General features: G+C 37.9%; 4 protein-coding genes across 11 annotated transcripts in view; 2 read left to right on the top strand and 2 right to left on the bottom strand.

Moving 5' to 3' along the window:
* The window catches only part of rap1gapa (RAP1 GTPase activating protein a), a 123,311-nt gene extending 114,808 nt beyond the window's left edge, over positions 1-8,503 (bottom strand). Inside the window, exon 1 of the mRNA XM_067371999.1 lies at positions 8,389-8,503. The gene's annotated coding sequence lies outside the window, so the exon portion shown is untranslated. The remainder of the gene's footprint in view (positions 1-8,388) is intronic.
* Positions 8,504-20,888: 12,385 nt separating this feature from the next.
* On the bottom strand, positions 20,889-51,600 carry slc2a1a (solute carrier family 2 member 1a). 2 transcript variants are annotated; one of them, XM_067371069.1, is made up of 11 exons: positions 51,518-51,600; positions 50,348-50,420; positions 30,075-30,170; positions 26,878-27,038; positions 26,544-26,784; positions 26,281-26,443; positions 25,024-25,211; positions 23,584-23,688; positions 23,391-23,492; positions 23,089-23,292; positions 20,889-23,002 (listed from the first exon to the last, which is right to left on the bottom strand). In XM_067371069.1, the coding sequence occupies exons 2-11, from the start codon at positions 50,417-50,419 to the stop codon at positions 22,814-22,816; spliced, it is 1,521 nt and encodes a 506-aa protein (XP_067227170.1). In that variant the 5' UTR covers position 50,420; positions 51,518-51,600; the 3' UTR covers positions 20,889-22,813. The 2 variants fall into 2 exon arrangements, with proteins under 2 accessions (XP_067227170.1, XP_067227171.1); XM_067371070.1 differs by lacking the exons at positions 50,348-50,420; positions 51,518-51,600 and adding an exon at positions 32,580-32,802.
* LOC137009491 (hereditary hemochromatosis protein homolog) lies at positions 36,674-47,227 on the top strand. Of its 5 annotated transcripts, none has more exons than XM_067371757.1 (8): positions 36,674-36,883; positions 37,532-38,645; positions 39,739-41,156; positions 41,264-41,309; positions 43,794-44,045; positions 45,693-45,965; positions 46,132-46,389; positions 46,702-47,227. In XM_067371757.1, exons 4-8 carry the CDS (start codon positions 41,285-41,287, stop codon positions 46,839-46,841), a joined length of 948 nt encoding a protein of 315 aa, XP_067227858.1. In that variant the 5' UTR covers positions 36,674-36,883; positions 37,532-38,645; positions 39,739-41,156; positions 41,264-41,284; the 3' UTR covers positions 46,842-47,227. The 5 variants fall into 5 exon arrangements, with proteins under 5 accessions (XP_067227858.1, XP_067227857.1, XP_067227860.1 ...); XM_067371756.1 differs by having other exon boundaries at positions 37,532-37,633; positions 38,411-41,156; XM_067371759.1 differs by lacking the exon at positions 37,532-38,645 and having other exon boundaries at positions 40,998-41,156.
* Positions 51,601-56,538: 4,938 nt separating the features above from the next.
* The window catches only part of phc2a (polyhomeotic homolog 2a (Drosophila)), a 53,026-nt gene continuing 37,475 nt past the window's right edge, over positions 56,539-72,089 (top strand). For all 3 annotated transcript variants that reach the window (XM_067371469.1, XM_067371470.1, XM_067371471.1), the window contains exon 1: positions 56,539-56,676. The gene's annotated coding sequence lies outside the window, so the exon portion shown is untranslated. The remainder of the gene's footprint in view (positions 56,677-72,089) is intronic.

Consider the following 72,089-nt stretch of genomic DNA (forward strand, 5'->3'; position numbering starts at 1 on the left):
ATTTCTCGTCTGGGATTGTGTAGAACATTATGAAGCTCCAGTGAAACTAATTTTGACCTTCAACTGTTTGGTGCCCATTGAAGTCCACTATATGGAAAAAAATCCTGGAATGTTTTCATCAAAAACTTTAATTTCTTTTCGACTGAAAAAAGAAAGACATGGACATCTTGGATGACATGGGGGAGAGTAAAAGTTTATTTAAGAATTCAGGAAAAGTTTATTTAAAAGTGGACTAATCCTTTAAGAAGTATCTGTGGTGGTGTTTAAATCACATTTTATAACATAAACAGCTAAAATATTTCAACTAACAACAACTTTAGCAGGTTTCTTATCAGAAACGGATTTACGGGCCTTATTCCAGATGTTAAGCATCTAGCAGAAACTGGCAAGGTGCCATGAACACAAATACAACATTTATCAAAGGGGCAAGCAAGTGTTCTCAGAAAGCATTATAAATCATTGTGATACAGAGAAACAGATGTACTGTAAGGCCTGAAAATAACGATAACCACATTAACCATCAGTCTACCGGACACTTACACAACAAACAGCACGTCCATTTTTCAAAGTTAATGTGTTCACGGCTTTGATTTATTCACTACATAATTGCAAGAGACATAATTTTGAATTAACCTTAGGACACCTTGAATAATAAATAAGAGTCAGTTAAGGCTACATATGTGTGCACTGTTCTCACACTCAAAAGCGCTCCTTCCAAGTTCCAGCCTACCACTTCAGGTCCCTCTAGAGAGATCCAGCAGCCAATTAGCTGAAGCCCTGAGGCAGCTTGACGCATCTCAGGCAGTATCCAGTGTGACAGATCTGTTCCTGCTTAAAGCTCAACTCTGAAGAAGAGCAAGCTACTGCAAACTCATACCTCACCTAAAGCAGCAGCATTCATCCAGCTGTCCCAACAGAGCCTGCAAATCTAAGGAATGAGGTCTTGTCTCTTAGATGAGCATGCAAAACATGGCAGAGTGCTGAGTGCACTGGTTGGCAGACAGGCCCTTTATCTGATGACATGCTGAGTGGTCAAAAGGGACACGGGCAAGGTCTCTTCTCATGGAAATATGCCAGCTTCTCATGCACAGAATGGACTCAATACAATTACAAATACAATTGAAAATGTATACATATACTGTATATATACACACACACACACACACATATATATATATATATATATATATATACATACATATATTATATATATAGATATAAGATCAACAAAGAAATTAGAAAGAAAAGTATTTAAAAGGTCCTACAGCATTCGTTTAGAATGTATATGGGCTTCTGTATCTCTACAATGTAAAAAATTATTCTGTAAAATAACAGAAAATGTATTGGTAGCTTATTATTTTAGTAATTTTACAGACTTTTCCATCAATGCTAAAACACAGCGTAATGGAGTTCAATAGGGATGCACCAATATGTAAATTTTGGCCAATATGATAACCGATAATTCTTAATATTTGAAAGCCAATAACCGATATATTGGCTGATAAATCTAAATCCAAATTTTTTAATAATTTTTGAGAGACTGATTACAAAGCCAAAAGTTTTCACCATTAAAAGCTATGTCCTAAGCACACAATTATAATGTTCTCATTATAATTTAATGTAGTCTATATGACGGACTTGCGCTGCACATGTTGCACTTAACTGTATTTTTCTTTTTGAAGTGACTCCAATCATATTTCAAGCAATTCAAAACCATTAAAGGTGCTAAAGAGGATGTTTTGTTTTATACATTTTTGCAATATTACTTGAAACTGTCTTTACTAACTGATAAAAGACTTTTTATTAGGGGCACTGAAAGGAATAATATTAATATACATCATCTGTGCACGAGGTAGGGCCTTAAAAACATCAGCCAATCGTTTACGCGATCATCGCATAAAAGATTGGCCCTCTGGCTTGTCAATCACTGCCGTGACGTTCCTTGTGAGAGACGAGCGCAACTGGAGACAGGAATAACAACTGCAGATTATGAGTTACCTGCGGTGAGTCCGATATAATGAATCCACTAATACGATACAGCGAATGCTGGTGGTAAACACTCGTGTTCCAATACGAGTGTTTACGAGTTTTGGGAGGCGTTCCTTTGAAGGAAGGGGGTTGTTCTTAAGCATTTGCTCATTTCAAAAACTCAGTAACAGTCTTTGGTTTCTCAGTCGACGAAAAAATCCTTTCTATCACCTTTAAGGTGAACAGTGTGCATCTAAAGTGTTTCAGCTGGAGGAAATAATCCATTATATATCAGCTTTAATATACTGGCCAAATTTTCTTATTGGGCGGATAATGATAACATTAAAAATGAATATATATCGGCCGATATATCGTGCATCCCTAGAGTTCAAAATTCAAAATACAGGTAAAACATGCATATACTGCATCTCTAAAATGCTCTACTTAGATTTTACAATGAACCTTAAAATGGGACATGCAGGTAAATATTTTATAGCCAGGGTCTTAGTACTGTAGCAGTAAAGTGCTGACTTGGTAATGGTTACAACTGGAGACCAGCTATTGATTTAGGTGATGGCAAAAAATGACTTTCTGTTGACCAGGTTTCACATTATGAACAGATACAAGGACACCTTAAGCCTATTCTACATGCATATTTCATGAACACAACTGAGAATATAAGGACCCCTTCTGTGGAGGTTGATCTCAGTCCCTCAAAGGCAAACACAGCTGTTCACCTCAGAGTTCATGTTTTAACCTTGAAAGGTGATTTTTAAATTAGGCTTTCTGGGATCATCACAGCTCTCTCAAAAAGGCCCAACAGAGACTTGTGTGCCAACAAGTTTTGGCCTTCCACTAAAAGGTGTCTGATAACTTTGTCATTTATAATATAATTTTTAGCAACAAACCCTCCATCAAGAGGAAAGGGCAAAAGGTACTCCCTGTTCCCTGCTCGGGATGAAAATTAAGTTTTCACATATCAGAGACAAAAGGACACTGTCTTGATCCATAGTACATATTGCATTAACCCCACCATGAATACAGCACAGTGTGAGGATGAAGGAAGAAAAGACTACATAAAATTGTTTTCCAACATTCAATTAAATCCACAGCCAGCGTGTCTTTTTAAGTGCGTAATCCATATCAGAAACCCCACTGCTGGTGAAAAACACAGCACGGACACAATGATCCTTTACTTTGAGGTTCACCAGGCTGCAAACCAGCGGATACAACACAACCAGATGGCCAGTGTTATATTTTCCCTCTGGGACCATAAAAAATAGATATAAAAATGCCATAAAACACATTCAGAACACAACAGATTACACTCCTTATCATACAGGTATGCCCACCTCTATTGTTTCAGACAGCACACAAACTGCAATTTGGACCTTCAACCCTTTGTACTCAGGTGAAGTCCACTGTATGGAGGAAAATCCTGGAATGTTTTCCAATTTATTTTTGACTGAAGAAAGAAAGACATAAACATCTTGGATGACATGAGAGTAAATTATCCATAATTTTTAATTCTGAAGTGAACTAATCCTTTAATAAATAAAAAAAAAAATTATTAGATTTGGAGCAAAAAACAACAAAAACAAAACAACAATAAAAAGTGGCCATTCTTAGCCAACTGAAATAGACTTATGCTGCTACTCTGGATGTTCTGTAAGACTAAACCTTGAATGCTCTTCTTTATGGTTGAAGCAACCACTGTTTCATAACCAAAGAGATAAAAGAGGCAGCAAACAGATCAAGAAATCATGTTTAAAATATTCCTCTTGTCTGAGTCACTGGAGAACACAAGTTCACATGAGGTAGAACATCAGACAATCTGCTGATGAGCCACACTGTTTAAGATGCTGTGCTGCTGTTGGGGCCGGATCAGAATCACAGTTGAGCTTGCAACAGGCGGAGAAGCAGATGTGCTACACCATGTGATATCCACTTTCACAGAAATAGATGCAGCCTCCATTTTTCATCTCATGTTCAAATAGTCTGGACATCTCAGATATGTGCCTGACAGTCTATTGTGTTGAATCACAATATCACATCAAATTACAGCTTATCCAGATTCAGTCATCTTTACAACACAGGGTCTACAGAAAATATGAGGGGTGCTGAATATGCCAGAGATGAATTAGTAAATGTTAAGCAAACATTTCTGTGCCATGAGGGAGCAGAGGGATCTAATCTACACTGACCCTGAGTGAAATTGAATTCTGTCACTGTGGAATTCATGAATGCTTGGAATAAAAAGAGCTACTTAAGGAGCCCCCAAAAGTTCTCTAATTAAATACATGATTATTTCTGAACCATGAGACATACTAGAGGGAGAAAGGAGAAGAGTGTAGTGAAATCATGCTTAGTAGATAATGCTTCAGATGACTGCAACATGGGCAATTTCTTGGCAGTCTTTTTCCTTCAAATGTCTCAAGTCATTTATATTTAAATTGCTTGGCAGACATATTCCAACCAACCACACATGCCAAGTAGATTTTCAATGCAATCCTCCTCCTCCTATAAATAATTATAATAATTTAACTGAAATATAATAAGTATTACATATGTTATACAAATATATAATATATTCTATATGTATAATTTTAGATTTTATAAATAAAATTCCATCTTTTAAGTTTTTTTTTTTTTTTTAGGGTCTCAAATTATGTGCCAAAATCGGTCTAAATCCGCCAGGATGCACCTTCTGCAGATCATTTCCATCATCTTTTTCATGTGACTTTTGAAAAACCAGCAAACCTCACGGCTAAAGCTAGAGCATTAGAGCAAGAGAGCAGGACATTGTCCTCAATTCACAGCCTCCAATAAAATATCCTCTGCTCAACACAACAGCTTGGTGTGTGTATTTTTGTCTTAAGACTATTTGCATATTAGATTCCTAACGTACTGTAGATCCAAATCAACATCTGTCAAGGGTGTTTATTTGCCAATATTCCACATCTTGCAAATATTAATTCTTGCAAGCTTTATTTTATTTAAAGAGAAATTGTCTGTCCTTGCTACTGCTGCTTTATTTATTCGATTGAATTAAATCCATACTTAAATAGATTTTAGAACATCTAACCACTAATTAGAAAAGGAACACTGTGCAACAACAACAAACTCAGAACTACTGACATTCTGCACCATGTAGGCTACATTCTGTTATTCAGGCAAATGGAAAGCAACCCACAGACCCTCTAATTTTCCTTCATTCTTTCAGCTAAGATGGTTTTGGGAACGGAAAAAGACACATATAAGAGCATGCAAGCCTTTTTCCCTATGAAATACTGCTGACGGTGCAAGCAAAAGGCAGCTCTGCTCTTTGTGTAGCAGCTGAGATGAGAGGAATATTACAGCATCAAACAGAATGGCTCGAAAAGGACCAAACTTTCACCAGGAACTCAATCTCTCCATGAAAGCCCATAGATTTAGAAATCTTTAAAAAGGAGCAAACTTTAGTTCAACAGAATGAGTGTGTTTGTGACTAACGGTTAAGGCTACAATAATCTCCATAGCACTTACACTGTAAAAATTGTAAAAAGCTATTGTGCTGCTAACTGATCTGAGCTTAAATAAATCTTTTACTCAGAAATTAAAAAAGTCTATCACTATTTACTTACCTTCATGTCATATTTGCGAACCCTGGAGCTTTCATGCTTAAAAAAACCTTCTTCTGAAGTCATATAATATAGCATACAGACCAAGTTTTTGTTGTTATTAACTGAAAATATGGACATAGTCTGCTCTCAGTCAGGGTTAGAGCTCTTTTCAATGTTGATCCGGTTCACAAAAACATCCTGAAACATTCATTTCCCAATCTGACTGGTCAGGTTCTCAAGATCATCCAGCCACAGCAGTTCTAAATCTCACTGGAGATTATCAGTAAATGACTTATATTTCAGTCTGTTCCTCACACCAAGTCATCTGATAGTCTAGGAGAATAGTCTTATAATATATTGTGCTCATGGTGGTCATTTTAGAGCATGACAGTCACAGACAAGCCCCATTCAGTTTCATTATACTGAAAATAGCGACCAGGATATTTTTCAGAAAAAATAACCTTTTGTATTCCACATAAAAACGTCAAACGTGTTACGAAGGATGTGTCAGTAAATAATGGCAAACTATTTCTTAAAGTTGGCATGAAGCGGAAGTTGCAATAGTTCATTCTTCTCTTTTGTGATGTATATCTATTGTGATGTATATAAGTATGAAACTGCTTCTCCAACAAGAAAAAATGTAGGGCAGGACTTTTTGTCCACTGGGAATTGATTGGGTCGTTGGATGGTTGTGGTATGCTGATGTGATCACAGGTATCTTTAATTATGCACTTAAATGTAATGTGTGCAAATTGTTAGGTAGAATAGTCATATTGTTCATATTTTATTGCAAAACACTTGCTGCTATTGAGGTGGATTATGGTTAAAGGAATAGTTCACCCAAAAATGAAAATTATCCCATGTTTTATTCACCTTCAAGCCACCTTAGGTGTATATCTTCTTTCAAACTAACACAATCAGAGTTATATTAAAAAAGATTATCCTGGCTCTTCCAAACTTTTTAATGGTAGTGATGGGGCTTGAGATTTTGAAGCCTAAAAAAGTGCATCCATCCATCATAAATGTAACCCATTTGGCATTGAAGCAATGTCTAGTCTAGCAGTCTAGTTCTGGCGGAAGAGTGACCTCTGACCCGACACTCTGATATACTGACGGAAACACGGAAGCACAGAGGATAGAGCAAAACAAAACACTGATCATGAATTTTAAGTCTAAAATTAGAATTTTTAAAGAGAAGAGGAGCTTGAGTTTGTTGCCCAGCCCTATTTGTTTGAACCGCGAGAGGCGTCTACTCTCACCTAATCTTAAGGCAGGAACACACCAAGCCGACGGTTTTCTCAGTTTTCTCAGTGTGTTCTGCACCGTCGGCTGAAGTTGGTCCTCGTCTGCTGTTTTTCGGCCGATTCCACATGTTGAATCGGCATTGGAGCTCGTCGGTCGGTCAGGCCATCTGATCATTCTGATTGGCTGTTCAGCTATTGCCGCCTGCTGGTTCGGAAAGGCATTTCATCTCATGCAGGCGCAGAACAGACATGCTACTTGGCCGTTGGCTGTTTAGCGTCGGTTTGGTGTGTCAGGACAACTTTGGACCCGGACGCTGCCGACGTGAGCCAACCCCGCAGTCTGCTTTCGTCGCCACTAGTTCGTCGGCTTCGGCTTGGTGTGTTCTGGCCTTTACGCTACTCCTACGTCGGGTCAGAGGTCACTCTTCTGCCGGAACTTGAGTACGACCATTGCCGGAAGCCAGTTATCATAGTATATAAAGTTTTAAATATGGATATTTTTCTCACAAAAACCCATCGCTTTGCTTCAAAAAGCCTTTATTAACCCCCCTTTTTTTAATATAACTCCGATTATGTTCATCTGAAAGAAGAGATGGCCTAAGAAGACCTAAGATGGCTTGAAGGTGAGTAAATCGTGGGAAATTTTCATTTTTTGGTGAACTATCCCTTTAAGGATGAGTTAAGGGTATGGATAGGGTCAACAGCATAATTATATGATGTAACTACACAAATTAATATATTTTAAAAAATATATGTATATATATATATATATATATATATATATATATATATATATATATATATATATATATATATATATAGGTACAACGTAACGGTGTATGTGTAATGCGATGTAACTTTTTTTTTTTAAATATTAGAAGCCTACATAGCCTAAAGACAGTTGATGTAAAGTGAGTCCTTTTGAATAAAGAGTACATTCAGTCAAAATTAAAGTGGCAGTTGACTTTATACCACACAAAACATTTTGTTGGTTGTCAGAGAAATGCTAGTAGCCTGCATGAATCAACAAACGGCAAAAGCATCTGAAACTCAGCGTTTGTGTCATGCGTTCAACCTTGTAAGTCAAAATAAGACAATAATCACATTAAACCCTCTACTGTGTAGCCTTAGGTATACCCCTCATCACCCAAATTCATCTACCATAGTCACGCTTTCATCAGCAATAATCCAGTAACATTCTACGCAGTCGAATTTAGACTGTCTCTCAAAATCAAGCGAGTTTATACAGCATGTGAGTGCAGAATTCGCGGGCATCTTATGGGCGTACAGCATGTTTGCTTTCGAAATCAGTTAAAGCTCCAATATTAAAAACATTAAAAGAAATTACTGTCAAGCTAAGCAGCTTATTATATTTTAAACACAACCATACGAACAAAATTATGTGGAGTAGATACCAAACGGAAAAATTATGTTTCCCCATGTAACGTTACAGTTTTTCACATGTATCTTATTACAGATGAAGCGTAAAACGAAGCATCGTCTTGCATAAGCTGTATTTCTCTGCCTTATTTTTCCATATCTCACAGTAAAGCATAAAAAGTATGTCGGCTTACCTTCTTCAGTCTTCTTTGGTTTACTTCTCTTTTCACTAATGTGAAGTCCAGTGATGCGAGCGCACTCGTTACAGTAAACTACACTGTGCACTTAAACTAGACCATCTGTAGGCACACAAGCAACGAGCAAAGGTCCATTTATGCTCTGCCACAGTATAAGAGTGTAGCAAGAAGGTTCAGTGTACTGAATAATACAGCTTTCCTTTTTCTCTCACACAACTCTACTCCTCAGATCGACGCAGGGGAGTCTCATCTACACATGTGACAGCACTGATCCGACCCACTGAGATTATGCTGCTGTCAAAATAATATCCTTAAGCAGAGAGCAACACTAGAAAATTAAAATATGCATAAAAAGTGGGTCTTTGAGGTTAAAGATACAAAGTGAAATAACATCACAAAAAATAAAATGATTCCATATAAAAATGGGACATACAGCCTATTTACACTACAAAGTGCTTTTGGCTCTGAATTTCATATTTCTGACTCTTGATTCTTTTTCTAGCCTGTCAAATGTAATCCATTTTTATCCATGAGTGTAAAACTGCATCCTTGATTGCTCTTTTCATTTTAAAATCCTCAGGTATGCTCCAACCACATGACATTACCATTCCTGCTGACATTTCAAATGTCAAGAGGTTGCATTTTTTGCAGTTTTGAGTTGAGGGCTGAGTTGGAGAAATGACCCATAAACCATTAAGTAAGCCTGACATTTTGTTGAAAGAACAAGAGTACCAACAAAAACAAGGTAAAAAGTAATCCCTTATTATTAAGGGTTGGTTGAGTAATTAAACATTACGCTTTACCTTTCCAAGAAAATGGCATCATTCTTTAAGATGGCAGTAACTGTCTATAATTCCTGTGTAAAAAGAAGAGCTGAATCTTTATTTCATTTATAAGTTTCACGATTTTCAAGTTTCATTTTTTCATAAATGTAAAATTCTATGCTGTTGACTAGGGATTAAGAAAAAGATGTTAAGTATTTATTTACAAAAGTAATGTAACAAGTTTAATAGATACATCAACTTCACCAGAGAAACATCAATTTTGTGTGGTCAAAAGTGCAAACAGAACAAGTCATTGGCTAATGCAGTCACATCATATTTTTGCATGAGGTTTTGTTTTCCTTTTGCGGCCTTGTAATTTTGTCTTGACATAGACAAAAACATGTCTTCATTCTTCCATTCAGCCATTCCCACATATTTGGCCATCAAAGTTGTGCATGGTTCAGTTTATTACAGATAATCTTCTCCTGCCACATCAGAGATGAATCAGTAGCGACTGAATGATCACTGTTGATTTAAGCCTGCAAGTTATTGTAAACATGTCTTTAACTAATTTGCTTAGCAAGATTCTCTTCAAATTGTTGGTCCACCATGGCAGTAGTTGACCTGAAAAAGAAAGCTTTTAATGCTGGGTCCAAAATTGTGTAATGTTTAGTACAGCTTTACTGTATTTAGTTCAAAAGTTACTTCACGACCATTAAAAAAGTTAATTTTTTTCACATACTATGATGAATAAAAGGTAAAAAAAACAAAACAGAATAAATAGAAAATAGAAATATAAATCTTTTCTAACAATATAAGCCTTTACTATCATTTGTTATCAGTTTAACACATACTGAATAAAATGATTAATTTTGCTTTTAAAAAGAAAGAAAGAAAAAAGACTGATTCCAAACGTTTGAACAGTAGCGTATATTGTTACAAAATGTTTCTATTTTGGAAAGATTATATATTGTTTCTAACAGCAGAAAGATTTCAATGCATACCACGTTCATTACACTCACCCCCTTAAACCTCACTCCCATCTGGGTCATGGCACTAACCCCACCCGGTGTTCTGACAATTTGTGCTACCCTGTCAGATTTTGCTACCTCCCTGTAATGAATCCGGCCTCTGTGGTTCCCCCAATCGTCACCAGAGGTCGCAATCACTGGAATACTGACTTTCACTCACACACTCCATTTCCCAGAAGCCCTGTACCTGGCTCTGATCACGAGAACCATTTAAAAGGCCATTCACACACACTTTGCAAAGTCTTGTTTTTGCCCTGGCTGACATTTCTGAGCGTTCTCACAAAATCGCCTGACAATGAAACTCGACTGTCACTGAGAATGTGACAAAAATGGCCGTTATGGAAATCTCGTAAAAGGAATATAATCAACTGCCGTTGAGATCTTGCAAATGAACAAAACCGACTGACACTGAAAACCAACCATCACTGAAATCTCGTAATTGAACAAAACTGACCATTAATGAAATCTCATGAAGGAACAAAACAAACATCAATGAAATCTTGTAACCAAACAAAACCGACCATCACGGAAATCTCATAACCGAATAAGACCGACCGTCACTGAAATCTGGTAACCAAACTAGACCATCACTGAAATCACATGAAGGAACAAAACCAAACAAAACCGACCATCACTGAAATCTCATAACCGAATAAGACCGACTGTCATTGAGATCTCGTAACGAAAAAAAAAAAAAAAACTGACTGCCTTTCAAATCTCGTAACAGAAGAAAACCGACCGTCATTGAAATCTCGTAACCAAACAAAACTGACCATCACTGAAATCTTGTAACCGAATAATACAGGCGTCTTTGAAATCTCATAACAGAACAAAACTGACTGACACTGAAAACCAACCATCACTGTGAAACACAAAACAAAGTGGTATTGAAATCTCATAATGGACAAAATGGCTGTTATTGAAATCTTTTAAAAAGAAAAATCAACTGTCGTTGAGATCTTGCAAAGGAACAAAACCAACTGTCTCTGAGATCTTGTAACGAAACAAAACTGACTACCCTTCAAATCTTGTAACAGAAGAAAACTGACCGTCATTGAAATCTCGTAACCGAACAAAACCGACCATCACTAAAATCTCAGGAAAGAACAAAATAAACATCATTGAAATCTCATAACCAAATAAAACCGACTGACATTGAAAACCAACCATCATTGAAATCTTGTAACCGAACAAGCAGACCATCATTGAATTCTCGTAACAAAACAAAACCAACTGACACTGAATACCGACTATCACTGAAATCTCTTAACCTAATAAGACAGACCATTATTGAAATCTTGTAACCGAACAAAACTGACTGCCTTTCAAATCTCGTAACAGAAGAAAACGAACCGTCATTGAAATCTCGTAACAGAAGGAAGCCGACCATCAATGAAATTTCGAGAAGGAACAAAACAAACATCACTGAAATCTCGTAACTGAACAAAACTGACCATAACTGAAATCTCATAACCGAATAATACAGACATCATTGAAATCTCATAACCGAATAATACAGGTGTCTTTAAAATCTCATAACAGAATAAAACCGACACTGAAAACCAACCATCACTGAGAAACACAAAACAAAGTGGTATTGAAATCTCATAATGGAAAAAATGTCCGTTATTGAAATCTTGTAAAAGGAACATAGTCAACTGTTGTTGAGATCTTGCAAAAGAACAAAACCAACTATCATTGAGATTTCATAAAGAAACAAAACTGACTGCCTTTCAAATCTCATAACAGAAGAAAACTGACTGTCATTAAAATCTCATAACTGAACAAAACCGACCATCACTGAGAAACACAAAACAAAGTGGTATTGAAATCTCATAATGGAAAAAATGGCCGTTATTGAAATCTTGTAAAAGGAACTTAATCAACTGTCATTGAGATCTTGTAACTAAAAAATGGACTGCCTTTCAAAACTCGTAACAGAAGAAAACTGACCGTCATTAAAATCTCATAACAGAACAAAACCAATTGACACTGACAACAACCATCATTAAGATCTCATAACTGAATAAGCAGACCATCATTGAAAACAAAACTGACAATGAAAATCGACTGTCATTGAGATCTCGTAACGAAACAAATCTGACTGCCTTTCAAATCTCATAACAGAAGACAACCGACCATCATTGAAATCTCGTAACCGAACAAAACCAATCAATACTGAAATCTCGTAACCGAATAATAGAACAAAACCGACTGACACTGAAAACCAACCATCACTGAGAAACACTAAACAAAGAGGTATTGATGAAAAAATGTCCATTATTGAAATCGTGAAAAAGGAACAATCAACTGTCATTGAGATCTTGCAAAAGAAAAAAAATTGACTGCTGTTCAAATCTCGTAACAGAAGAAAACGGACCGTCATTGAAATCTCGTGACTGAACAAAACTGTCCATCACTGAAATCTTGTAACCATATAATACAGGCGTTTTTGAAATCTCATAACAGAACAAAACCGACTGACACTGAAAACAAACCATCACTGAGAAACACAAAACAAAGTGGTATTGAAATCGTACAATGGAAAAAATGTCTGTTATTGAAATCTCATAAAAGGAGCATAATCAACTGTCGTTGAGATCCTGCAAAAGAACAAAACCGTTTGTCATTGAGATTTCGTAATGAAACAAAACTGACTGCGTTTCTATTATCGTAACAGAAGAGCACCGACCGTCACAGAAATCTCGTAACCGAATAATACAGACATCATTGAAATCTCGTAAAAGAATAAAACTGACCATCATTGAAATCTCTTAACAGAACAAGACCAACTGACAATGAAAATCGACTGTCATTGAGATCTTGTAAAGAAACAAAACTGACTGCATTTCAATTCTCGTAACAGAAGAAAACCAACCGTCATTGCAATCTCGTAACCGAAAAATACAGCCGTCTTTGAAATCTTGTAACAGCACAAAATCGATTAACACTGAAAACCGACTATCACTGAAATCTCTTAATCGAATAAGACCAACTGTCATTGAAATCTCGTAACTGAACAAAACAGACCGTCACTGAAATCTCATGATGGAACAAAACAGACGTCATTCAAATCTCGTAATCGAATAAAACTGACCATCATTGAAATCTTGTAACCGAATAATACAGGCGTCTTTGAAATCTCGTAAGAGAGTAAAACCCAACTGACACTGAAAACCAACCATCACTGAGAAACACAAAACAAAGTGTTATTAAAATCTCATAATGGAAAAAATGGCCATGATTGAAATCTTGTAAAAGGAACATAATCAACTGTCATTGAGATCTTGAAAAGGAACAAAACTGACTGCCTTTCAAATCTCGTAACTGACCAAAACCGACCGTCTCTGATATCTCATAACAGAACAAAACAAAACTGACCATCTCGTCTTAAAAATCTCAGAAATCAGAAAAATAAACGTACCATTGTCGAGATCTCATAATAAAACAAAACCGACCGTCACTGAAATCTCATAAAGAAACAAAACCGACTGTGACGAGCAGGGCGGGCGAGAGCCGTGAGGGAACGGCGCGAGGCTGGTGACGCGAGTGATAATGAGCGTCACCTGCCAGGCGTGCCGGCCTCGAGTCTCTCACGGAGGAGCTCCGGAGGCAAAAAAGGAGGAGCGACTACAGTGAAGGACGAGAGAGGACAAGGCCTGGACTTTATGTTCTGTTTTATTATGTTTGTGTGGCCGGCAGACGTCCGCGAGGGTCTGCCGGCATTACTTTCGTTTTGTTCTTTGTTTATTTTATATTAAAGTTTGGTTCAACGTTCGCCGGTTCCCGCCTCCTTCTTCCCACATCTACTGACCTTGTTACACCGACCTTCATTTAAATCTCTTAATAGAACAAAATCGACCATCACTCAAATATCATAATGGAACAAAGATGATAGTCATTGAAATCTCGTATCGGGGAAAAAAAAAACTGTCATTGAAATCTTCCAACCAAACTAAACCGACTGACACTGAAAATCGACTACATTTAAAATCTTGTAACGAAACAAAATCAACTATTATTGAAATCTCATAAAGGTTTGGATGTGATTGGTTATTATTGGATGATTGGTTCATGCGATAAATCCTGCCTCCTGTTTATGTGTGTGTTCTGTGTTCACAAATCAGTCTGAATGAACAAAATGGTGGCGTTAGTGGGAAGACTAAAAAAAAGTAAGGAGGCCTAAATAGCTCAGCCACTTAGATATCTCAAATTCAAACATGAAATGGCCTGAACAGTTTTTTTTAACAAGAAGTCAGCGTGGTGAAATTAAAGGTACATCTTTATACCTTGTACCTTGTACATCTTTCTGTCTGTGACCAGTGTTTAGTGAAATTGATGAAAATAAGCTGACTATTAAAAATAACAGCTGAACATCAGTTCACAAAAAAATTGTTTATATGAAATAACTATAAAAAAAATGCTTAAAACACTAACTTGATGAGATTTATATTTTAATAAATAGAACATTAATTACACTGTAAATGTGAAAATACAAAATAGAATTGTATTTGTTTTCTTTTTTTCCTTTTTGATGTTAAGTAATGTTTATTTAACCAGGAAAAATGTGTAACAGGGACATGAATTTACATTTGATTTATTTAAAAAAAAAAAAAACTGTGAGGACTTTGCCTCCTCATTTCAGAACACCACTGCACGCCAATATGAGTGTAAATAAATTATTTTTTAGTAATTATACTATTTTTAATCTTCGGATGTATTACTGAACTAAAATTCACTTGGCTCTGAAATAGAACCAATATAACAATTGCACTCCACCCACAGCAGTAGCTGGGCTTTTGCAGTGAAAGCCATTGATTCTTTCATGTGTTTATCTCAGTGCGAATCCCTTCACATCAGCTCTGGCTGGCTCTCTGATGTCCACGCCTCACATCAAAGACGGCCCCTCAGGAGCACTTTTCAGCCCACAACAGAGAACAACCCACCCTTCTAACACACTGGCCCTCCCCCAGTTTCTTCAGCATGGTCCTACAGCTTGGTATTCAGAAAGAGAAAGTTAATCACACTTCTCATGCCCTGAACCGGTCTTATACATAGTCATTATCTTTGCCTTAATGAAATTCAGAGCTCCCTTCCTCGATGGAGCGGCAAAGAAGCGGAGGAGTACCAGACAATAATGTCAAAGCTCTTTGTTGCATGGCAGGGACTGGAGGATGTGATACAAATTGCTCTCATAATTGTTGCCATCCAGAGAGTTAGAAAGTCACCTTGTTTTTCTTTTTTTAACAGTACCCGGTAATTATCAGGAAATAATAATAGGGCCGTCAGTGTCAAGACTTTTTTCCTGAACAAGTGCAATTGTGCGAGGACAACAAATTTGACTTTATTTGGCTCCTGATGCATGAATAAAGAACTGAGGGTTTTTTGTATTTATTGCAATCTGTTCTGAGCATTCCTACTCTCTAAACTTTAGACATCATTAAATCTGAACCCAGATCTCCCTGGGAGAAAGCAATCCAAAACAGGCTGACCTATTTTAATGTATTTGATGGAAAAGGCACTTGAACTATGAATTGTTGATGCTAGAAAAGAGAGGAGCGATTTCATTTGCACCACAACTGTCACTATTAGCATCCACATTAGTCACTAAATACCTTATGGCAATGATCTATCAAGTATTTGTGATTAGTTATATTTTACTGTTTTGTGTCTTGTTGACTCCATTTGTCCTTTTATGTAATTTTTAAAAAAGTACCTAGCTATATATAGCTGAAAGTATATATAAAACAATCATAAAAATAATCCAAATTAAGTCAAGTGAAAATGTATTCAGTGTTTCTCCACTATATCTTTGTGTCATTTCAGTTATTTAAGTACAGTGCTTCACTTAATTTTCCCCACTGCAATTTTTAGGATTCTCGCGATATTAAATATGCTGTTCTGCAGAGATTTTGTTATGGGGTGAAATCATAGAGAATAAATTCACAGTGAATGACGTGAACAGCTGGAGAGACAATAATTACATAAACAAAAGCAAATTAGCATGAATTCCTTTAGCTGGAATTCAGAGCGGGAAGCACACACTGTTCTTCCTCTATTTCATAAATATTGAAAACACCCTGAAATATTTAAACACACACGCATACAAGCACACAAATATATCTCTGGAATCTGACATTGGTTTCCATATAAAGAACAACTGAAAAGTCATCAGATCAAGAGAAATTGCATCACCCACTCTCTGAAGATTCCAAAATCTTCTCTTCATATGCAAATAAGCTCTCAGAATAAAATGAGCAAAGACATTTCAAGCAAAGATGGCTGATTATCTAAAAGTCATGGCTGCGGTTGTATTTTCACATCTATCAGGCATCCTTTGTGCTCTATCAGAATAAATTACATTCTTTCTAAGAGATTGAATGTTGATCTGTTTCAAGTGAGTCATTGTGCCTATAACAAAGCAATTGTAATCTTGTTTGAATCACTGAGCAATTTTGTATTTGTATTTCAGATTTGTATTCAAATTCTATTGGTACGGTAGCACCGATATATCGAAACACTCCAATCTTCAGTCTAAAAATGTTCAATATCCCTATTAAGTTATTTTTCATAATTAAATCATTTGAATGATTCCACCCTTGATGCAAATGAGTCACATGAACATTAGTAGATGGCACAGATATATTATTTGGTTCTGGGAATTTCACATAGCTAAAGGATATTTGTAGAAAATCACAGTGAAAGCCCTTTAATGTTCAGACATTTCTAGTCAGCAGCCAAACATTTAAACCTTGCATTAAATCTCCTCATAATGCTAATCATTAACATAATGTTAAATTGTAGCAAACCAATTAATATTTAATTGCTTATTAATTTGTCAGACATTGTTTTTCCACATTCTGACATGAATCTATTTAAAAGCATGACAGAGGACTGCCAATCTCCATCAAGAAACTGGTAAACAAGAATACAAATAAACAAAATTTACTCTTCTCTAAATAATTTCAGCTGTAAATATGTGAATATTAAACTATAATATTAAAATGTATGCCATTTTAAACTAAATAAACATTTTAATATGTGTACTGGATGTTTATGTAAATGTTTAGACATAATGCATAGAGTATGAATAACTATAAATAATTCATAAAATAAATTGAATGAATAAATAATACACTATATGCATTAAACTAAGAAAATCTGAGAAAATGTCATAGTACAAAGCACAATGCTAATAATGTGTGCAATTCAGGCTCCATGTTGTCTCTCGGGTTCTATGCTCTGTGAGTCATAGGATAGATCCAGAGCGAGGAGCATAGATCAGGCTCCCATTAAAACTAGGACGGTGTCTCTGTACATCCAACTAAGGAACAAATTTAATTAGCGGACTGTGAAGAGAAATCAACTCTCTCACTAGATTCATTATATACAACGCCATGCGTTCTGTGGCCTAGTTCTGCCTCGAGGCATAGGCTTTACTTAAGGTAAATTAGAGGAATTTGTTTGTTTGTTCCTCTTTTAATCTTAAAAAGGGTTAAGAAAATATTTTCCTGTGCTATGAAATTGTAATATTGTGGGGCTATGACTGAGCAGAGCTGAAGATGAGAACATGAGCTGCAGAGAGAAAGCAATTAATAATCTCTTCAGGAGACTGTGTCTGCATGACTGCACATACAAACTAATGGATTTCTTCTTCCTCTTTTTTTAATTTTGAAAAATCAATTCAGGTTATGCCCACGCGGTCAGCATTCCAGCTGCAGTGTCTGCATTTTTATGCTTTGTTTAGTCTTTAATATGACATGGACAAGTTTTTCTGTCTCTCATTGATTTTTTATCCCAAAGGAAATTCACAGTGCTGAGCGCTACAGTATTTTTGTTTCAATTGAAATTGTTGATATGAAAACCATTTATATAAATCTTCTTTTTTTTTTTCCTGGCAGGATGCTGCAATCTGTTGCTTTGTGACAAAATCACACCCAGTGGTGCTGTCATAATGATAGTCATCATGGCCTTGGCTCCGTCCATTACATTAAGAGGATTTTGCTGGCAATCGACAGACTGGTCACTAAAATGTCACTAGAACCAAAAAAATGCACATTTTCTGGTTCACAGTGAACCAGTGAAGATGAATGACCTCTATTGAAATGCTTTCCTGTATTATGGGTTATACATTAACACTAATAAAAGCTGTACAAAATGAATCATGTTATCACTGCGAAATACTGCTCACATTAGTGCCATATATTACTCTCATTTTATCCTATATTCTTTAAAGATATCACAATTCGATTTTGGTGATATAGGATGGATTCAGGTTAATTAGGACACTTTTTGCCATTGAGAAGACTTGAAAAAATGTGTCCCAATCTAGCTGAATTCACCCTATGTGTGATCAATAAATCTGCAAAATCATTAAAAACAACAATACCTATATTTTTGTCGATGTAGTATCTCATACAGACTGCGACAGAGCGATTTCTGTTCACACATTTAGTTAACTTTGAATAATAACGTGTAAATGTTTGTGATTACTAAAACGTGTTAGAGATAACATTGTTGTAAGGACAAAGCTAATCTTAAACTTTTCTTTAAAGGGATTTCACCACATTAAAAAAATCTGTCATCATTTACTCACCCTCATGACGTTCATTTCTATTGACAAATGTCTGTTTTTTTCCCCCTCACAACTGTTTACTCGTATACTGCCAATCACAGAGAGAAATGCTGCCCTCTTTTGGTGATGGGAATAATAGTGGCTTTATTTATGAATTTTAATATTTACCTTAAACACCTTTATGTAAACATTTATACTAAGCAATGTTCTAAACAGACACTAAGCAAAAAATACACATTTTCCTCTGTTGCAGTTTTGTTTATTTGATTTATTTCCAACTAAAAATTGATCATTTAGAAAACATAGGATACCCAGCAAGGACATGTCTTGGCACTTGTGTTGAATTTCTAATGCAATTTATGTGACATACTGAACAAAACCATATCTCATCTTTTAAGAAGTTAAAAAAAATTCAAAGTACTAAGCATATCTAAAAAAAAAAATGCTTTAGTAAACCTGAACTTATTTACATCCTCTGGATGAATGGTTCTATAATGTCAGTATATGCTATTTTAAGTGAAAATAGCATAGCACATATACCTTTACACATAAAAATACATATATATTTTTTATATAAGAAATATTAGAAGCCTGTTTCATTCATAATGCCTAGCATGAGTGGAATAAATAAACAGGATGTGAACAATTATTGCACTTTTGCAAAATAAACAATATGAATATGCTAAATTCTTCTAATCATCACACAAGCATCATAAACATTATACACAAATCTAAAAATATAATAATTTTACATATATATATATATATTAGTTGAGTTAATTTATTGGGGGTCAAAATGAGATGGTCTGATTTGGAAAGATGTTAAGCAGGACGGCAATATAAAATTAAATAATTGTTTTGTGTTTGTATTCACTGTGCTAGTATCCTGACACTCCTTGGTACAGCTACTGTTCAAGTATTGATAATCGGACACCATAATGTTGCAATATGCAGTTCTAATATAATTATGCTTGATTATGAGCAGACATATCAGAACTCATCATGTGTTGACTGGACAAGAGCAAAGAAATGTTAAAATGCTTAAATGTGCAAGTCTAAGAAAACAATTGTGCTAACCGAATCATTCAAACGATCTAGTAGTACACAAATAAACAATAACCTTATTCATATGCATTTGAACATGCAGACATTGTGATTATTATTTAGATATAGATACTATTCACCATTTCAGAGTGAGAAAACAAACAATAAAGTAAAACAATCAGTGAAGGTTTAGGACTTTCTGTGCTGCTGTTTTAGCTACTGAATATGAAGTGGGAACATTCAGACTGGTATATTACAGTTTTTCTCCATTGGTTTGGCTCATTTCTTGAAACAGAAATTACATTCTCAAAACAACATGGACAAACCACTTGGCAATTGTTCACAACAGAATTGAATTTCTCATCATTTCATCAAATTGCAAATGTCTAAGTACATGTCTCAATGTCTCAGTACATCTTTGCAAATGATTAAGTACAGGTAGCCCACATTTAGCACAATTTCCAAGTGAATAGATCTTGTTGATCTAAACTGATTGTTGATTCTCAGTCTAATGGTCGTTCGCTCCAAAACGTGTCAGCGTCATTTTGTTGTATAAGTCATCACATGCACAATAGTCTGTTCAATTGTCAAAATTAGTCAAGAACATAATACCATGAATAACATATATGAATCCTTGGAACATTTGATACATTTATTACAGCAATTGACAGTCAGGTGAAACTAGAACTTGACTAACGAAGGAAGCGAGGGGGCAATATAACTATGTGTGCTGCCATATCTGAGAATGGCATGGTCACTCACATCCCCAGACTTGGCCCATACAATACACAGAAGCTTCTCATCTTCTTGGACCGCCTTCATTTTGATTTGAACCGTGAAAATGAGAGAGGTCTCGTAGGGCCTCACCTAACACAATATGCCATTGTATGGTACAATGTGAATTTCCACCGTGGCCCGCTCACCTGGTATACTGCTCATCCAAGGATGGTTATGGTGTTCCTACCACCTTACTCTCAATCCTATTGAGGAGTTTTTCTCTGCTTGGATGTGGAGAGTGTAAAAGGATCGGGCTTAAGATCAGAGGTCCCTGCTCCAAGCAATGGACACTGCGTGTGAGGATATTACAGGAGATCATTGTAGGGGATGGTTGCGACATGCACACCGTTTCTTCCCTCGTTGCATTACATAGGAGAATATACGCTGTGATGTGGACGAGAATCTGTGGCCAGACAGACAGCAGCGTGTGGATGGCCAGGAGGGTGAGGACGATGTCCAGGAAAGGGAGGGTGAGGACAGCGACCAGTGAAGAACTGTTAGTTGTGAAACTCCAGCTTTATTTACAGCACTGTAGGCTGCATATCATTTTCATTGTTTTTTGTTTGTGTGTTTATATTACAGTATATTATGCTGTATACATTTTCTTTTTACTCTGATGTATGGAAGTTATTTTATGTGTGTGAATGATAACGGTTACAATTTCCTTGGCAGTATGCTTGCAATGTGTGATGTCAAACCTTGGAGGCTACTCTGACCCTAAAATCCTATTTCGTTTTTTCAGTTTTATACACAGTGCATGTCGCACCCATCCCCTACAATGATCTCCTGTAATATCCTCACACACAGCGTCCATTGCATGGAGCAGGGACCTCTGATCTTGAGCCCGATGCTCATACACTCTCCACCTGCAAGCAGAGAAAAAACTCCTCAATAGGATTGAGGAAAGGAGAGTAAGGTGGTAGGAACACCATGACCATCCTTGTATGAGTAGTGAACCAGGCCCTGATGAGCAGGCCACAGTGGAAATTCACATTGTCCCATACAATGACCCATTACAGTTTTAATGTATTATGCTGGCTAGACAAAAACAGTACAGTAACCATTGTCAATGAAGGACTGGGCTAAGACTGAAAGGTGGGCATGAGGGATATTTCAATGGTCCTCTGCCATAGTGACAAAACATCTAAACATTTTGACTTGCAGTGCTTACACAATGCCAAAGGGACGAAGCATTTTGGGGGCACTGACTGTTTCAATGAGAAGGAAATTTAGTTTTGACACATGAGTGAACTGTTTTGGGAGAGGTATGAGCTTTTGCAGGTGAACCATGGTGTTGTGCCGAACCATCCACATTATTTTGACAAAAGCACCAAGTGTGTTGAGAATGTCCGGTCTGTTTCAAGAAATGAGCCAAAGCAATTGAGAGGGATCTTTGCCATTTCTGTGGCACTGACTATTTATTTGGTAAAGGAATTTAGTTTTTAAACATGAGTTAACAGTTTTGGGAGAGATATGAGCTTTTGCAAGTGAGCTGTAGTGTTGTACTGAACTGTAAGACTGTTTTGCCAAATGATCTTAGAGTTTTGAGAATGTAATTTCTGTTTCAAAAAATGAGCCAAACCAATGGAGAAAAACTGTAAAATACTGCATGCTACACCATACTTCATACAGCTTTTTTTTTTTAAATATATAGTATGTGAAAAAATAAAAGTACAGTATCTTAGTACAGTATCTAAAAATATACTAGTATGCTAAAAAAACAAATATTGTTGCATGTTTTACATTAGAGAGATGTGTCTGGTTACAATCCCAGAAATAAATATGGTAATTTTGCAATGTTTAATATAACTTTGTGAGTAGTGCATACTGGTCAGATAATGCACAGTTTGGCAAATGTATAGCAAGTCATTTGAGTTCCCTGCTGAACAATCCAGAATTAACCAACATGGATTCTGTGTTGTTCCAGGCTGGTTTATGCTGGTTTGAGCTGGTATAGTGCTGGTCATGCTGTTCTCAAGCAAAACTTGTAGCTGGTCCACCAGCTGGGGACCAACATGCAAAACATTTCTAATGCTGGAGACCACTGACCAGCAATGCTGGATTTTTCAGCAAGGTATTCAATGCAAACAGAAAAAAAAACTTTAGTAAACAATGCATAACCTTCTGTTTTCCTAGTAGGAGTAGCTTAATAAGGTAGTTTGCCATTGTGAACATACCTACCCAATGTGCTAAAGCCGAGGATAGTCACTTAGTTGCATTACTGTATAAACTCAGAGCTGTGAGTCTGCTCCCAGTGTGTTCAGATCTTCTCGGGTATATTTCTCTCCCCCTGAGCGGAAGCCTGCCGAGATCTCGTCAAATGTTCGGCCTTTGGTCTCAGGAACTTTGAAGTAGGTGAAGACGAAGAATATCAGCAGGAGGACAGTGAAGATTATGAAAACATACGGGCCTGTCAGTTCCTATAAAGGGAACAAACAGTGAGTATTTGAACACACATGAGAACGACAAGAAAAGAAAAAATATTTCTGTGTTCGTGTTTCCATACCGCAACATACTGGAAGCACATTCCCACTAAGAAGTTGGCAAACCAGTTGGAGAAACCAGCGACAGCGATGGCAGAGGGCCTGGGGCCTTGACTGAAGAGTTCTGCCACAATGAACCATGGGATTGGGCCTGGTCCGATCTCGAAAAATGCCACAAAACTGAAGATCGCTACAATGCTGATGTACGACATCCATTTCACTTGTTCCTGGGAAGGATGATCAGTGAATTAACGCCAATAAATATTACTGTTTACACCCAAAACAGTAACAGAAATATAGTATATCAGTGTGACCATATACATACTGTTAGCGCCATAGCTATGGTCATGAGAACAGAAGACACAGCCATTCCCATCAGCCCAATAAGATGTAGTGATCTTCGGCCAGCTCGCTCTACTATGAACAGCTAAATCAGAGGGGGATGGAAGCATTTTCAACCAAAACACTATCACAGGTATAAAAAAAATAATAAAAAATTCTTACTCTTACTAACTTACCGACACAACTGTGAATGCTGTGTTCACAACTCCAGCACCAATGGTGGCATAGACCGGCTCAGACACCCCTGCTTTTTCAAATATATCAGTAGAGTAATAAAAAACCTGAAAAACACAATTATATTCAAATTGCAAATCACTGTTTATAAAATGGCAGCTACAGATGTACTCAAACAGAATATGTATTTTGCCACTGTATTTTAGAATTGTAAACAGTACAATATTATTTGTATCACTGAATGCTATTATGTTCTTATGTTGTGAAGCCTGTTTTATTCTTGCCCTAAAAGTAAAGAAAAGGTGGTTTACTTTGCATAGGACTGTGAGTACAGTGGTTCAATATTAATATTATAAAGCGACGAGAATATTTTTGATGCGGCAAAAGTTGACTGATTTCAAAACAGTGCTTCAGAAAGCATCGGAGCATAAGTGAATCAGTGTATCGAATCATGAATCGGATCGCGGGTCAAACCGCCAAACTGCTGAAATCACGTGACTTTGGCGCTCCGAACTGCAGATTCGATACACAGATTCACTGTGCTCCGATGCTTCCTGAAGCATTGTTTTGAAATCGGCCATCACTAAATAAGTCGTTTTTGTTTTTTTTGTTTTTTTGGAGCACCAAAAATATTCTCGTCGCTTTATATTATTAATATTGAACCACTGTACTCACATGAACTGATTTAGATGTGTTTTAGTACCTTTATGGATCTTGACAGAGGAAGTGACATTGCTCCCTGTGTACGTTAGGCCTCACGGAGCCATCGGATTTAAACTAAAATATCTTAATTTGTGTTCCGAAGATTAACGAAGGTCTTACGGGTGTGAAACGACATGATGGTAAGTAATAAATGACAGAATTTTCATTTTTGGGTGCACCAATGGCCAACTAACCAGCTGTGTAATATATTATTATTTATTTATTAATATTATTTGGAACAAATTAGCTAAAGATGAACAAATAAACATCTCACAAACAAGTTTAAGTAATTTTCAATAAATTTTCCATAAAGTTTGACACGGGCTTTATCCAACTTCTGGAGATTAAACCTTAAAACCCTTAATACATAACTATCCCTTAAATATATATTTAAGTTTGCCCTCATGTTATTCCAAACCTCTAAGTCTTTGGCTATGAATTGAGTGGTTTAATCCAAGTCTTGTGAAGAGACACAATCATTTTATATGATGAACAGATTTAATAACCCTCTTTAATAGTTCTAATATATATTAATGAATAACAATAATATTAATAAAAAATATATAAATATAAATAAATGCATGTTTTAAATGAGGTTTTATTGTTTTATTTACCTTTAAATCATAATAAAAAAAGAAATACCTCGTATCTCTAAAACAACAAGCAACTGAATTGATGGAAAGGTGGATGGATGGATTGACAGATAAATAATGGATAAAGAAATAAACAGAAAAACGTACAGCATTGATACCAGAGAGCTGCTGGGAGAGCTGCAGCATGATGGCAATGAAGATGGGCTGGCGGTAGAGCGATGAGCGGAACAACTCAGGGATGGTGACCTTCTTCTCCCTCATCATCTGTCTGCTCTCCTCCCTCATCTCCTGCATGCCTGCATCCACATCATCAGTGCCACGCAGCTTCTTCAGCACTGTGGAGATGAGTTAGTTAGGCTGACTGCAAAAACATCTAGTAAACATCTTAAAGGTGACCTGTTATGCAAAATTCACTTTTGTGTGTGTAAACAACCACAGTGTGTGTAAACAACCAGCCAATAACGGCAAAAAAATCCACCCACTTCTTTTTCATAATCCCCATAAATCAGAAGCAGTGTCTGAAAATACGCTGTTCCAGATTTCCTCTTAAAGTAGGAACAAGCCCCACCCATGACTGGTGACAATCTGATCTATTAGCATAGATCCCGCCCTGAGTGAGCCGCACATAGTCCGCCATATTTATATCCTCGCTATAGCACCTATTGATATCATGTCTGCGCCACATAAACATTACTAGTTTGTTATGTTCTGTTTTTGGCTGTACCAATAAACATAAGAGTCTCCATAGACTACCGGCATCTGAGCCACTGAGGACGCAGTGGATGAATTTTATTTATGAAGGAAATATGCTGAAGGAATGAGGTAAAGTCTTATATGTTTGTGCAAATAATTTTTACGCTGGACTACTTCGCAAACGAGGGTCAGTTAGTTCAATGCTGGATTTGCACAAAAGTTGATTCTGAAAGATGGGTTGATACCAACATCCTACTACAGTTCCCACAAGAGCTCCTGTACAACAATTTATAGATGATCATTAGGGAACATGCTAATCTATAAGCTGAATAAAGTTAACTCCACAACTACATAAATTCATCAACTAACCATTCAGTTCGAACACCAGCTGAACACAGCTACTGACAATTTCTGACATTTTGGCTGCGTGAGATTCTCCAGTTTTGTTGTTGCTGGAGTATCTGAAGCACGAGCTGTAAAGGCTCTGCCCTCTTCTGGAAAAGAGGCCGGAAGCAGCAGCTCATTTGCATTTAAAGGTGCACATATGAAAACGGCATGTTTTTGCTCACACCCAAATAGGGACAAATTGGACATGCTATATTAAATCTGTGGGGTATTTTGCTGAAACTTCACTTCAGACACATTCTGGGGACACCTGAGACTTAAAAGGGGTGTAACAGATCCCCTTTAATTGGTGCCTAAAAAACTCACCACTCTTGGCCTTGGCCTCCTCATTCTGGTTGATGAGGAGGTAGCGTGGGCTCTCGGGGCAAAAGGGCAACAGGGCACACTGGAGTAAGGCTGGGATGAAAGTAAAGCCAAGTAGGAAGGGCCACATTGTTGAGGTCCCCATGATTTCTTTAATACCAAAGATCTATAGAAAAAAAAAGAACAAAGAGATCCAATCTAAACAATCAGAAAGGCTTAATGATTGCTAAAGGTGGCCTCAAAACAAAGAAAACACTTTGATTAACCTGTGCCATGAGGATGCCAATGACAATGCCAAGCTGATGAAGTGTACCCAGTGCCCCACGTAATTCAGTTGGGGCGATTTCTCCTACATACATTGGTACAAAGCCAGTGGACAGGCCAGAGTAAAGGCCAACAATGAAGCGTCCAATAATAAGCATCTCCCAGGATTCAGCCAGCTTGGAAAAGCCCATTAAAGCAGCAGATATGAAGGCCAAAACATTAACCATGAGCATTGAGTTCCTCCTGTTAAAAGATTTGAAAGGGAAAGTTTAAAGACACACAAATCCAGAATACAAGTGGAGTGTTTGTAAAGTTCTGCATGGATAGTGAAATTACCTGCCAAAGCGGTTTACAAAGAGGCCCACTGAGAAGGAGCCGAAAATGCCACCTACAGAGAAAATGGCCACTGATACGGACCAGAGCGTAGTTAAAGTGGTTGATGGTATGTTTTCTGAATACCTGCCATACCATGTCTCATTGATGAAGTTCTCAATAATCTACAAGAGAGAAAAAAAATATACTCCTTGGGTATGAGAATCATTAGAGAAAGTGTTCATTTAATATCTAAATGCAAAATTTTCTTAAAAAAAAAAAAAAAAAAGGTGTTTACAAATAATTTATGATTTCATGACTTTGCAACTTCAGTCAAGTCATTTGCTCCAGCAGTTCCACATTGCAGTCAGCAGAGGGAGCAGTGTTACTCAGAACAGACTGCATAAGAAGCTGCTTAATTAAGCTTGACCAATCATCAAACATTAACAAGCCATGGTGTTTTATTGTGACTTAAAGGTGCTAAAGAGGATCTTTTCGTCGACTGAGAAACCAAAGACTGTTACTGAGTTTTTGAAATGAGCGCATGCGTAAGAACACCCCCCCTCCTTTTGAGGGAAGGCCTCCCAAAACTCGTGCCACGAGTATTGGAACACGAGTGTTTACCACCGGCATTCGCTGTGTCGTGTTAGTTGATTCATTATGTCGGACTCACCGCAGGTAACTCATAATCTGCAGTTGTTACTGTCTCCTGACAAAAAAATTGCATGCGGCGCCTGTGGAGTGTGGAAAGTTACTGGAGCGCGCAGCCGAGCTCGTCTCTCACAAGGAACGTCATGGCAGTGATTGACAAGCCAGAAGGCCAATCCGCACACGTCTCTCACAAGAAATGTCACGGCAGTGATTGACAAGCCAGAGGGCCAATCTTTTACGCGATTGGCTGATGTTTTTAAGGCCCTACCTTGTGCACAGATGATGTATATTAATATTATTCCTTTCAGTGCACCTAATAAATAGCCTTTTACAGAGTCCTGCAACGGGTCGGGTATCCGCGGGTACCCGCATAAAAGTGGGTAAAACGGGTGGATTGTGACATTCCTAAAATTCACGGGCGGGGATGCGGGCGGATAATTAACTCCTTGCGGGCGGGTAGTAGCGCGGATGAAAAATATGCGCAATATTTGTATGTCTAAATTACCATTATAGGCAACGATATGACATTTGACCCATCACGTCACCACCACTGCGACAGTGCGACTGTTGATGCTTCTCATAGCCTAGTTGGAGCAAGCGTTGCATCTCTATGTTTTCTCTGCTGATGCGGTCATGATGAGTTCATGTACCGGCTAACATGTAAGGGTTGCGCTGCCAATAAAGCACCTAAAAGCTGTCACAAAGAACCGGCAAAAAATTAATGATTATGATTATGTATATAGCAAGGAGACATTTTAATTGTTTATTAATAAACATTTCTGTGTCAGTGGCTGCAAAGATGAAGTTGAAGATGCTAGTGAAATGCACATTTCATCGAATTACATAAGCAGAGCAGTCTGTTTTCTTTCATTTTGAATTGCTGTTTAAAAGTAGACATTCCAATAAAGATATATTCCTCAGGTCTGTGAGGCAAGTAGGCTACCTTATACGCTGAGTTTTACTTCATTTATGATACGAGCTCCAGTTCTCCCCGGCGCCTCCGTGTCGTTATCATCTGTTGTCTCCTATATTTACTTCCTATTTATTAAATACAGGCAATTGGTTGATGAAATATTGATTAAAATTAAGATACAATTAATACAAAACGAAATTAACTTTTAAGAAATTGTTAAAAGTTAAGAATAAAGCACTTTAAATTGGAATGATTTTAGCATGTGTGATTTATCGCGGGCACGGGTCGGGTAACGGGCCAAATACTAACGGGTCTGGGCGGGTGCGGATTTAATTTTGATATTATCACGGGTGACGGGTCGGATCTGGTGCTGAACTTTGCGGGTACGGGCGGGGGCGGGTATCCAAAAATGGACCCGTGCAGGACTCTGGCCTTTTATCAGTTAGTAAAGACAATTTCAAGTAATATTGCAAAAATGTATAAAACAAAACATCCTATTTAGCACCTTTAACAATTTTTCCTCAATAAATAAAAACAAGAAAGAATTGAAAAATTTAAAGAAAAACTATTCACTAATAATGCTGAACATGTACACTACCCTTCAAAAGTTTAGGGTCATTAAGATTTTTTTAGAAAGAACTATTTAGCAAGGATGTATTAAATTGACCAAAAGTGACAATAAAACAAAAGTTAAGCAGCACACCTTTTTCAACATTGATTTTTAAAGGATTTCTAAAGGATTATGTGACACTGAAATTGGAGTAATGGCTGCTAAAAATTCAGCTATGTCATGACATGAATACATACAAAATATATACAATAAAAAAGTTAACTTAAACTGTAATAATATCTCATAACTGCTTTAATGTTTTTTTGATCAAATAATTGGAGCCTTGGTGAGCATGCAAGTTCTTTAAAAAACATTTTAAAAATTCTTACTTACCCCAAACTTTTGAATGGTCAGCAAATGCTCACCAACAATTTACCAATAATCTTAAGGTCCCCGGCAAAGTAATGATGACATCCTTACCGGCTCCTTGACTTTTGACTTTCTCTCTTTATCCCGTTAAAAGACTAATGTAACCTATGGCACATGACTTACACTCTCTAAATAGAGTTCTCTCAAGTATGTGGGATTTTTCCAGTACCCTAAGCTGACATGACCCATAAAGAGGTCATTTATTCATTCATTATTCATGGTGCAAAAATTTAAAATATTTGTTGCATAGTACAGGCAAATCTAATACATTTTTTATGACTTCATGAGCATAACAATACAATGGGAATCTATTTGCCCCATTTTGTACTTTACCTTTTATGGACAGTAAAAAAGGCATCAGACTGCCATTATAAGAATCTCATCTGAAGAGTTTCAGCAGTACTTGTCTATTATTAGATGCTCTGCACGTGTGAATCAGCATATTTTAATAGCCTATTCTAGAAGGCTATTCAAATTAAAACAGCATATAGTTTACAGCTAATCTAAAATGAAATGCATTACATAATGACACTAACACAAACATCAACAATACAAAAAAAATATAGAGAAAAAATAATCCTATAGCAGTTTATCAAATGGATATATGCAGATATATACAGTAAGTGCTTATAGGACAATTCATGTGTCATGTCTGTAGATACATGTCTAAGTGTTCACCTTCTGAGGGGCATTGATGACACCTGTGTTGTAGCCAAACTGCAAGGAGCCAATCACAGCGGTCCCAACAGCCAGCATCAGATTAAGCGTTAGCTGCTGTAAGGGAAGAGAAACAACATTTGAGTTAAACTATGAAGCAATATTTTAATATATTAACATATAACTGAATCATTCTGATAAAACCTTTTATAGAACAATATAGAGAATAATGCTGGTTAAGGCAAAATCTGAAAGTCCAATGTGGCAAATAATTGCTGATAAATAAATGTAATAATATGCTACGTGAAATATTACTAATAGACTTTGTCAGCTTGATTAGACATTTTATGCAGGGGAGTTGAAAGGTGTACACTTTCTATGGAGTTTTTCACTCAGTATCTAATACAATAGTCAGTTACACTTTATTTTACAGTACATGTACTTACAGTATACTTACCCAAGAAAGTACCGGTAATATAAGGTAACTACATGGGTTAAGGTTAGGCTTTGCTTTAGGTTTAAAGGGGGAAAAAACATGATCTGTTGCAATGTTTTGAAGTTGTTTTTTTAAACCACCTATGAACAATGGTTCAATTTATTCCACATAACTGTGACTATAATTAACATGTAAGATGCTGAATGAGGGAAACCCTGTTGATTATCAAGTATGATCCTATTACAGATCTGGCAGCACCTGAACCAACTCACGCACACATACTCCAGCCTCTTATTCCAATCCACTCAAACAGCCACAGGGTTTTACATAACACGCTCAACAGGCCTTTAAAGACAAAAACTTTATCTTGAGCACTAGCACATAGAGTCAGATTAACTATACAAAACACTGTAACTCTGACATGTGATTTTATGCATGCTCTTTCTAAGCATTCTTATATCACTAATCTATGTTCAGAGCCATGATTGATCTCATCTAGAGCAAAACTCTTAGATTTGTGTACTAAATCAGCTAAATATGTCATTCATACATTATGAAAACATCCATTCTATTGACATTACTGGAAAAATGTTTGTTCATCATAACTATCAGAGAACCTTGCCAGAACGTTTCCCCGTTAGCTGAGAAAAAGCCAAACCCACAAACTAGCTTATAAATTTTGAGAATAACCTAAATATTATTCTGGGAATCCAAACGTCTGCCCATCAACACAGTTATTCTCAAGCGTAAGAAGGTTACATCACTAGCCTTTTAATAGTGTTTTAATCTGGAGTCCTGCTCACTGCAAACATAGAAGTTAACTGTTGTGGTAGGTTCACGGTGGGCCAGGTGCGCCCCCTGCCTGCCATGCTCTGTACTGCTCTGACTCAAACATGTGTTTACACGTAAACCTTATTAAATATTATATATCCACAGGTTAATACATGCAGTTTATTGCAGCTATCGTAAAAAATGCGCAAAACAAATCAATTATTCTGCATTTTTATGCATATTTACTGGTTAACGTAGACCTCAGGTACTTAGGAAAAGCTTAACATTCCAGATTAAATGAACATACAGAAAAAATAATAACCAATACAATGTCCACTGAGCCACTGAAGCAAAGGGGTTTAGACTTAAAAGGTTTCCTTTTTCCTTAAGTCTTGCTCAATAATAAGAGCACTGCTCTCTAATTAACACACAATTATAAAAATAAACCAAATTTCATGGTTCTACAAAAATTAGTCAGTTATAAATAACATGCATATCCATTAATCAAGTGCAAAGTAGTGACAGCTTTTGTATATTTTTTTTCTGAGATTGTATGAAATAAGGGAATTAAAATATGCTATATATTACAAATTAATTTGACTGTAAATTTCAACATGCCAAACTTCCTAATGGACCTTCTAGCTCTAAAAGCAGGTGTCTAATGAAAGAGACAAGTGTCTCAAAATAGCAGATTTTCTCTTATTTTGTAAATATGCTGTAAATACTAATAATGCAAAGCATTGTGTCTATTTTTCCTAAGTGGCCTTAACTAACCCTGCAGCTGTCCTTTTCAGAAGAGGATGTGATCACCTTAATGTTTAGCTTTCTTCTTTCATCACTTTACTTCCTGACGAACAACATAAATCAAATTTATGTCAATGTAAAACAAAGAGTTGATGTAATGAATCTGATTCTCCTCTAAACATCTCAGTAATGCTGTGGTCATTAGAAGGTTTTACCACATATTTTCAATACTTTAGGATTTAGACCTCATGACATGAGACCTTTGTTACTGGAGACAAAAATAGGGTTTGGGCAAAAGAAAGAAACATGGTTCAGTACAATATAAACCTTAACTCAAAAATAGAAATAAGAGTTTGGTTCGTCAAAATGAAGTGTGCTTTCATATTAGAGTCACTCTAAATGTTTGTTTTAAGGCACTGAAACAGATAAAACATCTAGTTCCTCGGGCTTTACTGGCAAACTTTCGAAACGGTAGGCTATATGACAAAATTAGGTAAAGCACAACATTTTTAATTAAAAGTATACCGTTAAATTATGACTATTCTAGATTCATAAGGCAGGCAATATTACCTTACCTTTTTATCAGACTCCATAGTGGCGGCTTAAAACAAGTTTTTAAAATATTTTAGACTATTATTTTCTTCTTTTCGTTGTGGTGGAAAACCGCAGTCCTAAAATCCACTTAAAAAAGCATATTACATTCGGCGCGAAAAATATCATTTAATATCCACATATTAATATCCCATTTGTCATTTTGAAAGAAGCATATATTAGTCGATCTGATATTGTCATTTAGTCTGTCAGGTGCGTTCAGAGAACTGCCATCAGTGCTGTAAAGCGCTTAATATAAATTCTCGAACGCAGGCTCTGATTGGCTGTTGCTTGGTTACCGCTGACCGTGTGGCGATGTGTACACAAGCTTGTATGGAAATGGGCGCCCCGATTGGCTGCACGTATTCAATGGAGTGACGTAAATGCGTCGACTTTTCGTTGTAATCTGGACAATCCTGAGAGCGTGTTTCTAGATTTGCTGCAAGATTGAACACTTGTCTTATCCATATTAAAATGCATATAAAAAAGAGAAAATGGTAGAATCTTAGTCAGACTATAGTTATGACTTGAGCATCCACATGATAAATGTTTTAACGTAATAGGCCTATATATAGGCTATATTGAACAATCAATGGCAAGAAATTACTTATCTTGATGTTGACAAAATGGAAAAGCTTCATTTTTATATCAATTATATCCATTTTTTTTAAATCATGGCCAAACTTATTTTGATCTGACCTTTTGTCAGAGAGAAATATTCAGCTTTCTGTAATAAAAATTAAATAATTATATATTTCAATTCATGAATAGGTTTGATAATCTGGTAGTGCTGGTACTTTGTCATTGTTATTTTATCCTGACACCATATCCTTATCCTTTGTTCATCACAGTAGGAAAGAGTCCGGCAAAATTCTATGCAAAAAAAAAAAAACCTTCTCTTTCATTGTTTTATAATAGGAAAGGATTTTTTCCTCAAAAATAAAGGAAAGTTTCTGTTGACTTTGGTTCCTCAGGATTACATAAATGCTCTTTGATAGGCATTGTACACAATAACAAACGATGGATCAAAGACAGGGTGGGATGTTTGGTGGGTGTCTGTAGGTTGGTATTGTTCAGTAAATCAAAGATATGTCTATGCCATGGCTTATTCATTCCCTCAAATGTCATTTTCTTTTGTAAATTGTAAGCAATTTGTCCAGACTGATTGTTTACAATTAGGAGAAAATAAATCAGTGATTCTAAGATTCATTTAATACAGAAGAAAGTCATGGTCCACACATGACAGAGCTGGTGAGAGTTTGAATCAGCTGTACTGTCTGCAGGCCATTCGTACTTATCTCTAGTCTATTTCTGAATAGGAGACTTATCAATGAAAGCATTATTGTTTGCATGGCTATAATTGCCAACACCTCTGACTTGACAGCAGTGAATCTGTGAAGGATGAAATTAAAAGGTCATCCATTCATAAATGCAAAGGGTTTCAAACAGGTTCCACTTGAGTTCTTCAAACTATTGCAGAATTCAAATACATGGTTCTAACTCTATAATGCTGTGCATTTACCAAAAGAAGACCTCAAATGCATTACATAATTTATGATAAAAAGTAAAAATAAATACAGTGCTATTAATATCAACCTGACTACATAAGGTTACACACCAACAAAAGTCATTTTTAGAGGGTCAGGTCAGGAAGAATTAAGGTCTTAAGGTAACAGTTACAGTGTAGTGTTAATGGTCGCCGTGACATTTTCCTGTGAAGGATGAGTTAAGGACATGACATCATGTGACCTCTTGAGCTTTAACATGGCCAGTGCACCAATCTCTCTGATTCACCTTCACATGACTGGACATTTAATCCTGTCTCAGCTTTATGAGTGTTCATTTGCACGAGTTTCTCACCTGAGCACAACAATCGCAATAGCATTGTCCAATCATATGACTGTCTCACGTTTGAGTTTGGCTTTAAAACAATTAAATACTACAAAACAGCAAGTAGGCTAAATCGGATTTAAGAGACTTTATAGGGCTTTTCACGCTATGCTTAACCCAAGGTAATTTTTTTTTTTTTAATTTAGGTTGCTAGGCAGGCAAGCCTCTGTTTTGGATTCCTCTATGACAGGCCTTCATTTTACCTCATGGAGGATCCAGAGATGCTCTTTCTGACAAATCGGACATGACATTTCATTAGACCGCAGTGGGCAGCCTGATGAGCAAGGCCACAATGCCAGCATCTATTGGTTGGAATTTTAGGGAACTGACTGAATGCATGCTCCAAGTTCTGACAGTAAGAGCAATATACAGTGGGCCTACTCTTAGTTTTATCATAAACCTTGACAGGTTCCCAAAACCAATCAGTACAGTGGCAGTGGTTCGGCATGACTGATGAGCTACCCGTGACTCTTGTGGGGGCAGTTGTGGCCTAATGGTTATAGAGTCAGACTTGTAAGCCGAAGCTGAGGGTTCAAGTCTCAGTACCGGCAGGAAATGTAGGACATTTGAATGAACGGCGCTCTCTTCCACTCTCATTACCCATAACTGAGGTGCCCTTGAGCAAGGCACATAACCCCCCAATGGCTGCTCGCTGCTCCGGGTGTGTGTTCAGTGTTTGTGTGCCCACTTGGATGGGTGAAAGGTAATACTTGGCTAAACACAAGTATTACATTTGTAAGTATTACGTTCCCATTACATTCAGAGACCGTCACAATGTGGAGTTTTTTTTAAGGGTTGGGGGATGTTATTTACTATTACAATAGGACGTTCAGTTAACTTCCCAAATGTCTTCTTTGTAACGTTCTTATGTGACCAAATTGGAATGTCTCCCTAAAGTCATATAAGTAACCTTGAACTGCAGCACTTTCATTACCAAAGGAGGACATTTTAGGAACGTCCTGAATGTTCTGTAAAGGTTCAGAATTTTCACTTTTTTTTTTTTTTTTTGGTTTTGGGTCAGTCAGTTCACAAAGTTCAAACGAAGACAGTCATTGTCTGAGAAAGGCTTGACCAATCTGATCAAGCAAGCGTCAACACTACCCTCCCTTTGTGTCCTCATCTCGGTCATTTTCATTATGCGCACTGGCACTGTCATTGAGGCTCATGGCACTCAATGAAAGACCACCTTCTTGTGGATTAAATGGAAACTTTTACACTAACAATGATGGAACATTATGACTCAGGCTAATGGAGAGGCCCATTCCAACTATATTGGCGAGGAGCCTTGTGTTCCCCCATGGGTAGTGCTGTACTCTCTTTTTCAAGTGGTCCAATTAGAGACATGTCCTGTCTGCTCTTAGAAATCTGGGAAAAAAATCAGATAATGAGCTCTTTACAAAGCATTCACTCAGAGCTTGTGGACAACAAAGCACCAAAAGCCCCTGTTCAATAGGCAGAAATCCCACTTCTGCCACAACTTTGTATATCTGTCTTGGTGGCCTGGATCAGCTTAGGGCCTAATAGTAAGTCTAAAATGAAAGTGCTTCTTGTGTTGGACTTTAAACTGAAGGATTTGGATTAGGGTTAAAAAATCATTAATCCTTTTGAATATAGGATTACAGTAAATATCATATTAGTAGTCTTATAAATGAACTGCATCATGCACCAAAAGTTGTAACTAAACACAGTTTTAATAAAGTAATCTATTAATGGAGTTTTATATGTAAGTATATATGAAAATAAACTACCAAGTGCATCAAAAAGTAAAATAAATAATGTCAAAGATATTGTACAATTTTAGCAATGTTTCAGATGCACATTTGACATTTTGGTCACAACTCTTTGATTATATATATTAAGAGTCCACTGGGAAGAGCAATACAAATCATTCCACAAAAGACATATCATGAGTTTGAATTGAAGGAGTATAATTTTCTATGAACTAAGAGTAGTCTATAGTTGAATATACTGTATGACATTTAAGTCACTCTTACACTTGTATACAATATTTCTAATTAGGAACAGGTTGACTAAAAGCACTTAAAGACAAACTTAAAGGAAGAGGAAGAAGTGCATTTTCGTTGCATAATTGAAACATGTTAAGTAAAAGTTCTTCCTTCTGTTTTTTCTCTCCTCTGGGTGGGACTGATTTGACGGCGGAAGTACGCAACAAGGGACAAATTACGTCTCCAAATCTATTGTTACAGATGGAGTCTCTCCGGACTAGCCACTGAGCTTCAGTCTCTTATTTATGAGGAATAATATTTTGTACAAGAACCCTGCTGAGGGTAGGGAATGGAGAACAAAGCAACAAAATAACTGGACACAGAGATGCCAGGACTCCCCACGAGCCTTGGGAATAACTGGTGACAACAAGGCAATGTTGTTCTTCCTCTCGGTAAGCACAAAGGCAAAAATAAACTCTGTCATTCACATTATAATAGACTAAACAAGTCTTCCTATTACCAATTTAGTCACAACAAAAAGACAGTGTTTATCAAAATGTTTAGGACCAATAAAGTAATGATTCTTATGGGATGAGTTGTGTAATGCTGACCTCTAGTGAACTAGAATGTGTAACTGCTAAGAAATGTTTTTGAGTTAGTTGTCATTAGAGATTTGTTAAAGTTCAAAATTTCCTTCTTTTCATTGCAAAATAAACCTGCGGTCTTTGAATATAGACTCAATTCTCAGGTTCTAAATAGCTTAAATAGATGAGTATTCATAGAAATCAAGTACTGGGTCATAAGAGCCGACTGTAATTTCCTTTTTTCCCCCCCACTTGAACTGTAATCACATTGCTGCTTTGAAATCTTCTGAAACAGAACTTCCCTTTTGGTGCAATAATGCAAAAAATGTTCTGCTTTGTATCTCTGTACTTTTTATACTACTGAATTTGTCAATGTTTCTCGTGTAACCAAAGCCACTGACCCAAAACCAAAATAATTTGTGCTTTGTTTTGAGAGTACACTCTTTGAATGTTTCATCATGGCTATAACTTGGCTCATGCTAAAATTTGTTTCCTCACAACAAATCTTTTTTGCAGATTCCAGTGAAAACATTAAAGGAGACATTGTACATGGCATTTTTAATATATATATATATATATATATATATATATACACTACCGCTCAAAAGTTTGGGATCGGTAAGATTTTTTATGTTTTTAAAAGAAGTTTCGTCTGCTCACCAGGGTTACATTTACTTAATTAAAAATACAGTAAAAACAGTAATATTGTGAAATATTATTACAATTTAAAATTACTTTTCTATTTGAAAATATTTTAAAATGTAATTTATTCTTGTGTTGGCAAAGCTGAATTTACAGCATCGTTACTCCAGTCTTCAGTGTCACATGATCCTTCAGAAACCATTCTAATATGCTGATCTGCTGCTCAAGAAACATTTATTGTTTACAATTGTACAAAAAAATTTTTTTCAGGATTCTTTGATGAATAGAAAGTTCAAAAGAAGAGTGTTTATTTGAAATCTAATCTTCTGTAACTTTATAAATGTCTTTACAGTCATTTTTGATTGATTTAATGCATCCTTGCTGAATAAAAGTATTCATTTCTTTAATTTCTTTTCAAAAAAATTAAAATAAAAATTCTTACTGACCCCAAACTTTTGAATGGTAGTGTATATATTTTACAATTTGAAAATGCTGTTTAAAGTAGTTTTAGACAAGTTTAAAACTTAAGCCATTCAATGTAATTAAATTTAAAAGTGATGAAAAAAAAACTTAAATACCACTTTTTTGTATAAAATAGGCAGTATTTCAAAGATGGCAGATGCTTCCACAAAAATAATAAGTTGAGTTTCTTACATAGTCATTAAATTAATAATTATTTAACACACACACATACACACATTAATCTTTATCATGATATTCAATACATTTTATTTATACTTTCATGATGCACAGTAAAACCATGATGTCACATTGACTACCCAAATACTTGGAGTGTTTGACCAATAAGATTTCAGCAGAGGCAGACAATGTGAAATGACGCTGGCTGCTAACCACACATTGAGGAAAGGGGTGTTACAGTATATACTGTATCTATATGGTTGTTATCTGTTGGAAGTACATCTACCTCAAATTGATCATCAGTGTGGAGATGTCTCATCTGTCTCACACAAATATTTACAAGATTTTGGTAAGATTGCAGTTTGTGTTCTGTTAGCTATAGGGCGTCGAAAACGAAAAATAAATGCAGTTTCACTGGGCTACAATGTCAAAACAAGATATACGGGTTTGACAACTTACCTAAATGATTAATCATGTAGCCTTTTTGTAAATCTACTAAAAGTAAAATACCTGCTAAATTGTATTGTTGTGTTTTAGCATTAATTATTAGTAGGCCTATAACATGAAAAGATCTCATAAACCTAATGACATGTTCTGCAGTGTGATAGCTGGAATTCTACAAATAAAACAGTGCATGGTCTGGACTAAAAGTCATTATAATGGCAACTGAAAACTCAGGTCTGATAATGAACTATATTGAGTTATATTCACATATTTCATTGTAAAATATTTTTAATAAGGAACAAATTGAGTGCACCAAGAAATGCATATGTCTGAGCATCATTCCTTAGAACAGAATTTTCAACAGCTGTATGTGAATTTAAATCACATGACTTCTGAACTTCTAGGAATTAAGACTATTTTTAATGTAAAATTTTGACAGGAACCTATATTGTTCTGTCTCTCTGTATTATTCTATGCAATAGCAATAGCCTACCAGTGGAGTGCAGTGCTGTTCTGAAATGAGGATTTTTTTCACTTACAACAAGAAAACAACAACAGCATCCAAATCAGTTATATTTTGTATTTTACATTACCATTAATTATTGTTCTATAGCCTAATTAAAATGAAGTATATTTCTCATCAAGTTCTCATCATTTTTTACATTTAGGCTATACATAAATAGTAACTATAGGCTATAAGTAAGCATTAGGCTAATAGGCCTACATTTCATATTTCATGTAGGCTATATTTGATTTGTTTACTACAGTTCAGCTGTTCGTTAAATTATTTTCGGATCATCAGCCATCAAAGTTTGATAAACACTGCAGGCGTCATTATGGTCACAGACACAGATGAAGACTACTGTTAATTTCACATTTGATTGCTAACTAAAAAACTTAGATGATGTTATCAAGTCAGTTTGAATGTGACGTGAGTCACGTGACATAAAGTTGTGGGTGATTTCAAGTGGGTGAGATGTTTCTTATTTTTTAAACAGCCTTCCCATTAACACCATTATTCATTCGTTCAGACCGAATTGCGGATGCGGAACACTGAAGAAAACCATGGTATGCTTTACAAGTGTTGTACCGAAAACTGTGACATTTTGACACTGCTTATGATCTTTTACCTGGATGATACAATGTGAATGTCACTCCTTTAATCAATCAGAAGATGACTGCTGCAACAGTAGACTACTCTATTACATTTCAATACAGCAATTGGCTCTTATTTAGAAGGCGGGTTCTTACTACCAAAGACTATAGAATAACACAAGACGTGTCACTCGTATTGTTTTGAACAGTGCCCAAGGAAGTCGACCGGAAGTTGAAGTCGGCCGGGTGCCGCCATCTTGTAGCAGAACTTCACTTGCGTTAGCATCCCCATTGACTCCCATTCATTTTGGCGTCACTTTGACAGTGAATAACTTTATATCTGAGGCGTTTAAAGACTCCATTTGTCCATTATTTATTTCTAAAGATACACGACAATGTATAAAGAGCTCCATTACCTTCTATGTTACATTATGGCCCCGTAGAAACAGTTTTTGTAAAAATAAGCTAACGATTACGTCATAACCACTCGACTCTCTGTCGCACAGTAGAGAAATTACCGTACAGACAGGAGGAGAAGCTCGCAGGCAATCGGGGAGATTATCTTAATATGCCGTACTGGCGTTACATTTTAAAATACTATACAAAATAATTAATCAGAATACTTACTCCTGCTCACTCACGCCAAAGAACTCCCCGCTCAAGCTCGCCGTCTCTGCAAGATTAACGATGGCAGTTTGCACGCACAGCTACTAGAAGATTTACATCTGTCAGACAGGTTGCTGACGTCATCAAGCTTAGTTTGAGTCTGCGCGTCAGAAACGGAAGTGCTAAAAATGGGCTTCACTTGTCTCAATTGAGTTCCAATGGGGTCGCTGTGTCCATTTCTTTTACTGTCTATGGTTTTGAACATAGACATGTCTATGGTTTTGAATGGGAGAAAGTGTAGCGCAATATGGCGGAATAAGTCCCGCCTTCTAAATAAGAGCCAATCGCCGACTGGTAAAGTCACGCGTCACTGCAGCACCGGTTAGAAGCACTTGTTTCTATAGAAACAGTCAGACGCGCGCGCGCCTCTGAAACATGGCAGAAGAGACACGCATTTAGGTCTGCGCATGCGCATTAGCTTGAACCAGCCTAAAAATAGTTTTTTTGTCATGATTCAAGCGTTTGGATAAAATATTTATAAGACAGTTGTTTTCAGATTCCATTGGTGATTTCGAATATGAAATGTAATCGTAAGGTTGGCGAACAGTTTTTGAGAATTTGATGTTTCCCCATTCAAAGAGATGATGCCCAGGATGTCCGAGAGGCATTTCAAAGATGGCCGCCGAGTGAAATAACTTGTCTCAAAGGGACTTTGGTAAGAACTAAGATGCTGATGGGATATCCATTTGCAAGAGGTACTGTAGGTGGATGAGTAGAATGAATATCTACATATTCTTTACTTTTTTTCCTTGAATATTACAGTTCTTGTTGGTGTCCTCCTTGATGGCTTTTCAAGCGGAATACTCTGGTGAGTTGCCTAATTTCCCTTTCACTAATTGCAATTGTGAAATGAGTATACAAGATTTATGATAGATTCATTGTATGTTTTCATTATATATTAAGCAGTCAGTGTAGCAATCAGTGTGGAGATAATCATCAGTAAAATCACTTGGCTCTCACAAAAGTTCATTATACTGCAAAGCATTAGTATGCTCACAATCATATTGTTACGTGTGCTGGGTTGTAGAGACGAGACGTATATAGTGATGGGACATTTGAACCGAGGCTTCGGAGCTTGTGTCGAGCATAAATGGGCGTGCCAGATGAAGCGTCGATTCGAGGCTTGTGTTGGGAATAGGCTTGTTCGAGATGCATCGGCGCTGCGCAGACCGATCGGCGTATGACATCAAAGTACCGCGAGAACGATTCAAAAGCATAAGGAGTCGTCTGGTCTCCAATCACTCTCGCGGTACTTTGATGTCATTCGCCGATCGGTCTGCGCAGCGCCGATGCATCTCGAACAAGCCTCACGTAGAAATCACGTGACCGATGACAAACTAGGGCTGCGTCCGAAAACTGAAAAATGCTGCCTTCCGAGAACACATTTCAAGGTAGTAAGGCATCAAGGCACGTCCGAATCCAATGTTAGCTTCACTTCCTCTCTCATGAGATACCTTCATCTGATTGAAGGAAGCATAGATGTATCCTTAGCTGCCTTTGATATCCCACAATCCTGTGCTTTCCATTCTGTGACAGCATAAAGATGGCGTCCGAAAGTTGCGTTTGCTGCTCAGTTTGTGTATAAATGTACGATTTTGATCAACATATTTCAATTTTGATATAATTTCTATCGAGAAATTACTACTGTAATAATTAAATATTTGTTTAGTTCTCACCAAAGCTCGCGCTATATTGCTGTAGATCATTAAACTGTTACGCTGCCTCAGAAGTCTGTCCGAAATCAATTTCGTGAGGTGCCTTCATGCACAAACCCTGCCGTACAAGTCATTCTCTTACAAGATAGCGAGGCAGCAAGACAGCTACCTAGGTTTTCGGACGCAGCCGAGGCCTCGGTTTGTGTGGAATACGCAGGGAATACGTCATCGGTTCGGTATGAGTGTCGCTTCCGGATAAAGGGGGTTCGAAACACACGTCACCTTGTGGGTGTTTCAGGAGTAGTAGAACCAGAAGTAGTAGTAGAGTGTCGGAAAGTCAGAATTAAAGAGTTGTGTTGTTATTGTATTATTAGAGCTATATTATTACATTAAATCAGGTTATATTAGGTTTGTATGGTATAATTTTATGAATAATTAATTATCTGTGTGTGTGTGTGTGTGTGTGTGTGTCTGAGCCAGTTGTCTCTGCACAAGTAAAGTCAGACAGAGAAGATACATATTTTATACCCAGGCAATGCACAAATGTCTGTTCAGGTCATAGGCTCAAGATTAATTTTGTCTGCTTTTTCTTTGCACAGTAGCTAGGTGTCACTAGTGATGGGCAGAGCGAGGCTTCGTGAAACACTGAAGCAGTTGAATCAAATGTGCCGTGATGATTCGAGGCTTCGAAACAATCTGACACTTGACTCCACGGTGACCCCTAGTGGTCAGAACAGTGTAAATGCAACAAAACTCAAACTAAACATGCAGTAAAAACACCTTTTACAAATAAATTGCAAATGTTTTATTGAAAGTAAAATCTATTAAATGCAATTAACTAATTCTCTAATAAGATTAGGCTACATATAGAGTGACTGTATATTTGTTCTTTTATCAATTTTCAAGGCTTGTTTCTCTGTTCCATGGCTCAAGCTAAACAGGCCAATAAGAGATTAATAACTACCATTATTCATTTTAATTATTCTAATGTCTAATTAAAACATCTACAAATTTATAAAACTGATTTAGAGATCAGGTAAAACCCATAGACACTTGTTCAATGCTTCTCAGTGAATCTGCATGATTCATGGGTTAACTTTATCATCGCCCTCTACCGGTGAACCACTGAAATTTTGAAGTTTTGAAATGTTTCTAAACAGTGATGACGTAATGAAGCCTCGTTTACTAAAATCACGTGACTTTGGCAGTTTGATACACGCTCCGAATCACTGATTCGAAACAAATGATTCATGAAGCAGGTAATGAACCTTTTGGTGAAGCAATGGGTTGCGAAGCCTCAGTGCTTCATGAGGCTTCATTTGCCCATCACTAGACGTATATGGACATCCACAATCAAAGGGTATTTAATGAACGCAGGAGCATAAACAAACAACCAACACAATCTATATAACATTTAAGAACAGACAAGGAGTGAAGGGAGTGAGTCCATATATATAGGGAGTGCTAACAAGGAAGTCCAGGTGCAGGTGATGAGTGATGATGGGGAGATTACGAGGGAAGTGAGTGCAGGTGTGGAGAACAAGAGGATCCTGGGAAATGAAGTCCGGGAGACAAGGGAACTGTGACACATATGAGCAATGTATATTTTTTTCTTTTCTCTTTCTTTTTTTACACAGGGCATCACAGTTTGATTATATATGTGACATTTGCTCCCAAACATGGACATTTGCCAAAATACTCATCATATGGCATGCTTGATGATTACCGAGTATTTACTTATGACAGCACCTCTGATGTTTTTTCACATCCCTTTGGCCAAGTGGAATCTCTTTCTACTGTCTGGAGAGATCTTAGGGATTGCACAAACTTCAAAACTGGCTATTTCAACCTGTTTTCTAGAAATGCAAATTTAACCCTGGGACTGAAAGGTAGGCTTCGATATCTTATTTTGTCCTACAACTCCACTAACTATAAAAAAAAAATATATGAAATCTTAATAATAAATCATATTAAAGGTGCCATCGAACGTTTTTTTACAAGATGTAATATAAGTCTAAGGTGTCGCCTGAATGTGTCTGTGAAGTTCCAGCTCAAAATACCCCATAGAATTTTTTTTTATTAATTTTTTTAACTGCCTATTTTTGGGCATCATTAAATATGAGCTGATATATGCTGTGCGGCCCCTTTAATTCTCGTGCTCTCCGCCCACGGAGCTCATGCTTGCCTTAAACAGTGCCTAAACAAAGTTTACACAGCTAATATAACCCTCAAAATGGATCTTTACAAAGTGTTCGTCATGCATGCGTCAGATTATGTGAGTATTGTATTTATTTTGATGTTTACATTTGATTCTGAATGAATTTGAGGCTGTGCTCCGTGGCTAACGGCTAATGCTACACTGTTGGAGAGATTTATAAAGAATGAAGTTGTGTTTATGAATTATACAGACTGCAAGTGTTTAAAAATGAAAATAACGACGTAAGAAACGATGGTAACTTTAACCACATTAGCAACATGCTAACGAATCATTTAGAAAGACAATTTACAAATATCACTAAAAATATCATGTTATCATGAATCATGTCAGTTATTATTGCTCCATCTGCCATTTTTCGCTATTGTTCTTGCTTGCTTACCTAGTGCCGCTCCAGACATTACTGGCTGCCCTTGTCTAATGCCTTTCATAATGTTGGGAACATGAGCTGGCATATGCAAATATTGGGGGTGTACATATTAATGATCCCGACTGTTACGTAACAGTCGGTGTTATGTTGAGTTTCACCTGTTCTTCTGAGGTCTTTTAAACAAATGAGATTTATATAAGAAGGAGGAAACATTAGAGTTTGAGACTAACTGTATGTAATTTCCATGTACTGAACTCTTGTTATTTAACTATGATAAGATAAATTCAATTTTTAATTCTAGGGCACCTTTAATATAACATTATGCAGTTTGACTAACATGATTTTATGTTCTAAAATGTGTATTGTATTAATTAATTATTTGTTTAATTAAATAATAAGCAATTTGACTAATTTCTTGTCTTGATATTTATTTTGTAGTAATGATAAAATTACAAAAAATAATGATTATAACAAAGAAAACAAATATAGCACATAAATGTATACTGACGAAGGATTTTCACACTATATGCAGTAACTATCACTTGTTTATCCATGAAACAAAGGACCTCCAAAATAGTAATTGGGTTTGTTTCCAGAAATAAAATGAAATAACTGTGTTTTGGCTCACAGTATATTGAGGAATTATGAAGCTAGAAGCCCAGTGGTTTCCAATTTATTGAGTATTAGCAGATAATGGTATCAGCTTCTGAACACAGAGCTGTAGATTTAATAAATGCAAACATTTCATTAATCTGACAGTGTAATCAGCACTAGAGAGTTACTGCTTTCACAATCACAATAGTTTTTGTTTGCCAACTGGTGTCAATATTCTACAGTACTGCAGCAAGTCAGCTCTCCATTGTAGTGTATGGTGTTATATTGCACAGTAGGAATGAAAACACTTTATAAAATGGTTCCAATTCTAATTAAATGATGATTTTGTATCTTCAGGCCCACTCATACAGTTAATGTATGGCTGTCAGCTGAGAGATAATGGAACATCAAGTGGACTGTATCATTTTTCAGTCAATGGAGAGTATAGTCTCTCTATGGACATGGACAGCCCTCAATGGCACTCATATTTGCCACACGATTTGGACGTTAAGAACATTCTAGACAGGTTTGAGCTCTGGAATCACAATAATCTCATATACATTCATCGTGATTGTGTTCCTCGACTCAAGAAGTTCTACAAACACAGTAGAACAATACTTGACCAGCAAGGCAAGTGTGTTTGTTTAAATGTATCCAGTGTTGTTCATATGTATTCAGGCATCCAACAAGGTTATATCCATGTTGCTAAACCAGTTTTAACAAGAACATATTGTGCTCAGCTTATTGTATTTTTAGTTTATCTTGCTGATTGAGTTTGTTTTGTCTGCGTTTACAGTTCGCCCTGAAGCTGTGATCAGGCACCAGCGCGCTGGTGCTCTCAACTGTGTGGTGACAGGGTTTTACCCCAAAGATATCACTGTGGAGTGGATAGTTGATGGACAGGAAGCCTTAGATGGGATATCAACAGGCATCCTGCCAAATCATGACCAAACATACCAGATTCAGATGACAATTTTGTTATCTGACACTACACACAACTACTCCTGTCAAATAAAGCACAGCAGTCTTCAAGAACCAATGGTCCTTACATGGGGTAAGAATAGATCGTTCCTTTATAAAACACTATTTTAAAAAATCTGTATTTTAAATAAAGTAATCAGTTGCACTTTATTTTACAGTACGTGCACTTAAGTGTACTTGCCTAAGAAAGTAGTGGGCAATACAAGGTTAGGTTTAGGGTTAAGTTCAAGGTTGGTACCTAGTTATTACCAAGTTATTATTATAATAAGTACATAGTATGTGCATGTGGACTGTAAAATAAAGTGCTACCAAGTAATCAAGCAGCTCATTATGCCATGATTGATAACAATATGACTTTCTTTCTGTTGCTTTCCCTCATAAACAGATGCTTCCTCAAGTATGACTGATGAAAACAAACTGCATATTGGTTTAATTGCTGGACTTGTTGCAGTGTTTACACTAATAATATTTCTTGTGTGTATTACATTGAAGCATGCAATTTGGAAAAAAAAAATGTATTTGTAATATAATTGTACATTTTATTTAAATTATATTTTTTTATATTATTATATATTATTTTCTAAACTTTATAGCCTGGTTTCACAGACGGGACTAAGCCAGGATTAATCCTTAGTTCAATTAGGACATTTAAAGGTGCAGTTCACAAATTTTAGGAGGATCTATTGACAGAAATGCAATATAATGTACATAAGTTCTGTGTTTTCAGTGGTGTATAAAGACCTTACATAATGATCCGTTATGTTTTTATTACCTTAGAATGAGCCTTTTTCTATCTACATACACCGCGGGTCCCCTTACATGTTAAAGGATTAGTTCACTTTTAAATTAAAATTTCCTGGTAATTTACTCACCCCCATGTCATCCAAGATTTGTTTATGTCTTTCTTTTTTCAGTCGAAAAGAAATTATGGTTTTTGATGAAAACATTCCAAGATTTTTCTCCATATAGTGGACTTCAATGGAACCCAAATGGTTGAAGGTCAAAATTACAGTTTACAGCGATCCCAGGTGAGAAATAAGGGTCTTATCTAGAAAAACCATTGCTCATTTTTTGTAGCATTTTTTCAAGTTTTAACCATAAATGCTCATCTTGAACAAGCTCTCTTCTTCTTCTATATTAGAATTCCAGCAGTGTAGACACTACTAAGTGTATTACTGCCCTCCTCAGGTCAAAGTTTAAACTAAATTGTCATATACAATATGCTAGTTCAATAGTATATAACAATTAGTTCAAACTTTAACCTGTGGAAGGCAGTAATACACTTAGCAGTGTCTACACTGCTGGAATTCAAATAAAGAAGAAGAAGAAAGCTAGTTCAAGATGAGCATTTATTGTTAAAACGTATATAAGTTATGTTTTTTTTTTTTTTTTTTTGTTTAGAAAATGAGCGATGGTTTCTATAGATAAGACCCTTATTCCACGTCTGGGATCATGTAGAACGATTTGAAGCTGCACTGAAACTGACATTTTGACCTTCAATTGTTTGGGCTCCATTGAAGTCCACTATATGGAGAAAAATCCTGGAATGTTTTCATCAAAAACCTTCATTTCTTTTCGACTGAAGAAAGAAAGACATGAACATCTTGGATGACATGATGGGGGTGAGTAAATTATCAGAAAATTTTCATTTGAAAGTGAACTAATCCTTTCACCATTTTGCACAGACATGTTTCTACAGTAACCCTAAACGGACAAACTGCTGTACAGATCGCGTTTCATCACTATGTTGTTGTTCTTCTTCTTCGTTGGTGTTTTTAGAGGCAGTTTGCATCGTCACTACGTTGAATATGCACAAAGAATAAGAAAAATAGTAGTAGTCGTCTGGTTTATTGGAAGGAGAGACCTTTCTTTGATAGAAGTAAGAAGAAACCTCATTGCTTGACTGGTTACTCTCTGCTGTCTCAGACGACATCTTTGTCCTGTGTCAACCACCGTAGCTTCTCTATGTGCTTCGAAAGGAAGGGGCGAGCGGTGGACTGAGCAATTCGCAACCTCACCGCTAGATGCCGCTAAAATTTACACACTGCACCTTTAAATGGTTAGTTCACCCAAAAATGAAAATTCTGTCATTAATTACTCACCCTCATGGCGTTCCACACCCGTAAGACTTTTGTTAATCTTCCGAACGCAAATCAAGATATTTTTGTTGAAATCCAATGGCTCAGTGAGGCCTGCATAACCAGCAATGACATTTCCTCTCTCAAGATCCATTAATGTACTAAAAACATATTTAAATTAGTTCATGTTAGTAAAGTTGTTAAATATTATTATTATAAAATGACGAGAATATTAACGACTTATATAGTGATGGCCGATTTAAAAACACTGCTTCAGGAAGCTTTGGAGCATAATGAATCAGCATGTCGAATCAGCGGTTCGGAGCACTGATTCATAACGCTCTGAAGCTTCATGAAGCAGTGTTTTGAAATCGTCCATCACTATATAAGTCGTTATTTTGTTTTTTTGGCGCACCAAAAATATTCTCGCTTTATAATATTAATATTGAACCACTGTACTCACATGAACCGATTTAAATATGTTTTTAGTACATTAATGGATCTTGAGAGAGGAGTGTCATTGCTCCCTATGAAGGCCTTACTGAGCCATCGGATTTCAACAAAAATATCTTAATTTGCGTTCCGAAGATTAATGAAGGTGTGGAACGGCATGAGGGTGAGTAATAAATGACGTTATTTTCATTTTTGGGTGAACTAACCCTTTAAGTAGCTTTTATAAATGTGCCTTAGAAAAAAACATTACTGGTTTGCATCTGGAGACAAAACAACAGCACTGACATATTTTAAGATATATCAGTGCAAGTTTCAGTTAAAACAGCTCAAACACACATTTTAGTCTGGGACTAGGTTTAAGCCTTGTCTGTGAAACTGGGGGTACAAGCTACTTAAGGCAATTTTCTAACAAATCTGCTATAAAAAAAAAAATTATGTAATAATCTTTATATTTATTTCTATTTAGACATTTATTTTTTTATTTTCTAATTTATTATATGGTTTTGTTATAGTATATTGATTGTCATTGTATGTTATGAGATTAATGTTAGTAGTCTTTACATCTCCGTTACATTTGTTTGACTTTTGAAGTTATTTGCTAGAATTATTTTAAATTTTACATGCAAATAATTGATTTTACTTAATTTTCTGTTTTGAGACAAATTAGCCAATAAATTAAGATGGTTCAAGATTTAATCTAAGATTTATAATACATTTTTCTATACTTTATGTTTTATTAAAGTATCTTCTGTCCCTGACTGGATTACACAGCAAAGCATGTCGAATTTAGTTTGTTCCATTAACTGCAGTGTCACTACTCTTGCACATTAGAGAGCATGAAAGGGTTTGGATCATGTGATTTGAGATCATCTGGGATAGAAAAGTCAACATCAACTGATGTGTGACGCTAAGCACTGATCATGTTTCAACCTAAGACCACTCAGACCACAGCCACAGAACTGAACCAGATTGCACGGAAATATTATGATAACAAACTGGGCTGGGAGTATCATTTGAGAGCTACAAAGAAAGCACATGCAGTCCCATCTAATAATCTGATTAAACCTCAAGCACCACTTCCGTCCAGACCACTTCAGCACTCTCAACACAGATGAAAAGGGAAACCCTGCCCAAATCAGCTTCTCTGCTGAGTTTAAAACACTACCAACAGTGTCTGTGAAAAAAAATCAGTTTATACTTTTATGCATCAGTTTTGGCCCAAAAAAGTATATGGACACTTAAGAAATGTGTTATTAGGAAAGATAAACAAGGAAAATGTTTCACAAAAAATGTGTGTTAGGTTTAAAAATAAATAAAAAAATCATTCTTGAAAATATGTTATCTGCAGAAAATAAGTAGAATATATAGGTTTATATGCTATACAAACCAATAGCACATACATGGTAGAAACATTTTGTGCAAACAGTTTTGAATCAAAACAGTGTTCATAACTTCATTAGCTTAGAATGAAAAGGTTGGGATGCTGAAAATGAGAATTACCTGTTTGCTGCTATCACTCTGCCTCACCAGGCTGGTGGTCTCACTAGGTTTGGCCTCGTCTGTGTCGGTCATGCTGACGAGAGAAAGATGGAATCAGAAACACAGAATGAGAAGCAGCTCTCTGCTCCTCCTACAAAAAAAGGGAAAACACAAGCCACTACCCACATCTCATTCATCACATATGAAAACACCCTAGTTACATGCTTCTCATCACCTGACGACCCATTCAGCAACTGAGCAAATATCCATATCATCAGCTTTTGACCACCATTTTAACAAGTCATACTGGAAAAGCTCACTGATTGTTCAGACTCACATTACAGATTATTAATATACACATAATGCAATCAAAACACCAGGAGGTTCTATAGTGGCTTGTTCTGATCACAGATTACCACAAACAAAATTCTCTCTATGTACACTACCATTCAAAAGTTTGGAGTTGTTAATTTTATTGACAGCTGTAATTTTAAGGTTTATGTTTTCTCTTGCATCGTGTCAACATGTGAGTGTCAACCAAAAACATTATAATATTTTATATAAATTGATCATACAGTATATTACAAATAATATTCTATAATATTTCTAGATAATAGTTAGGCTAAAATGTTATTTTAAACATGAAAATATAAGGCAACCATCATACAGTATTTGGGGGTGGTCTAAAAAAAGGTTGGAAAACCCCCAGCTGAATGTAAACAAACCCATTATAAACGAAATATAATTGCAGGCCAATAAACTTGCAATAGCAGTTTAAAAGGGACATGTACAGTATAATTTCTGAAAAAAAAGGGTCTTTTAAATAAATTTTAAACTTTCATGTGAGCATACATGCTTGTACTGTGCTGTACTAGGATGTGAATTTTCAGTGACTCGCCAGTAGATGGCAACAGTGAAACGCTAAGGTTAAAATGTCTCTGTTGTATTTATCTCCGTCGCACATTTACAACAGCTTTCAACAGGTAAATTCTACTCACTTATTACATTGTATATATACAGTGTATATCTGCATTAATCCAATGTTATTCTAAAGAAGTACAGCAAATACCTCAGGGATATTCCTGTACTTATCATTAATATTTCATAGACAAGGTCTTGCATAATGGATCATATTTTGCTCGACAGTAATTGCTCGTGATGTCATGTAAACATTGAGTATGACCTCTGAACCTTTGCTGTGTTCACCGTAGGAGATGGAAATGCTTCTTCTTGGAGTTCCAAGTGCACAGATAACCTGAAAAAGAAACTGCACCACCATATGAAAAGATGGTGAAAAATAGAAGTTAATAGGAAGTAGTCCTGCTATTACAAATGTTTGTCTCCAAGGATGAGAAATTGGCTGTTCGTGTATGGAAGCCCACATTAAAAAAACGTAAAACGTCATAATTGTGACGTAAAAATTACAGCAAAAAGCTCAAAATAAGGACATTAAGTCATAATTATGGCATACTAATAATTTTGACTTTTTAATCTCATAATTATGACTTATTAGGCATATGTCATAATATAAAAGATAAACAAGATAAGAAATTATGACAAAATGTAAAAAAAAAAAAAAATATTCTATGACATTTCTGTCACTTTTTAAGTCAACTTCAACTTAGTATGTCATAATTTTGTCTTTTTAATGTCATAAATATGATTTTTTTTGTTTCTTATGTGGCGGAAATAGGCTTGTGTGCAAAGTGTGTGGATGAACAGGCAGCGGTTTGCCCCCATTGAGAGGAGGTGAGTGATTTACAGCACAGCACAAGGGCGATGGATGGAAAAGGGGTGGGCATCTCGTATATATGGGGGCAATTACAGTGACACTGGGGCGTTTATGGCTGATAAGGAACAGCACTGAGTGGGGGTGAGCTCTTTTTTGCCCCTGACAGATGCTTTATAAAGAGTGATGGATCCTTGGTTGCTAATCCAGTGTCAGTCTTTCCTGTTCTGGAAATTGAAATGGGATGTGCCATTAACCGGATACACAGAGGTGTGACTCGACCATTTCTCAATTTTATGCTCCCTTTACTGTTTTGTTTTCCTTTACAACTAAAATAAAACATCATCTGAGGAAACCCTGCAACGTCGTGAAATTTCAGTGTTCCCTAATTAGTTGATAGATGAACTAATCATCCATCAGTGCCCGTGCATGATATATTTGGTAGTTTTCAGAAAGGAATGTGGCAGCAGTGTTAGTATATATCAGCCATATAAAGTGGGTTCAGGTCACTGCATTGGCCTACACTGCTTAATGCAGAACCTGATTTCATCAAGTACAACATCTTTGTTGATCCTGGAACAACATTCCAATCAACCAATCAGATTTGAGGGACAAGATACAGTTTATGTCAAGTTCAAGCTTACAACCAGGGTTTGGTGCTTCTACATCAGTGTTATTCACCAATCATTTCCCTCTGATTTTAGGGATAAGTTGTGGGTAGGGTTAGGTTTAGGGGTACGGATAGAGTTAGGACTAAATTTTCGGACAGGAATGCTGTTCCAGGATCAACAAAATACGTTGACCCAGGAATGCACCTAACTCGGCAAAATCAGGCAAGTCTCTTTAATCCTTGCTGGATTTATGAATCCCCATTTCCTAAGATTGCATCAGTGACATCTAGACACACATCAGGTGTTCATCCTTTGACACTTTAATTTGATTTAAGAATGACAATAATTAGAACGACAACACATTTATATGCATTTTATGTACTCTGCTATACTGTTATAAAGATCTCTTTAATTCACATTACTAGCTATCATAATTTCATTTGACTTTTTGGCTGCATAATATCAACAACTGCACCAAATTGCATATTTTCACTCAGTTTGGGCTTCTGAATAGAAAGTTTTCACAGTTAAAATGTAGCGATCATGATTAGTTTCACTAAAAACAGCCTGTGAACAAAACAAAAGTTATAAAATAGATTATTGCATAATATTCAAATAAGACAGATGGTATGGTCATGCCTCACCATGTTCAAATGATATTTAAATAAAACGTGTCAGAAAACCACGTCTAACTACTAAAAATTTCATGTAGGGTATGAGCATATCTAGCTAAAAACTAGAAATCCAGATTTAATTCCTCTTAGAATTTCTTATATTTCCATTTTTACATTTAGATTCTTTGCATGTGTTTTCCTAGAAATGTAGATGCATGCTCACAATACCTGTAATAATTATTAGCTAGTTGCCATACAAATCAAGTACTATGGCTAGATCAAGAATCACATCAACAAGTCATGTAGTGTATACACATCCTAAACCACAAGTGGACTAAATTAGGAATTTTCGAACAAACGAGTGCTGTTTGGAAAAGATAAAATCCAAATACGCATATGAAAATTTCAAAGTAAAGTATATGCATTTCTATTTCTTCATTGCAACTATTACATACAGATGCTGGTCATAGAATATCAATGTCAATTAGAATATCATGAAAATGTTGATTTATTTCACTAATTCCATTCAAAAAGTGAAACTCGCATATTATATTCATTCATTACACACAGACTGATATATTTCAAATGTTTATTTTTTTTTTAATTTTTTAAATCCCAAATTCAGTATCTCAGAAAAGTATCTCAGAATATACCAATACAAAGAAAGGATTTTTAGAAATCTTGGCCAACTGAAAAGTATGAACATGAAAAGTATGAGGATGTACAGCACTTAATACTTAGTTGAGGCTCCTTTTGCCTGAATTACTGCAGCAATGCGGCGTGGCATGGAGTCGATCAGTCTATGGCACTGCTCAGGTGTTATGAGAGCCCAGGTTGCTCTGATAGTGGCCTTCAGCTCTTCTGCATTGTTGGGTCTGGCATATCGCATCTTCCTCTTCACAAAACCCCATAGATTTTCTATGGGGTTAAGGTCAGGCGAGTTTGCTGGCCAATTAAGAACAGGGACACCATGGTCCTTAAACCAGGTACTGGTAGCTTTGGCACTGTGTGCAGGTGCCTGTTGGAAAATAAAATCTGCATCTCCATAAAGTTGGTCAGCAGCAGGAAGCATGAAGAGCTCTAAAACTTCCTGGCATATGGCTGCGTTGACCTTGGACCTCAGAAAACACAGTGGACCAACACCAGCAGATGACATGGCACCCCAAACCATCACTGACTGTGGAAACTTTACACTGGACCTCAAGCAACCTGGATTGTGTGCCTCTCCTCTCTTACTCCAGACTATGGGACCCTGATTTCCAAAGGAAATGCAAAATTTACTTTCATCAGAGAACATAACTTTGGACCACTCAGCAGCAGTCCAGTCCTTTTTGTCTTTAGCCCAGACGAGACGCTTCTGACGCTGTCTGTTGTTCAAGAGTGGCTTGACACAAGAAATGCGACAGCTGAAACCCATGTCTTGCATACGTCTGTGCGTAGTGGTTCTTGAAGCACTGACTCCAGCTGCAGTCCACTCTTTGTGAATCGCCCCCACATTTTTGAATAGGTTTTGTTTCACAATCCTCTCCAGGGTGCGGTTATCCCTATTGCTTGTACACTTTTTTCTACCACATCTTTTCCTTCCCTTCGCCTCTCTATTAATGTGCTTGGACACAGAGCTCTGTGAACAGCCAGCCTCTTTTGCAATGACCTTTTGTGTCTTTCCCTCCTTGTGCAAGGTGTCAATGGTCGTCTTTTGGACAACTGTCAAGTCAGCAGTCTTCCCCATGATTGTGTAGCCTACAGAACTAGACTGAGAGACCATTTAAAGGCCTTTACAGGTGTTTTGAGTTAATTAGCTGATTAGAGTGTGGCATCAGGTGTCTTCAATATTGAACCTTTTCACAATATTCTAATTTTCTGAGATACTGAATTTGGGGTTTTCCTTAGTTGTCAGTTATAATCATCAAAATTAAAAGAAATAAACATTTGAAATATATCAGTCTGTGTGTAATGAATGAATATAATATACAAGTTTCACTTTCTGAATGGTTTTGTTGAAATAAATCAACTTTTTGATGATATTCTAATTATATGACCAGCACCTGTATAGCTTTCTCTCTGTTCTGTTCTTTTCTCTTATATTAAAACTGCTTAATAATATGTCATTAAAATTGCTGATAAGTAACTTTAAATTAAAGATAGTTTTCTTTGTATTATCATTTTTTAAATATGTGTGTAAGATGATAGCATAAATAAACAAGAATATAAATCAATCATTTATGTAGGCAACAATGACAAATAAAAACGAATAATTTAATTCTGCAAACAACATGTTGTCTTCATGTTATCCGAGTTAAAACTACTGATATATTTCCCTGGTTTAAACAGCTCTTACTCTTTCTAAAACATAAAACACTGTACCGGCTCATTACGGGATAGCAATCCTCTCTCTCTCTCACACACACACACAAAGACATGCAGACATAACAGAAGCATAAGGAACTTATTATCAGAGCAGAGAATAGCACAATCACCCCCTTCATTCTCCTGGATGTCCTCTGACCTGTTTAATTATGTCAATGCTGCTTATGCACCTGTGTGTCCCAAGCTATTACACCTCCCATCACTTAACGGCTTTTAGTATCTCAGCATCCTGTTCCACATCCAGCCACTTTATTGCCTCATGCCACAACCGAAAAAACCTAATGTTTGAGTTTCCCTCGAGCGAGACGGGCGCAATCGTGTACTTTAGGTGTTCAGCATTCAGCCATGATTGCTGTTTAACGCTCTTTGTTGAGGTGGGCTCGTAAAAGTCAGGGTCAAGCAACAGAGGTGTGTTGTGGGCTTCCACCCCCCACCGGCTGTAATGAGACGCAGAGACTTTAATAAGATGGAGGATAGTGCACGCATGCAGAAAGAACATTAGCACGCCGTTGTTAGACTGCAATCCTCCCTCCCTCGGATCACAGCGGAGGCTGATCAGCTTTCTCACAGCATCTATGACAGGAGACATGCATTGCTGCTTCATGCATTTACACTCTCTTTGTGGCACCATTTTTGCATTTTCATTCACATATTACAATACACTCTTCTATTTATTGTACGTATTTACTTTGAATATGGGCTGATTTTTAATATTAGAAGTTTGATAGCAAAAATAGGTGCATCAACAGTCCACATGTATCACAACCCTGTCAAAGGGTTTCTATGAGAGAGCGAAACAAGAGAGAACGGGAGGGTGGAGCGAGAGGTGGATCATAGCAAATCCGTAGAGGCTTATTGGTGCATTGAAGTCACATGATCGCTTTAGGAATGCTAATTCATGCTGTATTTTTTTCTCCTCCTCTGTGCTTGGTGTAGTCTGTGCCTGTCGGATAGAGCAGACCTCAGACATGGTGTAGGATATCAGGAAAGAAACAAGCGATTGAAGTTGAGACAAGGCCTGTGATAAAGGTACGTACAGCTTTATTAAGATGTGCTTTTGTGTATTGCTTCATATGTGACTGTATATGTCACTTAAGCAGGAAGCCCTTACTCTTCAGGCTTAGTGCCTTATATCAACAGTATGTGTGGTCTGTATGTTAAACAGAGTGCAGAAATGCTTGTATGCCTGTGCATGTACTGTACGTCTCGTCACAATGAAAGCAGTTTACTTTGGAGAATTCCACCACATGTCTCCGCTGCTTTCAGTGCGGTTACTAACATCAGAGAGAGCGACACAGATTGACAGATACTATCTAGGTGGGCTTGATTATGCTTCACCTAAAATGAACATTCTGTCATCTTTTACTCACCCTACTGTCATTACAAACCTTTTATAATTGTGTTGTTTTGTCCATATAGTCAATGGGCTTCAGTGTTGTTTTGGACCCCATTGACTTTCAGTGTATGAACAAAAACATAATTCAAAATATCTTAAATATGAGTCATTTTTTGGGTGAATTATCCCTTTAATGTGTCAACCTGAATATATTATCAATAAGGTAATAGTAGTTCAAGCCAAAGCTGAAGGTGAGTGATTTATATAGACATGCGTCACATCATTTGTGATGTTTTAAGGATTATCAATGAGTTTGCTCAGTGTACGTGTACACAAGAAGCTTTTAGACCTCTCGCAAGACCAAACGGAGACAATACATTCCCCAACAGGGGAGTGTTGCGCTATAGTGGACTGACTGACAGCTATACAATTCATTTAACCTATCGCCTCTCAAATAACAAGACCATCTGCACTCTTTCGATACATGCCGGTTTGACCCAACGCTCTGTAAACAAATCCAAGAAGAGCGACGCTTATGTGTAATCTTGCCAGTGTCATCTTATGAATTTGACACTGAACATCTGGACTCTTTGATCTGGGTAGCTTTATATGTGATATGTTTTATAGCATGTTGTTACATGAGATGCCATGTTTTTTTCTGCACTTGTGCTGTAGCGTGAAATAAACCATAGTTTATCGTTAATTATTTGTGTGTCTTGTAGTACTAAGGTACTTACAGTTTGTTGCAAAGCTTGTTGGACTCAAACCGCCAATGGGCAGGTCACTTCTGTACAATAATTGGGGTAAGACCCCATGTTTTACACTTGCCTTTCCTGTGTCATGGGCCTCACAATGAGCTTGAGTAGTTTACCCTCACCCTCAGGTCAGACTAATAATCAATCAAACAGGAGGGACACAACTCCGGTCCCCCTAAAGCACCAGGAAATGAGGGGCTCGATGAGTAGTGCATGGCTTCTGTGGTCAAGAGAGAAGAGATGAAGTTAGCACACTCATACTGATACCATGACTGCAGCATGGGTGATGGCCCAAGACAAATTTCCCCATGTGGGTCAATAAAAGTTTACCTTACCTTACCTATACAAGGTTTTTTTTTCATTATTCTCTCGCAAGGGCTGATATTTTCTGCAGAAGAAACAAAATGTCCTATAACAACTTTAAGTGAATAGATACTTGTTTAGTGCACACAGGTGGTTTATAAAAACCGCATGAACTAAATATAAGTGCAACAACACAACAAAAATGCAAGGGCCATCTTTGACTTTAAACTATTTTCAAAAAGTTAATTACAGCAAAATAAGAACACGTTTGATGACAACACAAGGCCACTTATAGACAAACTTTAGTTCTTCATTTTAGGCAGAAAACAGGCAGAAGTGAATTAATGATTATAAGTGGGCTTTTTTCTCTCTAATTATGGACAGTTGCAATTTGCATTGATTTTTGGAATTATTTACTCAATATTTACAGAAGTGCAGCAGAGGAAACATATTTAAAGTTGGCATGAAATGAAAATCTATTTTGTTAATGCATTTTAAACAGTATATGTTATGGTTTACGGTTCATGCATGTATATATATACTTTCTTTTTTTTTTTTTTTACCTCAAAATCAAAATGTCATATCTCGATCTTCTGGTGAAAATGACAGACCAATTATTTAGTTTAATTTAATTTAAACCCTGTCCTTTAAAATCAACCTAACCCTGTTGCTACTTCCATTTCATTGTGACTTTAAGCTTATTTTGGGTTTGTTTTAGCAACACTCAAATGCATTTGTTTCTGTACTCTTTCTAAAGTATCGCTACAGATGTTCTAGAAGAAATTTCAACTGAATAAATCACCTAAGTCCAGTTGACAATGATTTTTTAGTAGGCCAAATCCCTCATGCACAACCCACAGAGCACTAAACACAATTGCTTTCCCTTTTAACAGACAGCAGCCCATTATAGACCATATATCACATGCTGGTGATGGTTCTTTTGAGGGAGGAGGTCTGTGTTTGAGCACATGCAGTGACCCCTTGATCTCTAATGAGCTATACAGGACTCAGCAATATGTGTTATGTGGCATCTAATGGTGAGATCCATCTCCAGCGATGAAAGCGATGAGAAACAGTAACAGATGAGCCGAAATTTTTTCATACAGCGCTGTCCGAGCCCTCACGAAGATGAGACACAGACCTAGCGAATGAACGGGTTCACCTCACTGCTCACCATGACATTCTTCTGTCATGCCTGATGATGCTCTCGTGTGACTCAACCATTAACACAAACTCAAAACAGACCGTATGTCAGGGCTCTCCCTTTCATTTCTGACAGTTTCTGATACTTATCTGAAGTTTAGATATGTGCACAGCTCTTCTCTCCTGTCTTTCCTGAAGAATGACAAGTTTTGTCCTCAGAGAAATATTTGCAGAATGGGTGTATGCACTGGTTCAAGAGTCGAAAACCGCCGAAAGTGATTAATCAAACTGAGTGCTGCATCAGCAATAACGATAATTCTCAGTCCTTGAGTTCATTAGGTTCAAAACTACTAAATCTAACAGTATTTGCAGTAACTAAAATATTTACAAATAAAAGAAGTAAAAAAGAAGGATCATTCTCTGCTTGTTATCGAGCACAAAACAGTAGCCATGTTTCATTTCTGAATGAATCAATGTTTTTGAAGGAGTCGGTTGAGTGAATGATTCAATGACTCACTCATAACGACAGTCGCTTGTTTAGATTCTGAATGAATAAGTGTGTTTGAACGAATCGTTGAATGAATGTCTCATTTCATCAAAGAACATTTACTGGCTGAACATTTAGAGTCACTGAAAAATATGCAGCCTGTCTGCAATGTGCAGACCGACGAGTGTAATGATATAAACAGTGAAAACTCAAAGTGATCAGCACTCTTATAATGCTGCTTGACCAATCCAATTCAAGAACCGAAACTAACGGTTGTATAATGAGTACAATTGTCTTCTCAGTGTGCACAGATCTCACTTTCCTGGCAGAGGGATTTTTTTTTCCAGACCAGGAAAAGACCAGCTCTGAATAAGAATGTGTGAAAGCTGCTGACAACCTGTAGTAACTGTTTGAGAGTGTATGAAGTGAGTGCAGACAACTCTTTCTTTCTCTCTCTCTCTCTCTTTCCCTTCACTGCTGCCGGGGAAGATGAAAGTGATTCTTGCCTGCCTCTGAGCTTCATGCCCAGGTGTTCTCCGTCCTCCTCTCCCTCTCACTCAGCTCCCCAGCTCAGCAGCCGACAGCCACACAGCTGCTTGACATAAATCTCCTTTTTCTTTTTCTTTCTTTCTTTCTTTTTTTGGGAGAAGCAAAGCATTAGGGCATTAATGATTTTGGTTCCTCATCAGCAAGGCAGCAACCACTGATATTTGGCCCATATTCTAACCTGTTTAACTTTGGAATTTCCCCAAAATGCTGAAATGCTGTCACATTTCCTGCTTTGCATATCTAAAATAAGATATAATGTACAGTCAGTTGGTCAGTATTGCAAAATAACATCTCAACAGTGATAAGTCATTATTCCATCTAATCGACAGCTATTTACAAAATAAATACAAAAATGAACATAAAATACTGCTTTGATTTGAAATAATTTAATGATTTTTTTTTTTTGGAACAACGATCACAAAGAATTTAGTGGTCATTATATATAAAAAATTGACGATGAATGCTGTGACTGACTAATCAGAATCAAGTATTCCAAAGAGAAATAAACATGAAAGATAAAGGTACAACTTAGAAATTATAATAATATATACACTGTAAAAAAATCCCAGTAAAATTTACGGTAAAATAACGGCAGCTGTGGTTGCCAGAACTTTACCGTAAAAAATACAGTAGAACGTTAAAAAAAAAAATCTGTTAAATTTACGGTAAAATAATGTATTTCATTAACTGATATAATGTTAATTTACCAACCTAATGGAGTACTAATATCTGTTTTGTACCTTTATAATACACTGACAGTCACTAAACACAGTTGGTGATGAGAGTCACATGATGAATCAAAGTTCATCATAAGCAGCTTTTCCACAAGCTGAGAAGGACAATACTAATATAGGCTATAGAAGGTGCACACAGTGTCATTCACACACACACTAAGCACCATCATGGTAACATGCATGAAATTTTTTAAAATGCAATCAACATTAATTTAACAACATTAGATGTAACATAAAACCCTAATGTACATAACTGATTAGAAAAAATGAGAAAAACTAAGAAAAAACAGAGTTATTTCAACGAAAATATATCAAATGTGAAGTGTCACGCAGGGAATTGTGGGAATGTTTTTAAAAATTACGTTTTTTCACTGTAAATTTTTACAATGAATTGTTATTTTTCACTTCCAAAAACTGTGAATTTATTTTACCGTAAAAATTACATTAAATGTACCATTAGATCTATTACAGATATTCACCGTATATAGTACGGAAACTTTCTGTAAACCAATTGACAGTTTTTCACCGCAGCATTTTTACAGTCTTTTACTGTTAAAATTATGGTCATTTTTTACAGTGTAAATACATATTATAATACATCATATAACAGAAAATAATAATTCTCAAGAATAACCTTTGCTAGTCAGGTGTAGAAAGTCAGAGGTGTGTTCAATAAGGAATACCAGATTATTCATTTTTCTATGACTGTTAAATCTGAGAGAAAGAAAGGAGGAAAGCCCTAAAGTGGCACATTTGTCAGTCAAGTGTCTTGAAAATTAAAACTGACATTGTTGGTTCTTATCAGATTTGGAGGATTTAACACTCAAGGTCTAAATGGATTTTTTGAGTGTTACATCTCTAGACATTGTTTGACAAATTAGAGTGACAGAGATATGAAAGCTTCATAGTTCTGAGGTTTTCAATATTTACAGTCACTTTTCATTTCTTGTGTTACACTCGAGGCTTTCCACCTTAGGACTGAAGTAAATCAAAGATCAGAGAGGCAGTTTAACTCTGAGGGCTTAAATTACATACAGGATCTGTCATCTCTTCCTCCCTGTTTGCTAAGTATACTGTCTGACAGCTTCACGCCTAAGGACTGCCACTATGACAGGTGGTTGTTCACAAGAACAAGGTTTGCTCAGGTGTTTTAGCTATGTGAGCAACTGGCAAACTATCAGTCACCATTTGCTATGAAACAACCACTAAAAGTATTTTGACTGTAGTGTTTAAATACAGGAAAACTAAAGTTACAAAAGTGCAATTTTTTTATGCAAAGCACATTTAAAAAATTGCTTTGATTATTTATACATTTCAATCAAAGCAACAGCAGCATTGGCTCAGCCAATGGCATTATTGTGGGGTGGGGCTATCTGCTTGTTTGGCCAATAGAGTGCAACAGTTCTCTTTTTCAGCAGCCTTTGTTCTGAAAATATTTTTCTAATTCATGTTTCCCATAGGGAAAAAGTTTTATGAGCCTTGTTTGTTAAAAAGTTATGAGCCTTGAACCAAAGTGAAGAGCTACGAGGTGAATCTCAATATTACAACCTTTGATTTAAAGGTGCTCTAGAATTAAAAATTGAATTTACCTCGGCATAGTTGAATAACAAGAGTTCAGTACATGGAAAAAACATACACTGAGTTTCAAACTCCATTGTTTCCTCCTTCTTATATAAATCTCATTTGTTTAAAAGACCTCCGAAAAACAGGCGAATCTCAACATAATACCGACTGTTACGTAACAATCGGGGTGTACGCCCCCAATATTTGCATATGCCAGCCCATGTTCAAGGCATTACACAAGGGCAGCCAGTATTAACGTCTGGATCTGTGCACAGCTGAATCATCAGACTAGGTAAGCAAGCAAGAACAACATTGAAAAATGGCAGATGGAGCAATAATAACTGACTTGTAAATAACTATTTGTAAATTGTCTTTCTAAATGTTTCGTTAGCATGTTGCTAATGTAGGCTACTGTTGGTTAAAGTTACCATCGTTTCTTACTGTATTCACGGAGACAAGAGCTGTCGCTATTTTAATTTTTAAACATTTGCAGTCTGTATAATTCATAAACACAACTTCATTCTTTATAAATCTCTCCAACAGTGTGTAATGTTAGCTTTAGCCACGAAGTACTATCAAACTCATTCAGAATCAAATATAAATACCCAAATAAATACTATACTCACATGACCCGAAGCATGCATGCAGCATACATGACGAACATCTTGTAAAGATCCATTTGAGGGTTATATTAGCTGTGTGAACTTTGTAAATGCACTGTATTATAGAGTCACGAGATCGATGGGCAGGGAGCATGAGATTTAAAGGGCCAGCAGCCCCTGAATCAGTGCATAGTTAATGATGCCCCAAAATAGGCATTTAAAAAAATTTATTTAAAAAAATATATGGGGTATTTTGAGCTGAAACTTCACAGACACATTCAGGAGACACCTTAGATTTATATTACATCTTGTAAAAAAAACTTTCGATAAACTAGACAAAAAGACAATGGTACTAAGACTGTGTACTTAATGGCTTTGATGAGGGAAAGAACTACAATCCCATAACCCATTGTGAATGACATAGTCGAATGGAAAAACGACATAAATATTTATAAAAAATATTTAAAGTTATTGGCGGGCTCTATAAAGTTCTTTTGGAATTATTTTCTTGTTTCGATTCTCTGATTGGTGGAGTTTTTGCAGATTCATGGGTAATTTTTTACCAGGAATTCTGCTGTTAATAATAAGAAAAATAAGTTGAAATAATGCAGGCTGATGGCTTTAGCAAAAGCCTATACCATCGATTAACAACCTTGTAGCTCACAGTAGGTCTTTCTTTAAAAGCTTATATGTTATAATTAAAAATAAATCATCCTATGGAGATTACGAATGGGATTTTTCCTTTCAGAAACCAACTGTTGCACTATATGGCAGTTGGGAGGAGTGTTCAGGAAACCTGTCTGTAACAATCATTATCTTTTTGGTCATGCTAGTAGCAGAAATTCACTTCGGCTTTAAATTTTGTTACTCAGGGAAAAGGTGCAAATGGATTTTCACCTGTGTTCTTCAGGTTCTGTCAGTAATAACTTATATGCTGGAAGGCTTAGAGGTACTTTGTAAACTGAGTGGTCTCTGGGGCATCTGTGTATCTGATTCCTTCCCTGTGGTAATGTAGTTTTACGGCTCTGGGAGTTTGCATAGTGAGGGCCACGTGTGCTGCTGGCTGCAGTCTATTTATGCTGAGACAAAGGGGATGAATACAGCCTGAAAAGCTCTCACTCTTTTGGCAGGAAGATGGTAATTTATAGTCCCAGTGTGAGAGCATCTTTGAGCTGGACTAGTGACCTGTTTTAGACAAGCTAAAGGAATAGTTCACCCCCAAAGAATGAAAATTCTGTCTCATTTACTCACCCTCATGTCTAGAATTTTGTATGATTTTCAGCAACATTTTCATTTTTTTCATACACTAAAAGTGAATGGTGACCATAGTTAAAATGTCAAGTCACTATTTTCAGTAAAATGTCTTAAATTCCTCACTCATATGGTTTCAGATACATAACATACCAATTTTATGGTGCTTTTTTTTGTTACCCTTTTTGGAGATTGAGTCCCTATTGTGTTCCACAGAAGAAAAAAGTTTGGAACAACATGAACACAAAAACAAAACTTTTGTTCATTTCAATATCAGCAGCACCAATTTCTTTTATTTTATTTTGTTTATTTTTTTACACCTACTTTTCTTAAGTTCCAGCTTTTCCTAGGATCGTGAGATGACAGTTGCATCTCATGATCCTAGGAAAAGATGGAATTTAAGAATTGAATGGGCTACAATCATCTATTAGACTCCTTATTCAGATAGGAACAGCACTTGCCTCCCAAGAGTGCTGTTTAAATGTTTTAAAGTGATTTTGTGCCACTAGAGGCATTACAATTTTGATTGAGACATAATAATGAGATGCTGCAAACGATTGTGTGCTTGGGGGGCCTGTGTTGTTATATAGCGTGTTAAATGCTTTACTGATGTTCAAATTCAGGTTATTTCACACTTGGACTCCACCTGATAATCAGAAATGATACACATCCAGTTTGTGAGCACTCGGCTGAATAAAACGACAGCAAAATGGCCAAATCCGTGCCACTGTTTCAATTTATCTGGCTCTGTGAACACCTAATTTATATGTTAATGGCGCCATTTTGAATGATAGAATCCCAAATCATTGTAAAATTACACCACATAGTTGGCATTCTCGTTTGGTCACTGAAGATAAGGTAGCTCTCTATTTAAACCAGACTATTTTAATATGCAAACACAGTCTGTATACTCATTTACACTTCCATTCTGTCTGGATATTTGCATGTGCAAAATTCAGTTTGGCTTCTATTTTCAAATCCCTTTCTGACATTATTGCATTGCATATCATGCAAACTACAGCACTTCAAAAAAAGACTTGTGATAGCAGTCAGACAGAGAAACCCGCCTCTGTCGGGCTCTTCACACTGATAGCAAGGCGACTGGGGGTCATATTTCATGCCTTCTCAGCTCTTGTGGTCCTTGCAGACAAAGCTGGCAGTTTTATGGTGGATCTTAAGGAAATGAGGGCCACAAATCTCCTCTGCCTGGTTGCCACATAGAGGGAATGTGCTAATGTGTGGAGAATGATGGATACCAGAGAAGAGAGAGTTCTGGCAGGACAGAACAATGACTTGTCAAGGTTAAGATACATTTCTCACTTTGAACTATTTTGTGGTTGGTGAGCAACTCAAGAGAAGGAGAACTTCAGCTGAAGTACTGAAGACCTGCTCTGTTGAATCATTGCATGTCATTGAGATAAATGAAGATGGTTACTCAATGCTTCTTGTTTCTGACTCACACAAGCTGGAGGTTCTGTCTATGTTCTGTTTTCTAACTCTCCCCGCCTCTGATTTACGACAAGCATTGATATATGCTCAACGGGCACATTGTTAAGCGAACATGTCTTGTCAAAGTCTTTCACAGCAGTGAAATCTTTCAGAGTGATATACACTGTTGCGCTACAGAGCAAGTGTTCATCATTGAATCTGACAGAATGAATCTCTGGAGTGTCGGATCTGGAGGTGACACTACGTCTGACATATTCATTAATGGTGGGAGCTCCTAAATGCTTTACTGTTTACTCACACTTGGCCAAAGGTGTCAAAACTGACAGCAAGCATCCTGTGATGAAGCTAATATCCTGAGAGACTCTTTAACTAGCAGTGTGGTTAGTGTGATTAATTTAAGGGCCCTATTTTAACGATCTAAGCACATGGTCTGAAGCGCATGGTGCATGTGCACTTAGGGTGTGTCTGAATCCACTTTTGCTAGTTTAACATTGGAAAAAATGGTCGACGTGCCAGGTGCATGGTCCAAAAGGGTTGTACCTAGTCTCTTAATGAGTTATTGGTGTGTTTTGGGTGTAACGTGCAATAAACCAATCAGAGTCTCATACCCCATTTCCTTTAAAAGCCAGTTGCACTTGCATCATGGCGGATTCGCTATTTAGATGGCGGAATTTGCAAGTGGAAAGACTGAATTTTCTCGAGAGAGGAATCTTTTTATTTTTAATATTTGGCATGTTTGTTTGCTGTTGCGCATCCCTGTGTGTGTAACAAGCAGAGTGTATTGTGCACCCGCCTATAGATGCATATTACTAACACACACACACACACACAAAAAATACTGCGGCATTGATTTTAGACCAGGTTTTTTGGTCAGTGGCGCAGTCGTTTTCAGTTGCCTAAAATAGCAATGCGCCAACAATGCGCCTAAACACCATTTTCAGACCAGCACGCCCATGTGCGATCAGATGGGTGCGAGTGCATTTGCTATTTAAACAGCTTGGGCGCTGGACGTGAAAATGATAACTGCGTCGGGCTGAAACTAGCAAAAAACACTTGCATCGCATTGTGCTGGGTTTATGATAGGGCCCTAAATGTCATATGTTTATAAAACATGTTAGTCAGTTTGAACTATATAATGTAAATAACCATTATAATAATAAATCTTAACATTTGATTTATCCATTCAAAATATTACAAACAATATAATAAATGTATTAATCTAGGTCATGTTAATTTATAAATATTTTTTTTGTTCATTAATTCATGTTCATTAATAATACATGAACAAAATGAACATTTTATTCTGATATAAATTTTGTTGATTTTATATGAACTTAAATAAAAAATCACATCAAATTTAAAATATCTTTAAAAATAAAAATGTTTTTTTTTTTTTTTTTTTTAATGTTTTATATTAATGTTAAAATAGATAACAAATATTAAAAAATGTATATTAATATTAAAATAGATAAATGGGTAGTTGTAAGATTTTAGGTTAAAAGTTTTTAAAATGACTTTAATCACCTTGTCTCTCAATTAATATGAGCTCATAAAAACTGCATGCATAATGCATTATATACAGCAAAAGTATGCTCTCAAAAAAATCAACCTGGTCTCACAGAAAGACGTACCAAAAATACATACCAAGCTGCAGTTTCCAACAAAAATGAACACTAGAGGCAGTAAAACAGCAAGCGCTTTTAATCGTTTTCATACAGTTACGATTACAGGGTCAGATTATGGATTAATAAAGAATTGTTTTTATGTCTCCTTGCACAATATTATGTTATGACTTCAAAACGTACTCGGTTACTAACGTAACCTCGGTTCCCTGAGATACGGAACGAGTACTGCGTATGGGGAAAGGTCTCCCTTTTTCCCCGCTGCTGAAGCCTTTTTCAATAACGCAGTGTAACTGCACCGTCATTGGTTCACTCATAGACAAGTTGTTGAACCAATGGCGGCGCGGCATAGCTGCGCGGCCTATGGCGACAAAGCGCGCGAATATTCCCGCCGAAATGGGCGGGGTATAGGGCTATATAAGCAGGCGTTTCGCCATAGGATTTCAGTGTCAATCGACTGAAGCGACGACCCTGAGCCGCAGCCTCGTGGCACGGCAAGTGACGCAGTACTCGTTCCGTATCTCAGGGAACCGAGGTTACGTTAGTAACCGAGCACGTTCCCTTTCGATACTTCACTCGTACTGCGTATGGGGAACGAATTCAACCACGCCGTGCCACGGCTGGGAACGATATAGCTTGCATTTGGCCACCCAGAGGGGGGCAAAAGGACAAGCGGAGGCAAAGCCTAACCGAACCCATGGTTACACTGAAGGAAGATACTTCCTATGGTGGCGTGAAGCGGGACCTGTTGGAAGCCGCTAATCACACCGACAGGACCCGAGCTTGTAAGGTCGGGACATCGAGGTGATAGAACCTGACAAAGGTGGACGGCGAAGACCAGCCGGCCGCCTCACAGATGTCTTGGATGGAAACTCCGTTGGACCAAGCCCACGAGGAAGCCATTCCTCTAGTGGAGTGGGCCCTGACTCCTATGGGGCAATTAGTGCCCAGTGAGGAGTAGCACAGGTTAATAGCATCCACTATCCAACGGGAAATGCGTTGTTTCGAGACCGGAGACCTTTGGTGCGGCCGCCAAAACAAACAAAGAGTTGATCCGACAGTCTGAAAGACTGTGATCGGTCTATGTAGGTCCTCAATGCCCTGACTGGGCAGAGTAGCTGCAGCTCTGGTTCGTCCGCCGAGGGAGGAAGAGCAGAGAGCGAGATGACCTGAGCTCTAAACGGAGTTGAGAGCACTTTAGGGACGTAGCCATGCCTAGGTTTCAGAACGACCTTAGAGTCACCAGGCCCGAATTCGAGGCATGCAGGGTTCACAGAGAGGGCCTGCAAATCGCCAACACGCTTTACCGATGCTAGTGCTAGTAGCAGAGCGGTTTTTAGTGTTAGGGCCTGAGGTCGGCTGAACCCATTGGTTCAAATGGGGCTCCTTTCAAGGCCCTGAGGACCAACGAGAGGTCCCAGGAGGGAATAGTGAGAGGGCGAGGAGGATTCAAACGCCTAGCACCTCTCAAAAAACGGATCACGAGCCCGTTTCGTCCACCCGATTGGCCAGCAATAGGAGCGTGGAACGCTGCAATGGCTGCTACGTAAACCTTAAGCGTGGAAGGGGAGCGCCCCATTTCCAAGCGTTCTTGGAGGAAAGACAGTATGGAAGATACGTCACTCTCCACAGGGTCTATGTTGCGTGTTGAACACCAATCAACAAAGACTGACCACTTCTGGTCGTAGAGGCGCCTCGTAGATGGGGCTCTAGCCTGAGAAATGGTATTTAGGACGTCCTCGGGAGGCTAGTCGGCTCCCATCGAGGGACCAGAGGTGCAGAGCCCAGAGCTGCGGCTGTGGGTGCCAGATTGTTCTGTTTGCCTGAGAGAGGAGGTCCCGTCTCAGGGGAATCGGCCACGGGGCTCTTAGAGAGAGCCTGAATAGCTCTGAGGACCAAACCTGGTTCCTCCAGAGCGGGGCCACCAGAAGGACTCTGTGCTGGTCTTCTCTGATACGCCTGATGACCTGGGGGATCAGTGCGATCGGAGGGAAAGCATAAAGGAGCGTGCTGGGCCATGTGTGGGCCAGAGCATCTACTTCCTTCGAGAAAAATGTTGGGCAATGAGAGTTGTCTTCTGAGGCGAAGAGGTCTACCTCTGCCTTCCCGAAGAACTCCCAGATCGTGAGGACCACTTGGGGTGGAGCATCCACTCGTCGGAGGGGATGTTGCTCCGTGACAACATGTCCGCACCCAGATTGTTCCTGCCAGGGAACATGAGTCGCTCTGAGCGACTGAAGCCTCGGAAGAGCCCATTCCAGCAGTCGTTTCGCCAGAGCGCATAAGCGGCTGGACGAAAGACCGCCTTGGTGGTTCAGGTATGACACCACCGTCATACTGTCTGACCGAACTAGAACATGACGTCCCGTCAAGTAAGCCTGAAAGAACTGAAGGGCTTTCATCACTGCTAGCATCTCTAGACAGTTGATGTGTAGATGGCTTTCCTCGTGGCTCCACGAGCCGAAGGCCGGTCTGCCCTCGCACACAGCGCCCCAGCCCAAGTTGGAGGCGTCTGTTGAGAGCACCGTCCTCCGTGAGACCGCCTGTAAGGGGACTCCGCGTTGGAACCATACTGGATCCATCCAAGGTTTCAGGGCTAGAAGACAGGCCCGATTGACCTTGAGACATAGGCGGCCGTGCCGCCATGCGCTGGGAGGAACCCGGAACTTCAACCAGTACTGAAGAGGCCGCATCCGAAGAAGGCCTAGCTGCAGCACCGGGGAGGCGGAAGCCATCAGCCCTAGCAGCCTCTGGAAAAACTTCAGAGGGAGATAGGCTTTGTTCGTGACAGATGCCGTGAGCTGCTGAATTGCCAGGGCGCGCTCTGGCGAGACTACTGCCGTCATACGGACCGAGTCGAAAACTGCTCCCAGAAACGAAATTCGTTGAGTGGGGCATAGCGAGCTCTTGGCTAAGTTGACCCTGAGACCCAGGCATTGTAGATGGCTGAGGAGCACGGATCTGTGGCGTTCCAGCTCGTCTCGCGAACGGGCTAAGATGAGCCAGTCGTCGAGGTAATTCAGAACCCGGATTCCCATCTGTCTCAGAGGGGAAAGCGCCGCGTCCATGCACTTGGTGAAAGTGCGGGGAGCCAGGAGACAGCCCGAAGGGCAGGACCGTATATTGGTATGCCACCCCTTCGTATGCGAATCTCAAGAATCGTCTGTGACGGGGGCTATCTGGATGTGAAAATACGCATCCTTCAGGTCCAGCGAGCAGAACCAGTCCTCGGGGCAAATGTGCGCGAGGATCTGCTTCAGCGTCAGCATTTTGAACTTCCGTCTCATGAGGGAGTGATTCAAAAGCCTGAGGTCTAGGATGGGTCTGAGACCGCCATCCTTTTTGGGGACCAGAAAGTAGCGGCTGTAAAAGCCTGTCTCGCTCTCTGACGGAGGAACCATTTCCACAGCTCCTTTTTCCAGCAACGACATGACTTCGGCCCGGAGGACATGAGCGTCGTCCGGATTGACCGATGTTTGAAGCACCCCGGCGAAGCGGGGGGCCGTCGTGCAAACTGGAGCGAGTAGCCCTGGTTTACGATCCCCATGACCCATTCTGACACATCGGGGATGGCCTGCCAGGCCTCGGCCCGAGTGGCTAGGGTTGAATAATGTTGGGTGACAGACCGCCGTTGAGAGGGTCGTACACCGCGAGGGGTGGAAGAGGAAATTTGCTCTTTTGTGATGAGGTAAAAATTTGTCCGCCGTGAAAACGGCGTTTGGAGTGGGCGCAACAGGTGTGGGCCCAGCTGTCACTTGGAGTATGTTTCCCACGCCCGGAAATAAACGAGGCGGAGGGGAAATTACTCGTGGGAGCTTTTTGGGGTGGTCCGGTCGTAACGGGACGGTCCCCCATCCTCTTCCTGTCCGACGAATCAGGACGACTTCGGAGGCACCGGGTCCAGCACAATCCTGGGCCGGGGTCCCTGGCGCCTCGGGAAGGGAGGGCGCTTCGCAGGGCGCGAGCGCTGGCGATGCTCCTGGGGCGGCGCTGCCTGTGTTGCAGGTGGGGCTGGTTTGTTCTGCTGAGCCGGCGCAGTCCTGGGGCGGCTAGACGCAGAAGCGGAGCTGGAGCGCTTAGGCAAGAAATGCCTCATAGCCTGAGACGATTTCTGCGCGGCAGTAAAGCGCTCAGTGAAGCCATCCACTGCAGGCCCGAAGAGACCAGAAGGCGAGACCGGGCGTCTAAGAAGGCCGTCTTGTCTAGGTCTTTGATCTCCGTTAGGTTGAGCCACAGGTGGCGCTCCAACACGACCAGGCTGGCCATGGAACGACCGATGGCCTGGGCCGTAGCCTTCGTAGCTCGCAGGGCAAGATCCGTGGCGCTGCGGAGATCTTTGAAGGCTGGCGCGTCGATTCCAGACTCATCCAGAGAGCGGAGGAGTTTGGCCTGGAATGCTTGAAATATGGCCATGGTGTGGAGCGCAGAGGCAGCTTGGCCCGCCGAGGTGTAAGCCCGTCCAGCCAGAGTAGAGGTGGTCCGACAGGGCTTGGAAGGAAGGGCCCTCTTCGTCTTCCAACCCACAGCCGCGGGAGGACAGAGGTGAGCAGCCACCGCTTCATCTAGGGGTGGCAAGCGCTCGTATCCCTTCTCCTCGGCGCCGTCGACGGCGGTGAGGGCGGAGCGGTGCGTAGTGTGGAGGCGGGCA

The sequence above is a fragment of the Chanodichthys erythropterus genome, chromosome 20, assembly GCF_024489055.1.
Source record: "Chanodichthys erythropterus isolate Z2021 chromosome 20, ASM2448905v1, whole genome shotgun sequence".
Taxonomy (NCBI): Eukaryota; Metazoa; Chordata; class Actinopteri; order Cypriniformes; family Xenocyprididae; genus Chanodichthys; species Chanodichthys erythropterus.

Excerpts from the sequence above, each read along its gene's own strand:
- LOC137009491 (XM_067371755.1), top strand. The coding sequence starts at position 36,737 with ATGAGGAATAATATTTTGTACAAGAACCCTGCTGAGGGTAGGGAATGG. Across the intron at positions 41,310-43,793 it reads TTTTCAAGCGGAATACTCTG|GGCATCACAGTTTGATTATA; the intron begins GTGAGTTGCCTA and ends TTTTTTACACAG. Across the intron at positions 45,966-46,131 it reads AACAATACTTGACCAGCAAG|TTCGCCCTGAAGCTGTGATC; the intron begins GCAAGTGTGTTT and ends CTGCGTTTACAG.
- slc2a1a (XM_067371069.1), bottom strand. The coding sequence starts at position 50,419 with ATGACCGACACAGACGAGGCCAAACCTAGTGAGACCACCAGCCTGGTG. Across the intron at positions 23,293-23,390 it reads CCATAGCTATGGCGCTAACA|GAACAAGTGAAATGGATGTC; the intron begins GTATGTATATGG and ends CATCCTTCCCAG. Across the intron at positions 23,003-23,088 it reads TGTGCTTCCAGTATGTTGCG|GAACTGACAGGCCCGTATGT; the intron begins GTATGGAAACAC and ends TTCCCTTTATAG.